The 71,753-nt window shown below is 41.7% G+C and overlaps 4 protein-coding genes across 6 annotated transcripts; all 4 read right to left on the bottom strand.

The window, feature by feature from the left end:
- Positions 1-28,837: 28,837 nt before the first annotated feature.
- On the bottom strand, positions 28,838-36,788 carry MAGEB1 (MAGE family member B1). Of its 3 annotated transcripts, XM_010334846.3 has the most exons (4): positions 36,717-36,788; positions 34,204-34,297; positions 33,169-33,248; positions 28,838-30,425 (listed from the first exon to the last, which is right to left on the bottom strand). In XM_010334846.3, exon 4 carries the CDS (start codon positions 30,363-30,365, stop codon positions 29,328-29,330), a length of 1,038 nt encoding a protein of 345 aa, XP_010333148.3. In that variant the 5' UTR covers positions 30,366-30,425; positions 33,169-33,248; positions 34,204-34,297; positions 36,717-36,788; the 3' UTR covers positions 28,838-29,327. The 3 variants fall into 3 exon arrangements, with proteins under 3 accessions (XP_010333148.3, XP_010333147.3, XP_003924122.3); XM_010334845.3 differs by lacking the exon at positions 33,169-33,248; XM_003924073.3 differs by lacking the exons at positions 33,169-33,248; positions 34,204-34,297; positions 36,717-36,788 and adding an exon at positions 33,572-33,622.
- MAGEB4 (MAGE family member B4) lies at positions 36,343-38,490 on the bottom strand. The gene has a single exon (XM_003924074.3). It carries the CDS (start codon positions 38,352-38,354, stop codon positions 37,314-37,316), a length of 1,041 nt encoding a protein of 346 aa, XP_003924123.1. The 5' UTR covers positions 38,355-38,490; the 3' UTR covers positions 36,343-37,313.
- Positions 38,491-42,692: 4,202 nt separating this feature from the next.
- On the bottom strand, positions 42,693-47,859 carry MAGEB3 (MAGE family member B3). Its single transcript, XM_003924075.4, has 3 exons — positions 47,699-47,859; positions 46,774-46,875; positions 42,693-44,326 (listed from the first exon to the last, which is right to left on the bottom strand). The coding sequence occupies exon 3, from the start codon at positions 44,263-44,265 to the stop codon at positions 43,225-43,227; it is 1,041 nt and encodes a 346-aa protein (XP_003924124.1). The 5' UTR covers positions 44,266-44,326; positions 46,774-46,875; positions 47,699-47,859; the 3' UTR covers positions 42,693-43,224.
- An 11,573-nt stretch (positions 47,860-59,432) lies between these two features.
- MAGEB2 (MAGE family member B2) lies at positions 59,433-64,220 on the bottom strand. Its single transcript, XM_003924072.3, has 2 exons — positions 64,128-64,220; positions 59,433-60,961 (listed from the first exon to the last, which is right to left on the bottom strand). The coding sequence occupies exon 2, from the start codon at positions 60,954-60,956 to the stop codon at positions 59,997-59,999; it is 960 nt and encodes a 319-aa protein (XP_003924121.2). The 5' UTR covers positions 60,957-60,961; positions 64,128-64,220; the 3' UTR covers positions 59,433-59,996.
- Positions 64,221-71,753: the final 7,533 nt, after the last annotated feature.

The raw sequence follows: 71,753 nt of genomic DNA, 5'->3' as shown, positions 1-71,753 counted from the left end.
TGGCTAATTTGATCTATTCAGACCACTCAAACTTTGTATCGGCAATAAGCGTGTTTCACATTCTTATCATTTGTGTATTCCCTGGAGTAACACTTTTGATTTCCTTTAAGAACTTTTCCTTTGCGTGTAAAACTTGGCAAACCGTTTGGCACAAGAGGCCTAGCTTTCAGCCTATCTCAGCTTTCACAAGCCTTCCTCACTAAGCTTTATCATTTCTAGCTTTTGATTTAAAGTTGAAAGTCCTACAACTCTTTTCACTTGAACACTTAAAGACCACTGTAAGGTTATCAGTTCACCCAATTTTAATATTGTTGTGTCTCAGGAAATAAGGAACCCCAAGAAGATGGGAGCATGGGAAACAATCAGAGCATACACAGCATTGATTAAGTTTGCTGCCTTATATGGGTGCAGCTTGTGGCATCTCAAGACAATTTCAATAGTAACATCAAAGATCAATGATTGTAGATAACCACAACCAATATGATAATAGGAATAAAGTTTGAAATATTGAGAAAATTGTCACAATGTGACACAGCGACCTGAAGTCAGCACATACTGTTGGAAAAATGGTGCTAATGGCCTTGCTCGATAAAGGATTAACACAAATCTTCAATTTGTAAAAAACAGTATTAGCGATGTGCAATAAAGCAAAGCAGGGGAAAAAAAACCCAAGATATGCCTGTGTCTACAGTCTCAAGAAATACATTACTCTTACCTACTTCACCCCATCTTGAATCAGTTAGCGAATAAGAAAATATGTGTATAGTTTTTGTAAGGTCCAAAGTGTTATTTTTTTTACTTAATTATGATTAAATATTAAATAATTGTTAACTGGGACAACTATCAAAACAGTAGATATTTGAAAGAGGATCTTCATCTTACATGCACTGGGCCTGTTAGGAATGCTTGTGATCTGCTTATATGGGAAAGGCTCTGAAATCCCCTAATGTGGAAAAAATGAACTCATTTCACAATTTCAACCCACTGAACCCAAAGTATTCAATGAACTATCTGTATGTATTTTTAGTCATAAATATCTCTTTGTAATAAATATCTTCCCAGCTTCTCATGGTTCTTATTAGAAATATTATTTCAAAACAAACTGTTTTTATTGGGCTATAATTTGATTATATTTAGCATATTGTTTTTTGGTTAATAATGTCTTCATGATAATCAACATATTCAATCATATCCCACATTAAATGACCAAATAGGCACTGCTGTAGAAAAAGCACAGTACCGTATTTTACCATTTTCCACTTTTTTCTCCTGGAAATCACACAAAACCATGAAGAAAAAAAGTTGTATAATATTCATTTGTGGCTGTGCTATTTATTAGCGATCATATATCTATGATTTTATATATATTATGAACGCTCTTGGAAAGAGCAAACAATGCATATTTGTTATATATTATTGCAATTTCATTTAGTAATTCTCATGCTTTTAAATTCTTTCCCTTTTTGGATTATTTGGTGCTTTTTCTCGTTTTTGGAGACTGAATCTTACTCTATCACCAAGGCTACAGTGCAGTGGCATTATCACGATTCACTGCAGCCTCAACCTTCTGGGATAAAGTGATTCTCCCACTTCAGATTCATTAGTAGCTGGGTCTACAGGCCCACTTCACCACACCCAGCTAATTTTTTCATGTTTTGTAGAGACAGGGTCTCACTATGTTGCCCACTTTGGTCTTGAACTACTGGGCTCGTGTGGTACTCCCACCTCAGCCTCCCAAAGTTTTGGGATTACAGGTGTGGGTAATCACATCTTGTCCTCTTTTGCCTTTTAATGGCACACATTTATATAGAACTTTATGTTTCTAAAGCCCATCCACTTATAACATTTAATTTGAATGTTTTTGTAACATCTTAAAGCAAGTTGTTGTCTTGTTTTACAAATGGAAACATAGGATCCCAAGAAATCAAATAACTTCTTCAGATTCACTCATTGTGAACAGTGCCACTGGGGCACAAGCCAAAATCTTATTCATAGACCAGTGTTTAATTTTACTGCATCCCATTTTTTGTTGTTGTTGTTGTTGTTTCTCTAAATGTGTAGGACTTGTGTATGTCTCTATCTCCACAGGGGCAAGAGCCTTTGATGGCAGAGCCATCGACTGAGCATCAGGGTGGTCAAATTGTCTTTGACTTTGACAGTGTGGGGTCTCAACCATAAATTGCCAGAGTAATCTCTGCCCCACCTACCTTTCAGGGAAATTATAAGAATACATGAGATTATGAGAAAACAGAAACATGTATGTTTTTTGTGATTTCTTAAATTCTACACAAATATAAAACATCTCACCCATGACTGACATTCAATCAACTCTTGCTGGTTGTGTTATGCAGTTCATAGTTTAGGACACTGGAAAATTGAGAGTATTTTTGTTTTGATTTTAAGAAAAAAATCTTCCAACTCTTACTACCCTCTTCCAAAATATTGCATTCCAACCTCAGAAAAAATTTCCCAAATCGCAAAATAAACATTAAGGAAAACAGGCAAAAAGCATTACTGGGCTGAAGCATGTATCTGCTCCAAGATCAGTCATTTCATCTCGGTAGTAAACTGTCTTTGGTTAGGTGTGGTTTTTATACGCACATGTGCTATCTCTCAAGTGGAACGCAATAAAGCAAGGTAGGCCTATATCTAAATTCTCAGGGAATGCATTACTCTTCCCTATTCCATCCCACCTTCATGTGCTGATTGTATATATGGGTCAGTTAGAGAATAAGAAAATAGATGTGTTGTTTCGGTAGGGTCCAAGGTGTCATAAAATTTTTTCATTTAATTATGATTAAATAATTATTAAATAATTATAAGGTAAGCTGCAAACTCCTTGAGGGAAAGACAATGTTTTTCTTATTTTTTTCCTTCATGCTACCTAGCATAGCACTTTGCAATTTCTGAAGAATTATTGTTATTGAGGTTTTTCTCTTTGCTGATCCCTTATTGAGAAGTTTCATTAGACTCTGCTCATGTTTCAAGTCTGAAAGCCTGGAGATGTGCTTTCTTTCTCTTTGTCCCCTCTCTCTCTCTCTATTTTGCCAAATGTTCCACTCCATCTACTTGACCTAGCATGTCTATGCTGTGCTGTAAGAATGACACCATCTACCTCTAGTCCTGTGTACATATTCTCACCTGGAAGAATGGCAATAGAAGGGAAGTGATTTATTTGAATTTGTATCAAGGAAGAGGAAAAAGTCATTTGGATGCTTCCTGAATCTTGCCACATAGGCAGACACCCACTTCCCTCGTGCCTAAGGCTAACTCTTCCTGTTGGAGTGAAACTTCTCATTTTTAATAAGCAGTGGATGTTGCTTGCGCTTATTTGAGAACTTTACCTAGACAAATGTTTTCATGTCATCTGAAGCTGATGATTTGCCCAATAATGTGTGCATGGAGTTTTCCACTCTGCCTGAACAAAATTGAGGAGAGGATTCTGCAGCTGCAGCCTATGTATAGGTTCCTGGCAACTCCTATAGGCATCACTAATGGAAAAAAATTTTTCTTTACATGCTGTTGGTATCTGCATTTAAATCCAACATTTCACATCTTGGATCATCAAGTTCATCACTTAAGAAAAAGTGAGAATGACAACTGATCTTCTTGCTTAAAACAGGGTTTATTTTTTACGCAAGTCATATAAGATGATGTGTGACAAAGGCCTAGGGTAATACATTCTCTACCTTTGCTGACAAGCACGAGACTGGATCTGGAAAGACTTTCCTAAAACGTTCCCCTCTCGAATGCTGCCCTTCAATCTTTGGTTCATGGGGGCATAAAGCAGAATCAGATAGAAAAGATACAATATTTCCAGCTTTAAAGATCTCTTGCCCACAAAATACAGCATCTGTCTAAATAATGGATTTCAGTACAATCCCAGGAGCAATCTTACACATTATAGTTGGTTCCACTTCATTACCCAGTTATTTTGTACCTTCCCAGACTGTTAGTCAAATCACCCTGCTGCCTAGCAAGTTTCTGATTAATCTGGATTTTACTAATTACCCTGTATCACATGGAATGGACTAAACTGCTTTTTTGTATTTTGCTATAGGGTTTAAATCGGTTTCCATGGAATCTGTTGCAAAGACACTACCATTGCTTCCCTGATAATGAGTCCTTTTCACAGAAAGGACAGCTAGGAGTTATTTTTTTAATGCTTCCTCATACAGTCTTTCTTTTAAACAAATATTCCTCCAGAGAATCAGAAATGTGTTCAAGGAAAAAAAAAAGGAGTAAAGGTACTTGAAAAATTAAGGAATCAGGCCTTGTTGCCGCTCCATTGACATGACTGGGGATAAATAGGTGCAGGTAGATTGGATTTGGTAAAATAATAAAATAAATGCTAAGGGTCAAGCCCCAAACCTACAAACCTCTGTGATTATTTTTCAAGAAGCAACACTGCCATCTGGCTGTGTAAGACTGAGAAACGTTGCCGTCTTTCTAACCAAATATTCCCAATATTTAATCTACTTCCTGATTTCAAGATTCTCTAAGGAGGATTGTGGAATTCTGAAAGATTTTTATGGTATCCCCAGCAATATCAAGTGCTAAGGCACAAAATCATAATAGAATAAGTGGAAAAGATCTTAAGGACTATTCAAGCCACTATTTAGAGGGCATGAAGACAAAGCCCAAAACTGAATCACAAAGGTATTTTAACGCAGGTCTCTGATATGCTGATCCATTATATTTCCACTATTCTGTGAATTGCCACCAGAGTCCAAATCCAGAGTCATGACTACTTTACAAGTGGCACATAAACTTTGGGAAGTAGCAAAGAAGGAAATATAATGGTATTCTTAAAAGTTTCATTATATTTTTAATGGACACATACATATTTGTTGGGTATGATGTAATGTTTTGATACATGTATAAATTGCATATTGACCAAATAAAATTAGCATATCCATCACCTCAGATTGATTTTCAAAATCTCTTCTAGCTATTGTGAAATATACATTATTGATGACTATAGTTACCCTACTGTGCAATAGAGCACCAGAAGTTATTCCTCCTAACTGTAAATTTGTACCTATAGACCAACCTCTCCCTAGTTTCTATACCACTTCTCTCCCCAGATTCTGTAACCACTACTTTACTCTCTACTCCTATGAGATGAATTGTTTTTAGATTTCACATATGAGTGAGATCTTGCAGTCTGTCTTTCTGTGCTTAGCTTATTACAGGCATAATGTCCTCCAAGTTCATCCATGTTGTGGCAAATGACAGGATGTCATTCTTTTTTATGGTTGAATAGTATTTTAACCAAAATCGCGGTGAGATTTTTTTTTTTTACTTTTTTACAGTTGAGTAACATTTTAATCAAAACCACAGTGAGATTAGAGTGTTTCAAGCTCTTTAATCTCTTTATAAGTTAATAAATCTATTCTTTTTTAAATAATTTATTTTAGATCAGGGATACACGTGCAGAACGTGCAGGTTTGTTAATAAGTAAATGTATGCTGCGGTGGTTTGCTGCACCTATCAACCCATACTCCGGGTAGTAAGCCCCACATGCATTAGCTATTTGTCTATGCATTAGCTCTCCCTCCCCCTAACTCCCTGCCCCTGACAGACCCCAGTGTGTTTTTTTCCCTTCCAAAACCACAGTAGATACTGCCTCACTCCAGTTAGAATGACTTTTTAAATAAAGACAAAGATAACAAGTGTTGGTGCGGATGTGGAAAAAAGGGAACCCTCACACACTGTTGGAAGTATAAGAATATAAGTTAGTACAGCTATTATGGAAACCAGTATAGAGGTTCCTCAAAGATATAAAAATAGAACTATCACATGATCCAACAACCCCACTACTGGCTATATATCAAAAGAAAATGAAACTAGTATAACCAAAGAAATATCTGTATTTGTAACATTTTGAACTATCAGAACTCGTTTTGTTCAGAAGAACCACTGTCAGTTTTCACTGCCTTTAAAGGTTTAAACCCTAAAACTGCCATTTGCCATAAAACACACCTTCTGTGATTGGCTTATTGAAAATTTACTTAAGCATCTCTTTAATGTGGCAATTTTATGCTAGACTCATGCCAATCTTTTCTCTGCAAATTATAATCTCCACCACAAAATTTTGCAGTGGAGGTAGGTTTAAGACGAATGTTGTTTCATACCCTTTACGATATTTGCCTGAAACCTGTTGTAGTGATTTTTGTAATGCATGGTCAACTTGGCTACTCTGAATTACATCTTCCAGAATTCCCTTCCCTGTATATTTTCGGTTAGCTCTGACTTTAACTGGCATACATTAGACATGGAAGGCTAAAGTGAAGCAGAATCCATGTTTACTCTTGAAGGTCTATGTATTAGCCTGTTCTCACACTGTTAATAAAGATGTATCAATTTCCTTTATGAATTTTCTTAGATTGCATATGAGTAAGATCTTGCAGTATTTATCATTTTGTGCTTGACTTATTACAGGCATAATGGCCTCCAGGTTCATTCATGTTGTGACAAATGACAGGATGCTATTCTTTTTTACAACTGAGTATTACTTTAACTAAAACCACATTGAGATATTGCCTCACTCCAGTTAGAACGACTTTTATAATAAAGACAAAAGACTAATTTACATTCCTTCCAACAGTAGGTAATTTATAAAGGAAGGAGGTTTAATTGACTCACAGTTCCACATGGCTGGGGAGGCCGCACAATCATGGCTGAAGGTGAATGAGGAGCAAAGTCACATCTTACATGGTGGAAAGCAAGAGAGCTTGTATAGGGGAACTCCCTGTTATAAAACCATCAGGTCTCATCACTAGAACAACAGAACCACTCCCATGACTTAATTACCTCCCACAAGGTCCCTCCCATGACACGTGGAAATTATGGGAGCTATAATTCAAGATCAGATTTGAGTGGGGACACAGTGAAGCCATATTAGTCTGTCAGTTGATACCTGATGTAGCTCACTCATGTTTGTGTGGAGGCACTGGTTCATTCGTTGATATGGGCAGTAACTAAGCCCACAGCTTCTGCTTTTATTGTAACTTTTTTTTCTTCAGTTTCTCCAGACCGTGAGCTAGAAGCAAATGAAGATTGGTGGCAAGAACATCTACTCCTTTTGTAAGTCATCCAGCAATGAAGTAAGAGGATTGGACACAGGGAGATTCAATGTGGGTTCTTCTAGACAGATGCAGGATCCATCTTATTCCTTGAAGGTTCCAGTGTTCTGCACTCCACTACTTGGCATCCATCTTTCCTTCATGATCCCCTGTTCTATAACTTCAGGCTTAGCATCAAACACAGAATAAACAGTTGAATTAAGCATGGCAATTACATAAGGTCAACTCTATTATAAATTTTTACCTCATTACCAGTGATTGTTTCTTTGATTGAACCCTGGCTGACCCACCTCTCATGTTCATGTTCTTTATATACATATATATGTATGTATTTTTTATTGCACTTTAGTTTCTGGGGTACATGTGCAGAATATGCAGGATTGTTACATAAGTATGTACACGGCAATGTGGTTTGCTGCCTCCACCCCCCCGTCACCTATGTCTGGCATTTCTCCCCATGTTATCACTCCCTGACCTCCCCACCCCTCACTGTCCCTCCCCTAGTTCCCCCCTAACAGACGACAGTGTGTGAGGCTCCCCTCCCTGTGTCCATGTGTTCTCATTGTTCAACAACCACCTATGAGTGAGAACATGCAGTGTTTGATTTTCTGTTCTTGTGTCAGTTTGCTAAGAATGATGGTTTCCAGGTTCATCCATGTCCCTACAAAGGACATGACCTCATCATTTTTTATGGCTGCATAGTATTCCATGGTGTATATGCACTACATTTTCCTTGTCCAGTCTATCATCGATGGGGCATTTGAGTTGGTTTCAGGTCTTTGCTATTGTAAACAGTGCTGCTATGAACATACATGTGCATGTATCTTTATGACAGAACCACTTATAATCCTTTGTATATATACTCAGTAATGGGATTGCTGGGTCTAATGGAATTTCTATTTCTATGTCCTTGAGGAATTGCCACACTGTCTTCCACAATGGTTGAACTAATTTACATTCCCATCAACAGTGTAAAAGTGTTCCTATTTCTCCACATTCTCTCCAGCATCTGTTGTCTCCAGATTTTTTAACGATCCCCATTCTAACTGGCGTGAGATGGTATCTCAATGTGGTTTTGATTTGCATTTCTCTAATGACCAGTGATGAGCGTTTTTTCATGTTTGTTGGCCTCCATGTTCATGTTCTTAATCATCCTTAGGATAAGTACAGGTGGTACTAGACCCTATAACTATAGTAGGTAAGGTACCTGGGCATTGAGACATAAGAAACCCAAGTTGACAAATTGAGAAAAAACAGGACTGAAGAGGGCTGAACATTCTTGGCTTTCAATCTCTGTTTTTGAAATAGTGGGCTTTTTTCAGTGAAAGTTTTCATTTTAATGGCTGACTTCATATTCCAGGTAGTTACTTTGGCTTTCATTTCTCTTTTCATTATTGTGAATTGCTTTTTATTAAAATCTCTTGACTAATGCTGTTGAGTTGGCAGTAAAATTTCTATGACTTAAGCTATTTCTCCACATTCATGGAAGAACAAAGACACTACTCTGAACACCCTTTCAGCTGGACTGATAAGCTGTAGTGTTTCACACTGTGGCTAATAAAATCACACTGAAGTATTATCACTGCCTTTTGGCTCCAAATACAAAGTTTTAGGTCTAATCATTTTATCATTCATTGATTCAACAAATACTTACTGAGCACCTACTCTGGATTAGGTACTGTATTTGTTGCTGTTGGAGCCAAGAGGGAACATGGCAAACAGTCCCTGGCCATATGGAGGGAGATTTTAAACTAGTAATTAAACAGATCGTTATTGAAATACATGTAAAATACTCTCATAGTTTTGTTTTTAGAACATAGAGAAGAAGAATTAACATAGTCAAGAGATAAGAGAAATATAAGGTTTTCTAAGGCAATGACATTTTAGTTGAGGCTAAGTGACTGACAGAGAATCAGGAAAGTAAAAGGGAAAGAGCATTTTAGAAACAAGAAGTAAGTGGAGGACTTGAGAGTAGAAGGGACTTGGCTGATGAAAAACATACACAGTTTATCTAAAGCAGGGGTTGGCAAACTCATCCATAAGTCCAATTCCAACTTTTGTCTGTTATTGTAAATAAAATTGATTGGAAAACATCCTCACACATTCATTTTCATATAATCCATAGCTACCTTTGTGCCACAAAGGCAGAGTTGAATACTTGCAACAGGGACTATATGGCCCACAAAGCCTAGAATATTTGCCATCTATTCCCTTACAATTGCCAATCCTTGAACTATCAGAGTAGGATTTGTATGACTCGGTCTGTTTCTCCACATTACGGATAATACATTCCCAGATCAGTGGAAGAGGGGTTCAGACTTAAAAATTGAGGAAGAAAGAATTAAAAGGGTCCGTAGAAGCAAATGTAGGGAAATCAGTGGTTAGAGGGCAAATGAACAAATCAAAAAGAAGGGTAGTGGTGAGGAATAGCAGTGATTAAGACACATGAGGCTATTTAAATTACAGTCACAAAAGAATCAACAGGCCTTGATTCTTGATTATAGTTTGGGAGGATAATGAGGAAGAGGAATATTGGCCAGGTTTCTGGCACTAGCATCAGGATGCTTAGTTAGGACCATATACTAAAATGAGGACTTAAGGAGGCCCTGGTTTGGGGGAGACCCCATAGGTTCTGTTTCGACATATTGGGTTTAAAGTGCATGTAGTGATTTGAGGAGACTATTTTCTGACAGTTCTACATACAAATTCTTGTTTAAGACTCTTTAATGCCAGTTTTCAGCTGTTGGTAGAAATGAGTTAGACTCTTGCAGGCAATTAAAAGATACAGCCTTACCTTCTCATCCAAGGCTAAGGTGGCTACCAGAAGAGATTGAGAAGAATGGACAGAAGTCTAGGTCATGTCAAGTGAAAGGGAAATAAATATTTTGGTAGAAATCAATTCAGAGATTATGAGAAAAAGGAAGTAATATCCATTAAGCCTTTACTATAGGGCCTGTGCTCCATGGGGCATTCTACCCTGAGCTTTAGAGGTCAGGCAACACTTTTCCATTTAACGTTCTTCACGTGGTTAACTATGACATCATTCATCAGTTTCCTCAAAAGTCTTCTTTAACTCGCCACACAATAATCATTCATTTTGTCTTTAACTTCAATGACACCCTTTGCCTACCCTACTCCCTGCCACCTTTTGTTAGAAGTATCTACTTGTCATTACTTATTTTATGCCTATTGTACCCATTAGGTTAGTCTAAATTATGCTGCTTTAGTAAACATCTCCCAAATATTAGATCCTTAAAATACATTTTTTTTCTCACATTACACGCTCAAAACAGGTCAGCAAGAGGATCCTTCCTGTTTGTGTTAGTTACTTGGTGACACATGCTGATGAAAGTTCCAACAGCTTATGGCATTGGATCTCAACATGTATTACCGTGATTGCTAAGTGGAGAAAGTGAGGGCTGGAGAGTTGAGCACTGGCAACTAAATGCCTTCTGATGAAAGTGACACATAGCTCCATTTCATTTGGACAAAGCAAGTAACATGACAAAAATCTATCTTTCCGGGGAAAAGGAAGTGCAATTTTTCAATTTGCTCAAAAGTAGAGAAAACAGATATTGGTAAATTTATACCATTCCAACTTTCCCATTGAACTGTAAGAGTACATATGTTTTGTTCACCCTAGTATCCACTATTATATTGACTTGCATAGATACTTCTGTATGTATTACATAAATGAAAATGGCAAAGCTGGCATATAGATCTTAGACTGCCTCAAATTTTCCACTCTACCATGTTAAGCCACACATACACATTGTACTGGTTCAGTTCCATCTTTATAAATTCTCTAAGGTATAATTAATCACAATAAAGCTTTTCTAGAGGGTTGTTACACATTTTCTTTCCAAAGGTAGAAATATTCATTATTTTGTGATGAGAAAAACATCTGTTTTTATTTCTTTTTGAATTTGTTCTAATTTAACAGATCATCTGAAATGAGATTTTCAGAATAACTTGAGTAAACATTTTAGAAACAAGATAAAAATACATGAGACAATTTATGATGCTTAGCAAAGAACACAAAGAAAAATGTTTTATCAGGATTTTAAAACCAGCTCAAAGGCTAAACTGTTCAAATATTTTTTACGTAACTTCGTAAGCCCAGAAAAGTCTCATAAATGAGAAAATACTTCCAGAATTAATAGCTTTTACAATTATTTTGCCAAACATTTATTTTTAGCATCAACTATATGTTAGGCAGTTTTAGACACTAGTGTTATGATCTTCCAAGTGCAGAGTTCTTTTCCAAATTTGTCCAGAGAATGGCAAGGATCTCATTATGATCAGATGAAGTTTGGGTTAAGAATTGTGAAAACGAAACTACAGTCAGGACAAGTGTAGTCTTATATGACATGCCAAGAAACATGTACTTTTTTAGGATTCACAGTTAAAGATTTTGAACATAAGGGTAATCTAACACAATTTTTGTTGCATAAATATGGCTCTAATGTGTGTGTGTGTGAAGAATACTTTGGGGGCAACAATAAAATCATAGAGAAAGTTGAGGTTATTCATTAATGTGGGGAGAAATTAAGAGGAACAAACCAAGGCATTGACAGTGGTATGGGGAGAATGGAATTAATTTGATGTTATCAGTTTGTGGTAAGTTGAATCTTTAGTCTTAATTTTTTACTTCCTTGAAATAATACATATATACACCTATGCTAAGGTTTCATGATGGCCAACATGTACTTTCCTGTCATTTTGAGTTTAGGCTTGGTCATGTGACTTGCTTTGGCCAATAAGTGTTAGTAGATATGATCTGAGCAGAGCCTTGGCATGTACTTGGAATATTTGGCTTGACTTTCTTGGACTCCTGTGATCTGCTATGAGAACTACTTCTCAGGCAGTTACTGTCCTTTCAGTCTTGGCCTCAGAATGAACAAATGTGTAATAGACCTATGTTTAACCTTCAGATTCACAGCCTGAAGCAGAATTGTCCAAAAATCTGACAGAACTGTGACTATGAGAATGAATGTTTATTGTTAGATAGCGCTGAGTTTTGGAGTGGTTTATTAGGTAGTAGTATTGTGATATTAGATGACTAAGACATAGCTAGATTCACTAGATGTAAGGAGAAGACCATTTATCTGAGGGAGGTGTAGGAATTAATGTTGATTCACAGATTTTTGGAATTGGTAACGAAATATGGAGGTGATATTCTAGGAGGAAGGAAAGGAGGATAAGCATAATGGTGAGGAGAAAATTAAAAGTTTAGATTTGGGGCCGGTTTCATTTGAAATACCTGACAAACATAAGGTAATGTGTCTTATAGGATTCTATCTGAAACATCATGGTAGAGAAGGTGATTAGAGTCTTTAAGGAGCCAATGTTTCTATGTCAAAGATTGTTTGCTAGCATGTATCTTCTAGGACATGGTGCATAGAATTTTTTTTTTTTTTTTTTTTTTTTTTTTTTTTTTTTTTGAGATGGAGTCTCTTTGTTGCCCAGGCTGAAGTGCAGTAGCACAATCTTGGCTCACTGCAACCTCCACCTCTAGCGGTCAAGTGATGTCTCAGCCTCCTGAGTAACTGGGATTACAGGCACCCACCACCATGCCCAGCTAATTTTTGTATTTTTAGTGGAGACGGGGTTTCACCATGTTGGCCAGGCTGGTCTTGAACTCCTGACCTCAAGTGATTCGCCTGCCTTGGCCTTCAAAAGTGTTGGGATTACAGGCATGAGCCACCACACCCGGCCTGAAATATATTTTAATATATAATCATTAAAATAGTAGTATATTGGTGCTAAATAGACATATCAATGAAACAGATTCTCATGTGTGAAAATTTTAAAGTGGAGAAATGGTTGCTCTCATGAAATTACACATAAAATGTACAACTCTTTGTACAGATCAATTGATTAAATATTTAATATGTTAATATATTTATGAAGTGTTATTTTAAAAAAGAGAAAGAATTGTCTTACAGCACTTTATAACCATTCCATAATATATATTATGATCAGAAACATGCATTTCTGAAAGAAAATCCAACAAATTATTAATGGTTTGAAGTCCTACAAATGGTTAACTGCTATCTTTGGGTTGTAGGATTATGGGTAATTAGTTCAATTTATGTATTAAACTTAAAAAATTTCAAATGTGCTATGGTAGACAAATAGAACTTTTATTAAAAATAAGCTTCATAATTTCAAAACTGGATTGATCACCCAGAAGATCCCTAGTGATGGTGGTGAATGTTTGAGTAAAGAGGTAGAAAAGATGAATAGATGGAAATGTATTAAAGTGGTAGAAATTAGGTAGCTGATAGATCAATATAGACACTGATTTAATGTACCTTGGCCATCTGATTAAAAATAAACTTTAAAAAATGTGATGGAGTACTTCAGAGTAAATGAAGTAACACCCCATTTGTCTCAAGACTCTAGCCGGAACATCATAGTAAAGGAGATAATTAAGCAAGGCCTTGAGTATCCAGAGTCCCTATATCAAAAGAAATGCACTCTAACAATGCAGTCATTCAGGTCATCCACAGGAAACTCTTGATTTTATTTTTATATGCTTCTGAAAAATCTGGTTCTCTTGATTCATCCCTTGGCCATTTAGAAGCTGCCAATGTTTTGAAAAAAATTGCTAAAACTGTGAGCAGCATAAAGTTAGTTTAACAATAAGGGAGGAGACAAACTATACATAGCAGAAAATAAAATGAATAACTTCAAGATACTGAAGCTTGTCAATATCAGTCTTCAGCTCAATTAACCAGGATGGAAATGAAAGAGCTCTGAATAAGCAAAAGAGCAAACACACACACACACACACACACACACACACACACACAGAGCAAATATATATATTGCTCTCTTACACTACTATATATATATATATATATAGTTGCCAAGTCTGAAATACATAAATAAGGTAATCTGAAAGGCTGGAAACTCAGGCACGTGATAGTGTGACAGTTTCAAGTCTGAAATCTGCAGCAAAGGGCAAGCAGACTGGAAACTGAGGCAGGATTTCTATGTTGCAGTCTTGAAACTGAATTTCTTTCTTTGGAAAACTGCAGCTCTTGCTCTTTAGCACCTTTAACTGATTGGATGATGCACACCTAAACTATGGAGGGTGATCTGCTTTACTCAAAATCTAGTAATTTACTCAAAATCTAGTAATTTTAAGATGTTAATCACATCTTTAAAAAAAAAAAAAAACCTTCACAGCAATATCTTGACTAATGTTTGACCAAACAACTGGGGACGATAACTTAGTCAAGTTAACACATAATACTAACAGGTGGGAATGATAAGCAGGAATCCAGACTTGGAAATATGACGCTACCACTAAAAAGAATAAGGAATAAGGAAACAGGAGAAAGTAATTTGGGAAGAAAAGATGAGTTTATATTTCTTTACATTGAGCTTGAGATATCCATTAACCAATCATAGTTCGAACTGTGTTTAAAGCTTTGTCGGTAAATTAAGGCTTGGGGTAATAGATGTCAAAGTTAGAACCATATGGTTAGTAGTTGCAATTGCAGGAGTAGATGAAGTTGTCTAGGGATAGTCGTGCAGAGAAAGTATCAGTGGCCTAGATATGGTAACTTGAGGAACACCAATGTTTAACAGGTGAAATGAAGGAGAATTCTATTGAGGAGATGAACAAAAGCAGTCTGAGAAATAGAAAAGCCAAAGTGGGGTCTTGAAAACTGGCAGAGATGGTGTTATACTTATCAAATGTAGCTTCATAGCACTTCTTCTTAGGCACAAGGAGAACTTTTTCTCAGACGCCTTGCAGCTGATCAGTGACATATGACTTGTTCCAGCCAATGAAATGGGAAAGAAAATGATTAGTTTGGCTTAATCAGAGAAAAGCCCCTTAGAGACTTTCTGGCTTCTCGTCCCCACTTCAATGAGCAGGGAATTCACAGATGGAGCATCTGTCAACCCCAAATCTCTGAGTGGCAATGTGGAACAAACACTTATCACCCCTTTCTTTCCCATACGCACTGAACATGTAATGTTATAAATAAATAAACCTTTGTTATGGTAAGATCCTAACATTTCAGGATTAATTTCTCACTCTAGCATAACCCAGCCTATTCGTGACTAATACAGAAGCTAAAGCAATAAGCATGTTTAGCAAAAAAAAAAAAAAAAAAAAAAAAGGGAATAGTGAAAACAGTATTATATGTAGCACCATTTGAGAAAAGAGATCTTTCTATAGATTCTTGGATGTGGAATTCTTGTCCCAACAAGTCCAAACATTTTAGGAGCTTTCAATTATAAACGTCTGACAGATAATCTGCATTGTGTGTTGCTTTAGGTAGCAAGTGTGCTTATCAGATTAATAAAACGTAGAGTTAACTTGAACTGAAAATCAAACACCGCATGTTCTCAGGCAGGTGTTGAACAATGAGAACACATGGGCACAGGGAAGGGAGCACTACACACGGGTCTGCTGGGGGGAAATAGGGGAGGGACAGTTGGGGGGTGGGGAGGTGGGGAGTTGGGGAGAGATAGCATGGGGAGAAATGCCAGATATAGGTGATGGGAAGGCAGAAAATCACACTGCAACGTGTGTACCCATGCAAGTATCTTGCATGTTCTTCACATGTACCCCCAAACTTAAAATGCAATTTAAGAAAAATGAACATCACAACATACATCATGCATTTTGGTATATTATCCTTGTAGTTTGGCTTGAAATCTTGAACATATAAATGATGGTTGAATTATCTTGCTTTGGTTCTTCATTTATGTTCTGCATGGAGAGATTGGTCTTTTTTTTTTTTTTTTTTTTTGAAATGGAGTCTCTCAGGCTAGAGTGCAGTGGCACGATCTCGGCTCACCACAACCTCTGCCTCCCAGGTTCAAGCAATTCTCCTGCCTCAGTATTCCGCGTAGCTGGGACTACAGGCATGTGCTACCATGCCCAGCTAATTTTTGTATTTTTAGTAGAGATGGGGGTTTCACTATGTTGGCCAGGCTGGTCTCGAACTCTCACTTCATGATCGGCCGCCTCCACCTCCCAAAGTGCTGGGATTACAGACGTGAGCCACTGTGCCCTGCCTGAAACTGGTCTTAATATTTTCCTTTGAGTACAAGCAAACACCAATTTATAAAGATCTTTTCTTTTATACATTTAGCTATGAAGTTGGTTATTTAGAATTTCAGGTGCTCTCAATTGAAAAAAAAAAATGATAAAGGATGGTTAGTTTCCTAGGCCAGTCCCCAGAGCCTAAACCACAATGTGGCTGAACTAGAAAATATATTTTATCCCAGTACAAAGTTAAGATTTATGTTATCGTTTCTAGCCAATGAGAAATAAACTAAATGTCATTTTACATAGAGCACAACAATAGTCAAGCAGGAAAATGTTTCAGATATATATGTATTCTACTTGAAAAAGCATAATGCCAAGTTCCAAAAGCCACATCTAAAAAAATAAAGGAAGTCCAACTAGCCTAAATGCATGTATCTAACCACAAATTCTAAACATTTGTATAAATAAAAGTGAAATACCTTATGAGGCTAATAATTGTGAGAGAAAATATTCCATCTTGGAAAAATTAAGTTAAAAATCACTTAAAAACTATAAAAGTATACATGAAGACAATGCTTTGGTTATGTAGCACTTCCAACATATTCTAATTCGTCTTCCATATTACTCTCATAAGAGGTCATCAGAACGTTCTCAGATTTATTTAAAAACATATAGTAAGAGATATCCTTGGACACCAAACTATCCTTAAACCTCACTTAGTCCTAGATGTGGTCCAAGCTGAGTTTCTCAGCTCTTGATTGCTTAGCTATATACTCATGACAAAAATGCAAATGTCTCTCCATTAAAGCACTTCATTTATCCTACATAAACGGGAACTGAGAAATTAAGGCTAATTTATGTGATGCCCATAGTTTAACTTCAAAAATATTAACTTTTTTTTATTGACTTAATACTAATAGAACCCCTCCTATAGTGTCTTAGGAACTATTCCCTGTTAGGAACTATTCCCTGTCAGAACTTTATTATTTCTATACTGCTGCTTTTCTTTTAAGTATTAAGGTTCTCCATGGAGTCTCTTTTCTCTCTGTAGTAAAGGTCTATTAATTCTCAAAGTGCAAAATAAAAACTCAGCACAATGTTTTTGACAATAAAATGATAGTTAACATGTCATAAAATGCTTATCAACTTGTGGACACTGTTTCAAATGTTTTACATTTAAATCTCAAAGTAATTTAGTTAGGTACTATTATCCCAAATTTACAGATGAGAAAAGAGGCACAGAGAGGTTAAGTAATTTATCCAAGATCACATTGCTAGTAAATGGTAGAGCCTGGATTCAAACACTAGGTATCTGATTCCAGAATCTCATTAAGTACTGCATTTGCCTTTCTAGACAATGTGAGATAAATACTCTCCATGATATCTGTAGAAAACCGTGAACAATTAATGATTTATCTTCTAAGTTTGCTTTGTGTTAATCCGCCATTTTGGGAGAGAATGGTCTATGGATAATCTTATTTTTGTGCATTTTATAAGTAAAATATCAAGTGTTATGTAACTATTCTTTGAAAATTATCTCATTTTTTCTCATTTTAATGATTTTTCAAATGCATACAATTCAAATTTTCCATGCCTTTTAATATTTGTTTTAAAATATTAAATCTTTAAAAATATATTTAAGAATAATATATGCTCCCTGTGGAAAACAAGAACATAAAAAATCAATTTTTTTAATGACCACTAGTATCCCTTAAAGCACTTATTTCTTAACTTCTGCTGCCTAAAGACCAGCCACAAAACTCAGCATCTTAACACCATTGTTCTCATAGTCTATGGGTTAGCAGAAGTGGCTGTGCTTCACACTGTATGTTGACTGGGACCAAAGAACTGACTGGAATTTTTTCTAATGATGATGGCAAAAGTGTAAGAAAGCCTGGCTCAATGTAGAAGCAGCACATTTTAGGACCCTGCTTAAGTCACAACAATTGGCCAAAGCAAGTAACATGGACAAGCCCAAAGATGATAAGTGGGGAAGTATGATCTGCTCATGATGAGGCCATGACAAGAATAGAGATGTAGGGATGGGTAAAGAACTGGAACCAATAATTGACTCTATCATAGTGTATTCCGTTTGGTAAATAAAACTATCATCTATCTATCTATTGATGTAAGTGTATTTGTTTATACATGCAATCCAAATTTTCCCTTCTATCACCATCCTATCACTAGAAAATTCAGCCACATATACATCTAATTCCAAATTACAGTGACAGTTACATTTCCTGCCAAGGCAGAAATCATGGCCTTCTCAATGTGTCCCCTAGTTATTTCTGTCACCAAAAGAGTGATTTACATATTTCCACAGACATGCCTGTCACCAGCAGTTACCTGCCTGCCATGATTTTTCTTTTGGCCTTGGCTTTGGTTCACGCTTGGCTAGAATGAACATCATCATATACTAAGTTCTGTGTGTATCTCTGGATGTTAACTGAGGCTAAATTTCTAGAAGTGAAATTGCTTGGAAAAATGTTAAAGATCTTTTTAAAGCTCTTTATATATAGTAAAAGTCTCACTGTATCCTTTTACTAGTGTTAGATGCTATGATTTTTAAAATCTTCTCTATTTTACATGCAAGAAACAGTATTTTACTAACAAATAAGTGAAATTAACATTTAAAAATATTTATTGACCATTCATTGTTTTTATTCCTTGCTTTCTTAATTCATTTACATATAGTAAGTTGCCCATGTGTTGGACCTTGCAATTTATGATGTTATTTAAATACTTAGATTACATAGAATTAGAGTCAGAGGTAGGTCTTAGCAATCAGCCAAATCATCCAGCCTTCTGTGGTGTTGAGGCAGACCTAGAAAGAGGTCACTTATCTATTGACTTACTGTTTATTAGTGGTAGAAATGTCCTAATAATTATAAATAACATTGGCAACATTGTCTTCTCTTTCATTCTTTGAGAAAAAACTGACCCAAAATTTGCTGAACAACCAATATCTAGACCAGCACTGCCCAAATGAAATTTAATGCATGCTACATTTTTAATCCTGTGCTTTCTAAAAGTCACATTAAAAAAGGAGAAATGGGTAATAATAATTTTAATCATTTTTATTTATGCTAAAGATATATGAGGTTTTTAAAATATATTTTAGATATGTTTTATTATTTTATTTTGTATGAAATATTTGAAATCCAGAGTGTATATTTGTAGCACATTTCAGTTCAGAGGAGCCACATTTCAAGTGCTTAATAACCACGTGTGATTTTTGGCCACAGTATTGTATATCATAGATAGACCATATTTTCAAAATCTGAAGGAATCTCAGTAGGAAAAAAGGCTATGCATCAATTAAAATCATACACTTTTATAAAATACGTATTTTACAGAGACATGGAAAAGGCATATAGTGAGTACTCAGTATAGATTTTCTGAATAAATAATCCTCATGTGGAAATTAATTTGAGTCAAAAACTGCTTAACATATATTTTTCTTTTATACTACATCATGAGATGTGTCATTTGCTTATCAATTTTTAAAAATTGTTCAAAAACATCAGAAATTCTTAGATCATCCAAATTCCATTCCTCCTTGCACATTTGAATAGCTTGTATAGCTTGAATTCTTTTAAGAGAGAAGCCTTAGTTAGAAAGTACACACAAGTATTCAACTTTAAAAAGAAATAATTTTCTAACTATAGAATAAAAACTTATTTGCCCCAGTATGTTGTTATGTAGGATATTACTGAACAAAATAATTTTGGCAGGAAATTGGAGTGAAATTATACTTTTTACATTTTCGTTTTAGTTTTATCCCAAGGGCTTGACCAACAATTCAGCAAGGTAGAACAGGGTAAGGAAAAGAGCAAAATTAAAAGGGTACAAGACACAGTTGTTTCCTTCCACTTCTTGAACTTGACAAACATTTTATATATTGAGAAAAAGGGCTGATGGGAGAGGCCATTTGACCGGAAGTAAGTAAACATGGTAAGCCACTGAGCTCTTCTCTGACAAGTTCCTTCTGTAGCCACACCTTGGGAGCCTGAAGTAGTTAATTCAGTGTATGTGTCATAGGCAGTCTCCAATGTAGTGATGTTGACCTTCCTTCTGCTTGCCATCTGGTATGATGGATTAGACAGAGGCATATTGGAAATATAAAAACTGGAAGGAAATACACTATTGTAGTTTATGCAACAAGGGCCTGAACTGCTGACATGGCAATAGGGATTTTTTAAAAAGAACCTATTCAAGACAATCATTAAATTGAGTTGATAAATCTTTAGACTATCATTCTGAATTTACCTTCCCTTTGCCCAATACACATACTTCACTTATAAAGTTTAACCATGTACTTTATCTTATTAAAGGCATTGAGATATGCTGAAGAAAAAAAGTTAATCTCGGAAAACTTCTGCTTCCCACCAAGAGGGAGTAACAGGAACCAGTTTTACCCTCCTATTGAAAACAACAACTACAAGAAGAACAGAGAATATATGTTAAAAAAAAAAAAAGGTGGGGGGTTGCTTTTAAGATGTTGAACATCCTATAAGGAACCACAGCAATCTCTGGGAGATGGGAAACAAAAGAAACTAGCTCTACATTTTAACTCAAATTGCATGAGAAATATAAACCCACAGATCCAAGATGCTGAAAGAATCCCCAACACAAGAAACATGAAGAAAACCACACTAAGGCGCATTGTAATCAAATTGCCTAAACCTGGTGACAAAGAGAAACTCTTAAAAGTAAACAGATACTAATAAAAGGCACTTTATTTCCAGAGGAACAACGATAAAGATGGCAGCCGATTTCTCTTTGAAAACAATCTAAGCTAGAAGATATTAGTGCTAATACCTATCTTCTGGTGTCTTTTAGTAAAGTACTGAAAGAAACAAAATACCTGTTAACCTAGAATTCTATGTCCAGTGAATATATCTTTCAGAAACAAAGGTGAAATAAAGGATTTTTCAAAAATACAAAACCTGAGAGGATTCATCACCAGCAGGTATCCACTACAAAAAATATTAAAGCAAGACTTCCAGGAAGAAAAATGGCATCAGACAGAAATCTGGATCTATACAAAGGAATAAAGAACACTGGAAATGGTAACAAGATGCCATGTATATAAAATTTTGTCTTATATATATAAAAATATACATATATAACATATATATATAATGTCTTTTAAAGATGCTGTTTTAAAGTAAAAATAATAGCAATGCATGGTGGTGTTAACATATGTTGAAGAAGAGTGATAATAATAACAGCCCAAAGGGTGGGGAGTGAGAACAGAATTTGCTCTTGTTTCTTGTGTCTGAGTATTGAGTACCAATGGGGAGGGCCAGCTTTTTCCTCTTAGTACCAGAAGTCCTGGTGACAAGATGAGCTGATACACATACCAGGCATTAAAAAAAAAAAAAAAAAAAAAAGACAAAATGCATCATTGGAAGTGTGAATGCAGTGTAACTACAGATGATACTGTGAACCCCAAACAAATTATTCTTCTGTCCTTTGAAGCAGGAACTCATAGAAGAACCCCCCTGGCTTGTGATATTAAAGGGAATTTAGCTGCACATCTGTAATAGATTTGGTTGAGACTGAGCAATGTGAGCATCCGTCAAGGCCATTGTATGCCACATTGGGGAGCAGAAACGGCAGACGAAAGCAAAGCTAGCCAAGCACCCTGCACTTGCTGAGGGACTGCACACATGGACATGAACTGAGAAGACTTTTTTAAAAAAAGAGACATGGGTGACAAGAAATCCCACTGCCCTCTTAAATGCTAAAAAGATACTAGGTAAAGGGAATAGCAGAAGTCTCTTTCCCAAAGGAGAGTTTTAAACAAGGTTAGAAAGGGAGTAGAGACAGTGACTGGGGTCAGCACGAAGGCAAGGCCTGTGCAAATTACTAATGAGGGTGGTGGGTTGAAGAGAGGGGCAGCCAGTCCTTTGCTGAAAATATAAGAGATGAGTGGATAGGAGGATAGAATGTGCCTGTGTGTGTCCAGGTGGGGGAGGGGTGGACAATGAGGAGTTTGAAAACAAGAGATGGGATGGCAAGGTAAGCTAGGCATGCAGGGGTAGGTGGCCACACTCCTGCAGTGCTGGAGAGCTAAGCAGCAAAATTCGCATACGGTGTATTGGGTAGAATGGGATCCACACAGATAGATGCCGGTGCAGAAGCACAGTATATTTGCAAAGGAAGAGATTTTATAGAATATTGGTTACTATATGCAAAACACTTGATTTTACTTCAACCTATGGCCACACATGACCTCTTCTGACAGCCAAACCTGATCTTGCTGCTCTTCTGATAGTCAAATTCACATTTTCTATTTCTCATTGGGCATCACCTGGATAGCCATCAGAACATACCATCCACAGGGCCCACACTGACCTCATCTGCCAAACCCTTACTCACTTCTACTCCTAACTCAAATCACCACCAACTCTTCCTCTCCTTTATCCTTAAACTCAGCTAAGAGAAACAACTTCTACTTAGTTATGCCACCTTCAGTCATTAAAGACTGTCCCTCATCCTTCCCATAGTCTCTAACTTTCCGAAACTCAAATATGGCTCCTCCTCACCATCCTCACACCCACAGCCTGAATCAAGTGCCTTGACATTTCCTTTTATTTTGTTTACTTAAGGTTTCCCTCAGTATATGTTTAATGAATAAATAAATGAATCAACCCCAAAATTGAATGAATCACAGTACCAAAATGTGGAGCCTACCCCCGGTAGGGTCTTTTGCCTCCATGGAATCCATTATTGAGAGTGTGATTATAAATGTCTCCCTCCCAAACTTTAACATTCTCATCTTGGAGGTGGATATCCTGGCAACAGGATGGTATGTGATGCTTTCTGCATTGGATTCCACTCATCTCCATCAGCCACCATCATTTTAAAAAGGTAGTGTGCCATCTCCATCAGCTCACCATCCACTCTGCAAATGTCTACACCTTGGGCCAATGCTCTACTCTCCAGTATCTGGTGGCAACATAGGCCAGCAAATACATCCAGCAGGTACCTACCCTCTCATGTGCCAAGAACCCTGAGGCTATGGAAAGCAGTCAGAGCGGAGGGCATCATCTGGATTGTCTTAGGAGACGTGTCCACACCCAGGTTTTTATCTGTAGCATAACTTTCAGTACATAACATCAGTCTATCTCCTCTCCAATTTCCCCTTCCTTGCAGTTGCACACCCCCTTTCACTTCTACATTGATGCACCTGGCCTATCTCAACTGTTATCACATCACTAGTGAGTGTGGGTCATCATTCACTAACCCTACCTATTCATATAGCCCTAGCCTCAGTGTAGAGGATCCAGTGTCCACAGGGGAAGAAATACCTCCGTCAAATAGGCATGATGATAGCTATCAGCTCTGGCACTCTGGCAAGGGTGTATTGGGCCCTCGGGGTAGTCAAGACATAACTCTCAGAATCCATCACTAGAATTGCTGAGTGACACAGAGGAGCTAAATAGTAAGTAGGAGGGAATTCTAAGGGAGCGTGGGGCGTCCATCCAAATAAAACCTGATATAGGTTGGCAGAGGTTCTCTGCCATCGGGTGACCCAGGGAACCAGGCTGCCTCTTATCCTTTCACTCAATAGATCTGCCCACTCAGATCATCCTACAATTTCAGGCTGGTAACGATTATTGGAAGATTTCCCAAACCAGTTCGTGGAAGTAGTTCAGGCCCTCCATCAGATTCTCTGCCTTGTCTCCTTCCGCTGAGGATGCAAACCCCTGACTGCCAGCTCGCTTGGGCTCTGTGGACTTAGTTTATCATGTGGCCTCTCTCACAGACTCTGGAAGTTGCTCTCCCCTTGAATTCTCCAGATGCTTCTCACAAACTGAAGGAGCCTTGTCTGGAACCATTTCCTGACACCTGGTTATTTAGACCAAATCTTTTCCTCTCAAAGTAAAGGAAAGTGTTTCATCAACATTTCAGAATTTCAAGGCATGCCCAAAGGGATTCTGGTATTCAAGACATCACTGCAGAAATCTTCCTTTATAGGAGAAGGGAATTAGGTTAATTTTCTGCTCAACCGAATAAGAAAAAAGGAAACAAATTAAGATCACAATGAGATAATATTTTTGTCCCAAAGTTTAACCTAAATTTAAGATTGATGAAATAATATGCAAATGAGGGCACAGGGTGTCTACATACTTTAATTTGTGGTAATGTGAGTCAGTAGAGCATTTTTTGATGACATTTTAGCAATAATTATAAAATTTTGCCACCATCACACATTCTCTACACTAACCCTATTTCTGCTTTGCTATGTTTTTCCTATAAGAAACCATGATATTTACCCCAAAATTCATATTCAAAGGTATTAATTTTGGTTCTATTCATCATAACAATAAATGGGAAACAACTTAATGTGTCTATCGGAAGGAGAATGATTGTGACTCATGCAACTTTACAATTCTAGAAAGTAGCTTAAAAAGTGAGGTGGATCTATACCTGCTGTCATAAAAAGATTCTACATTCATTTCATTAAATGAAAAGAGCAAGGGGCACAACAATATATACACTGTTATATGTATGTTAAAAACTCAATATATTTTCATAGCACATCTATAAAAAAGCCTTGAGTCAGCTTTAAAATGACACACATCAGATTATTAATTGTGGTTACTTTCAAAAAAGGGGGCTGAATTTTGGAGGAATGTTGTGAGGGAGGAGACTATGATTTATTGGTATTAAATTTTTTTCCGACAAGAGTATGCATTCCACCATGTGAAATTACTATGTGAAATTCTGAAATGTTGATGAAACATTTTCCTTTACTTTGAGAGGAAAAGATTTGGTCCAAATAACCAGGTATCAGGAAATGGTTCCAGACAAGGCACCTTCAGTTTGTGAGGAGCATCTGGAGGATTCAGGGGGAGAGCTTTGTGATTAAATTATTTTTAATAGGCCTAACAATAGAAGAAGCAGTTGTGTATTACTCAACGTAACTGCTAACTGATGCAATAGAAAAAAAATCCCTGAAACATGAATGGGTTAACACAACAAATGTTTATTTCTTGTGCACATAAAAACTGATGTGGGTTGGCAGTGACCCAGAGAACCAGGTTATTTGCATACCCTGGTTTAGCCTGGAACCAGGCTATTTCCATACACAAGATCACATCTAATTTGGAAACTCCACACGTCAATGTGGGTTCTCCATGTTTGCTGCTCACTGGAAGAGAAAGCACAGAGGTGGCCGACTGGATCTCAGTGCCTTGGCTTAGAGGTGACAAACATGCTTTTACTCATATTTCAGTGGCAAGGGTTAGTGATATGACCCTTTTTAACTATGAGTAGACTGGGAATGTAGTCTCTCCATGAGCATGAGAAGGAGAGCAGGACATTATGTGGATAAACACTTGCCATCTCTCTCCTAAGCTGGTACATAATAGATGTTCAGTGAAGAGCAACTGTTACAATTGGTTAGGACAATAACACTTTTCATTTCTTAGAGGAGTTTCTAAGAAGGCCGAATTTGCCTTGAAATTTGCAACATTTTTCTAGTGTCTACTATGTGAAATTCTGAAATGTTGATGAAACATTTTCCTTCGAGAGGAAAAGATTTGGTCCAAATAACCAGGTGTCAGGAAATGGTTCCAGACAAAGCACCTTCAGTTTGTGAGGAGCATCTGGAGGATTCAGGGGGTGAGCTTTGTGATTAAATTATTTTTAATAGGCCTAACAATAGAAGTAGCAGTTGTGTATTACTCAGTGTAACTGCTAACTGATGCAACAGAAAAAAAAATGCCTGAAATACGAATGGATTAACACAACAAATGTTTATTTCTTGTGCACATAAAAACTGATGTGGGTTGGCAGTGACCCAGGGAACCACGCTATTTTCCATATCCTGGTTTAGCCTGGAACCAGGCTATTTCCATACACAAGATCACATCTAATTTGGAAAATCCACACGTTAATGTGGGTTCTCCATGTTTGCTGCTCACTGGAAGAGAAAGCACGGAGGTGGCCGACTGGATCTCAGTGCCTTGGCTTAGAGGTGACAAACATGCTTTTACTCTTATTTCAGTGGCAAGGGTTAGTGATATGACTCTTTTTAACTATGAGTAGACCGGGAATGTAGTCTCTCCACGAGCGTGGGAAGGAGAGCAGGACATTATGTGGGTAAATACTTGCCATCTCTCCCCTAAGCTGGTACATAATAGATGTTCAGTGAAGAGCAACTGTTGCAATTGGTTAGGACAATAACACTTTTCATTTCTTAGAGGAGTTTCTAAGAAGGCCGAATTTGCCTTGAAATTTGCAACATTTTTCTAGTGTCTACTATGTGACAGATGTTTTCAAGCACAAGGTCACATCTAATTTTCAAAATGACCCTGGAAATTTCTATGAGGAGGATTTGTCCTTTGTCAATCAATAGAACCTTTCTGCACAACTCTTTATAATAACCTGCATACTTTCAGTAGGTTGAGAATTTTATCCTACCTTTGGCGGATGATCAAATCATAGCTACCCACCACCTACTTAACGTGCCCAAACACTTGCCCAGGTACAATGAAGCACACTAAAAAACCACTACTTTCCTCTGGGGCAGATATAGATAAGAGTAAATTGAAGGATAGTATGTTTTTCTTTTTATTCAAAGTTGGCATGTCTGCTAAGGAACAATTTTCCATCTCTGAGAAGGACTCCAAGAAAGATTTTTAGGCATTCAGCCACAGTAGATGTTTGCTTACACAGTGATTTCCTCTGTCCTTCCTTATCTACCAGTTAAGAGGGAGGCTTTGGATGTTGACCACCTAGGTAAATTCACTCATTGGTGTATGTGTTCAGTGGCCAGTGTCAAATAAAACACTCTATTAAAATCCTACTGCAAATATCAGAGTGGTTTAAAAAAGCCTCTTCTCTAGCCTTAGGGTTATAAGCCAAGAAACAGTAGATTCTTTGCTAAATCAGACTCTTCTCAGCAGTAGATTTAAAAACACTTTGACAGTGTGGTGGAAGCACTCAGAAATATGAAGAGGTGTCTAGGCTTCACTGTTGGAAGTGAACAATTACACAAAAGGGGCTGTTGCTGTCAAAGGGCATCTGTGGTGAGGGGTGGGACCTCCAAGTGGTTGGAACCCTCCATGTCAGGGAAAATGCAGGTGAGTCTGAGCTGTCTGTTTCTCTGGAGCAGGCACAGTCTCCAGAGAAAGAGGCAGTGAAACTGACCAACAGGTCAGTTCCAGTTTGGACAGTGGGGTACAGTGGTGATGACGCCGGGGAAGGGCACAGTAATGTGGGAAAGTGCTGGACTAGACTTATGTGCTGGGCCCAGAGCAGAGTCAGCTCTAGAGGAACCTCGGGGCTAGAGGTGGGAGGACCCCAGGCCAATGAACCCCACAGACAATCCAAAACTTTTTCATTTTCACCTTCCTTCCACTAATAGGCCTGTTTTTAGTACTTTGGTCACAGGGCACTTGTTATCATTTGAGAGATATTGTGGAACAGTGAGATTTAAGAGACAGTTTGGTCTCAGATTGCAGTAAGTAGAACAGTGTGGGCCCTAGAAACATTTAGACCAGGGGTTTTGTCCCAGCTCTGTCACTCACCAGCCATGTGAACTTGAGAATGTTGCAAATTTTTCATCTACTAAGTTTGGTAAGTCCTATCTTGTAGGATTTTTAGAAGACACATAATGTATGTAAGGCATCAGGCAAAGTGACTGGCAAATATTGGGTCTTTAATGAATGGCAGTTATTACTATGATTCTATTCACACAAGAGACTACTCTTGTCTCTGGGAAAGTTTTGTTTTGTGCAGGAATTGTCAGAGAACATGCAGTACTCTAAAAAACAATCACCAAATGAGCCAAAATGCTGCTAAGCAAGTAACGTTATGTAAATTCTCCCCATGAGAGAATGTTGTTTTATATGGAAGCAGGGACTTCATCAGAATTCAACTCAAAGCTTATAGAGTTTATGTCAGGGACCAACTCCCTGCCCTCTGATATTCCTTTCCTACAAAAACGTTCTTATTTTTACTTATCTCATCACCGATGAGATATAGCCCGACCTTGTAGTTTTGCCAAATTATACACAAGAAGACCTAATAAATAAAGTAGGCTTTGGCTGCACAAGCTTAGGGGAAACAGTGTTAGCTTAGTGGCTTCTTGGCATCTCACCTCAAGAAAGTGTAACTCTTATTTCTCAAACACTCTCCAGATACAATGTGCGTAAAACAACTAATTTGTGTACTGTGTTTGACTGCCCTGGGACAAGAGCACTGTATTCTTCCACTCCTACCCCAGACACAGGATCTATCTGCTTTCCCCACAATCCCAAAATAACTGTTAAGGACAGTTTCCCTTTCCAGACTTAGTCTCTCAATTCTAAGGCTCACGATCTGAGGATTTTGCACCTTCTTATGATTATCACAACCTCACCCAGTTCACCATGCAGCGAACTTAAAATGACCTCCCAACGAGGGACTTGCATTGTCCCATACCACAAAGTGCCTTGGCTAAGGAAATTTACACTTGACTGCTCTTATCTGAACCTTCTCCCACCATCCTCACTTCTTTATCTATTTTTGTATGCATGCTTTTTTATGTAAAAAAATCTGTACATGTAGAGTGTATCTCACCACCTTCCTTAAATAACTGTCCTTAAGATTAAAAATCTGTGTGCAGGGGAAGGGTCGTCTTTAAACAATCATTACTATCACAGAGCCTTACTAAGAGCAGATGCTCAATTTACGATGAGAATAAATGAGCCACTGAACAAGGAACATAATTATTACTATTTATTTGCATTCTTGAAAAGCTTAAAGGCAACCAGGTGTGTATCTTTGGATTTTACAAAAGCAAAAGTGAATGCAGAAAACAATTGATACGCTTTGTTTACTCTTCCTCTATTTTACGACTCCAATTATGTTGTGTGAGGTTCTCTCACACATTTCTGAGAAAATCTATTCTAACGCTATGCTTTCTTCTTCCCAAAAAAAGATTCAAGAATTTCAAAAACGTCTTACAGAATAGCAAAACTCTTATGCTTAAATCTGGCAACACCAATAAATGTGTAATCCACATCATTCATAGACATAGATTCCAACTCGAAATAAACATGCTATTTAAAGAACAACACTTGAAAGACACTAATGTTTAACAGGAACACAAAGAAGCTATGTATCATGATCTCTCTAGCTCTATCTTGGCTTCTCACTACTTTAAAAGGTTGGCATCTTGCCTCAAAAACAAAGTGAACAATCTGCCTTAGTTTTCACATGTGGTGGGAGGGCCTGCTGAATCTGGCTCTAGAACGCGCAGCAGTGCGACGCCTGGCTGCAACACGGGATCGAATTCGGGCTCTCTCTTCCTCATCTCTCAAAGCCTCTTCAAAATGGAATGGTAAGGCACGGGGGGTGGTACCATTCACCCTGGCCAAAAACTCGAGAACTTTCATCTTGCTGGTTTCAGCATAGGCTCTTGGACCCCACAGGAATTGATAGCATGGGGGATCACTGTTGGGCACCTGATTATACTCCAGATACCCTTCCTGCACCAGATCTTGGGTGATGAGCTTCCGGGGTTCCCCATAGATTGGGTGCTCCTCTCCATCATAGGCTCCCAATGTATTCATGAATTTCCAGATCTCTTCCTCAGTGGCAGCGTTGCCATTTAAGAAGATCACACCCAGGAGAGGCATCAGAAGCCCGTTCCTGGGAAATTCCCAATCACCACTCAGGTTTCCATCATTGGTGAGGTCTAGCTTGCTGGTCAGGGTGTAGGTGTGGCCACGGGGGTTGTCTTCCTTCAAATCAAGGCCAAAGACCAGCTCCAAGCGGTCAGAGGCTCTCTTGAGGATCTCAGAGAAGTGATCCTTGTACTTTTCATCAACAAACTTCAGCATGACTGCCTTCGTAATGCGCTCTTTCTTTTTATACTTCTCTAGCAGGAAGTGCATCAGCAATCCTGCCTCCCTCGTTATAGGATCTTGGACTGCGCTCCCAGTGGATGCTGAGGCCCGGGAGGAACTTGCGGTTTCCTCACCTTGGCTCTTGGCACCTTCATCAGATTTGGTGCATGACATAGCTGCTGCAGCAGCAGCAGTGGTGGTGGGTAGGGCTCCCTGAGGCTTCTGGGGAATGCCAGCAGCAGGGGAGCTAGTGGGAGTATCCCCTAAATCAGGAGAGGAGGAGGAGGGGCACTCCTCCTCCTCTGCTGCAGTGGCCTGAGCGGCCTGGAGATCCTGGGTCTCCTCTCGTGCCTTGCGGCGTTTCTCACGAGCACGGAGCTTACTCTTTTGACCCCGAGGCATGATGGCTGTTGTGAGGCACAACAGGCAGGAGTGTGGGCAGAAGGGCAGGAAATGTGGGACCTGGAGAAGAGAATGAGACCCTGTGAGCACTTGCAGCAGGGACGTACTGTCTTCGCTTTTAGAGAGCCACCTCTACTGGTTTCCCTGAGAGCACTGCTCTAGGAACTCGCTAGGATCTTGTTGCCAATCCTGCCTGGGGCTGACTGGGTGACAGCAGAGGCTGGCAGCGTAGACTCCCTCTGTGTTCAAGGGCCCTCTCAGTTCCTATACAGTATCTTCATATCTACTCTTGGAAGGGCCTGGGACTGCCTTCTCGTGCTGCTCTGAAGCTGACACTTCTAAGTTCCCTGGAATCCACCAAAGACAAATGAGGCACTGCCTCAGCCCACCACCGTCCCTGCTGGGGGCTAGAAGGGGTGGCACTGTTGACAGTTCTGTGGGACCCTCTCTGTCCTGGGGTAGCTGGACCTCAATCTTCATTCAGAGTCCTCATCTCATCTGAAGCTAAGGTCTGAGAACCTCTCTTCTGCTGACTGGTGCTGCATCTTCAGAACTAAGCTCTCACCTCCCTTAGACCTGATGCAGAGAAATAAAAAGTCTCAGCCTGACAACTCTGGGCCAGGGCCTTTGAGAGCTAAGCGCGTGGACAGGGCTATTATCGTTGTTTTTCTTCTATTTGAAGTATGGGTTGGGAGCTTGGGGGAATGAATGGTACCTTCATTCCACACCCATGGCCCATACTTTGACTCCCAGAAGGGCCTATGGCTCTGTTCTCTCTACACCTGAGGACATTGACTCATAGTAAGGCCTACATCTGACTGAGACCCAGGAGAGGAAATGAGGGTGGCTGTGTCTGGCCACACTGCCCATATTCTCCAGAGGCTGAAAGCTGTGGCTGGCAAGCTGAAGCCCTGTGATGTGTAGCCCCACTTACGGTCCTCACTCAAGGTCTCCAGTTTGACTCTTGGGAAGGCCTAAAGTGCCTCCCACTCCTCCTGCTAACCCATCTGATTAAGACCCTCATTTCTCTGTTAATCCTGAAGAGGAATTGAGGGGCACTTCTGACATTTATGCTTGGGGCTTCCTAGGGCTGACATAAAGAAGGACTCTGAGAGATCCCCACTGATGAGGTGGGAGTTCCCTCAAGTCCTCTCTCTGAGTCTTGGCACAACCTGGAGATTCTCCCTCTGGTGACCTGACACCCCTTGCATCAGATTAAGATTTTCATTTCCTCATAATCCCAAGATGAAAGAAAGCATGAGTCACATCCAGTCACCCTGTACTCTATGGGGCTCCAGTGTTCTGGGGTGGTTGTTCCCTTTAGTCTTCACTCGGGCAGAATCTGAGCTCCTCTCTAAGCCCACTTGATTCTTCCAGCCTCATTCAAATGTGTTCACCTCTCGGAGTACCCAGGGCTAGACTTGAGAGGATGACATATCTGGCTACTTCTGCCTGGGGTTTCCCAGGGCTGAGAGGGGGTGGAACTTTGTGAAGCCCCACTTTCTGGATCAGTGCTCATCTTATTCCTCCCTCAGTGTCTTCTGTCTCGATATAATGCCTATCCAGTAATACAAACCACCCCCCCGCCAACTCCCCGAGGAAAAAGTGAAATTTTTCTCATCTGGCTACAAATGCCCATTGTCTCCCAAGACTGAAAATCAGGAAGGAATTGTTTCTTTCACTGTTATGGTTTGAGTGGTTCCCCCAATTCTCAGGGTCTTCTTGACTCCTGGAATTATCTGGGAATCCTCTAGTTGCTAGCATAAAGCTGCCCCCTTTGATGAAGTTCCTCACTTCCCTGAGATGCTCTAGGAAGAAGTGAGTGAGACTCATCATGTCACCATACCTGGATCTCCTAGGTCTCATAGTGGGGATAGTGCTCTAAGTGGGTTACTTCTTTCTTGGAGGGGTCCCCGCATACTTTCTCAGTATCACCATCTATTAGGAACTGGGCCTCCTCCCTGTCCTAAAGAAGGGCTTTCACGTTAAACCAAAGCCATGATGTACCTGAAAGAGCCCCTGAAGGAAACGAGAATGTCAACTTGAGAGCTCTAACCCTGGCTTTTCAGGAATGAACGGCCGAGGTAAGACTTCGTGTGCTCCCACCTGTTCTGGACTAGGTGGTGACCTCAGTCCTCATACAGAATTTATACCTTGACACCTGTCACAGCGTATGACTCCTATCCCTCCACTGAACTGGGGCAGCGAGGCCTTAAAGCAAGGTCCTCCTCTCCCTAAGCCTCTGAAGGCAGAACAGGGAGTACTTGAGCTTACCAGCTCTGGCCTGGGACTCCCAGGGACAGCGTCAGGTGTGGCTCTCTCCCTTGTGTATTAAGTAGCCCCCAGTTCCTCACTCAGGATCTCCACCTCCACTCGCCACGCCTTCGGGGACTCCACCCATCACATGGTCCTGAGACTATGCCCCGTAGACAAAGGTCCTCATATTCCTTGGACCTAAGTTCACAGTCATAGCGAGCCACATCCCGCCAAGGCTGACTGGGGCCTGTGCGTGCCGACAGCAGGGGCGGGACTCTTGGCCCCACTGTTCTGGAGTCTTCGATTCCCTCAGTCGTCACACAGGACTTTGTCCATGACTCCTAGTAGGGTTTAAGACTGTTCCCACCATAGACCTGAGTCTATATGCCTTACACCAAAGCTCTCATCTCCCTGAGTCATCGAAGACATGGTTGCTACCCATCTGGTTACCTGAGGCCTCCCAGGACCAAACGCAAAAGCGGAACTTAATGGGGCCCTATTTGCTACGGGTGAAGGTGTCTCTTCAACTTACACTCAGGGTCCTCACCTTGACTCCCAACCAGTCCTGAGAATTCACCGTCGGCCTACCAGACGCTGCGCCCCTTAATCGGTGACTCGCCTCCTCGCCTTCAAAGCGAAAGTGGTAAGTCACATCCGCCCGGGGCCGCCCCGTCTGCGTCACATCCGGCTGGGGTCCCCCCCGCCCCCCCGCCCGCCTTCAAAGCGGAAGTGAAGATGGAGGATGAGCAACATCAGCTTGGCTCCTTGCCCTCACAGTGGAAGTGAGGATGAACCATATCTGCTGGAGTCCTCGCCTTCAAAGCGGAAGTCAGGATGAGCCACATTCGGCAGCCTGGGGCCTTTGAAGGGTGACGGCAGGAGCATGATGCTATGGGAGAGGTCACTGTTCTAGTGTCCCTAATCCCTACGTACCCACTAGGAGTCCTTACCTTAGTATCTAGCAGCCTGGGAAGACTCCGCCTGCTGACCCAATTCCGCCAACCTCCAAACAATACCCCAACCTCCCTCAAACCCACGGTGGAAATCTGAGCGTGCCACACAGGCCACCCCTGCCTGGGCCACACAGGCCTGACAGCAGTGGCAGGAAGAACTCTGTGAACCTCTCTTTTGGGGAGAGGTCTTCTCATCAGCACTTCGAGTCCTCACTAGGACTCCCGCTCAGGTTTCCTCTCCAGGCAGAACTAGAATGACTCCCTTCAGGGCCCGATGCTCTCCTCCCTGAGACCTTCCAGGCGGAAATGAGAGGTACCTTAGGCAGATAGCTCTGTCTGTTGCTTCAAAACGGGATGAAATCTGTGGGGTCTTGTCTGCTGGTGGAGTCCCCTCATAACACTTAAGAGTCCTACAGTGATTCTTGTTAGAGTCTCAGACTCTTCCCTCTGTGAAACTGATGCTGACCCAAATACACGTAACCAGTCACCTCCCTGAGACTTTCCAGGCAGAAATCAACCTGCCATTCCCACCCGGGGCTTTCTGTGAGACCTCTTCTTATGGAGTGGGTGCAACCCTTAGTCCACATTCAGGCCCTCACCTTGACAAGTGAGCAAACCTGTAACTCCACCCTTTATTTACCTGAACCTGCTCCTCTCACGTCAAGGTCCTGAGAATTTCGAGTTGGAATTCTGGACGATCCTCATATGATCATAGTTTGCAACCTGCAAGAACAGATAGTAAGGACAGGCCTCAATAGAACTCCACAGTTTTGCTCCTCGCCTTTGTATGTATCAGAACCTGGGACTCCTCTATTTACTGAACTGAGGTCCTCCTAAAGGGTCTGGATGAAACCTTACATTTTGGAGTGGTTTTCTCCCCACTATTCATTCATGAGGATTCTCATGTTGGCTCCTGTCTCTTGATCAAAGTCTTCCAGGGAAATGTCACATCCCTGCAAAAATTTGATCAATTTCCTCTTTGCAAAGCTTGCAGAGAAGAGGTCCCTGTCTCAGAAGTGATGTGACATTGGGAAACTGAAACAGAAGGTGGATAGCCTAGGACAGATGTTGTGCTCTCAGGGGGAAAAATATGGCGATCTGTTCCTTCACTTTACCAACCAAAGGGTAGTTCTAAAAGACTTACTTTCTACAGAAAAGGGTGAAGCCAGATGATTTTGCAATCCTTTGATCTTTTGAAGCTATCTGATTTTGCTTCTGTTGATGATCATATTGTCACCGAGTATTATTTCTTTCTGTCTTTGACTCACATGTGTCAATTATTTTGGTATTATTCTTGCTCTGGTTTTGTATTCCAGTCCAGTGTTTGGAGCATAGAGACCTCTTCTTTCTTACCTGAGATACACTTTGGGTTAGCAGAAGAAAATGAATTAAGCAACTTGTGGTAAGCTTCAGTTTGGGAGGAGTGGAACAGTGTGGGCTCTAGAGGAATTCAGATCAGCAGTCTATTTCCAGCCCTATCACTTTACTAGCTGTATGAACTTGGGCACATTACCAAACTCTATGAGCCTTAGGCTCTGCATCTGTGAAATGGGCTTGATAAGCCTTGTGATGTAGGACTGGTGGAATGTGATTAACATGTGCAAAGCCCTGGAGTGCATTGAGACTTTAAACAATGCTTATTACTATGATTATTTCAACTAAAGAAGAAATCATCCACCCTACTGATTTTTTTTTTTTTAAGCCCAAGTGGTAACAAAGAATACACAGCATTCTAAGACGTGGAACTACAAATCAGCCCAAAATGCAGCTTACAAAGAAACTCTATAAGTATCTTTTCCATATTGAATCATAGTTTGAGTGTGGAGTTGTCTTTCTCAGCTGAAAGCAACTCAAACCTTCTAGGGTTTGCTTCAAAGACCAACTCTAGCCTTTCATACAAAAACCTCTTATATTCATTTATTTTACCATCACCAAAAATCTAGATCTCCCTTAAAATTTCCAAAACACATGAAAGAAAAGAAAAATGAATGCCCTTTTAATGGAATGGATTCTGGTTCCCCAGCTGATGGCAGAGTATTAGCCCAGTGGCGTATGAGTTTCCAGTCTTAAAGGAGTATCACCTTTATTAGAAACACCCTGGGGACTATGTGCATAAAACACCTAATTTGTGTACTGGATTCACTTGCACTGGGACAAGAGCACAGGCCATTTTCTATCCCTGCCCCAGGCAAAGATTCCCTCTGGTTTTTCTACAATCCCAAAGTAACTGTTAAGGGCAATTTTTCATTCCAGTCTCTAACTCTCAACTCTGAGATCCATCATCTGAGTGTGTGACCCCTGCTCGGTGCACTCCATCTACTCACTATGCAGCAACATAAAATTACCTCTTACTGCAGTATGTTCAGTTTCCCAGAGTCTCAATTATCTTGCTTAGGACATTTACACTAGATTCTTCCACTGGAAACACCCCACCTTATACCCTCTTTTCAACTGTCTTTAGGTCTTAGAGACTATCTCATCACCTTCATTATGTGATAGCTGCTGGTGAATTCTAAAATTCTATGGGCAGGGTTTTATTTATTTATTTATTTATTTGCTTATCCAGTACTAGCTAGGAGCCCTCCAAACAACAGCTGCTCAATTAATATTTTGACAATTAAAGTGCAAGTGAGCAGGAAGTCAAATGTATTGCTATTTAATTTCTCCCGCATTCCTGAAAAAGCTAACCCAATCCAGATACATATACTTCAGTTTTACAAAGAAAGACTAAAAGGAATAAAACAAAGCAAGAATTGACCACATTTTACTTTTTTTCTCTATTTCATGATCCCACCAACTTTATTGCTAGGTAATTTCCTTTTCACAAATTCCATATTCCAATGTCATATTCTCTTGTTCTAGATCACAGAAAACGATTTAAAGATCTTAAATTCTTTTACATAATGCAAAAGTTCTTCTTCAACCCGACATATTTTAATAAATGAGCGATTCATACCATTCATAAACTTAGATTCTGCAACTAAATAATTCTGCAATTAAAAGAACACTGAAAAACAGGAAAATGAAAAGATAAATTATTTTACATACAAATATATGATACATGGTGTTCCCACCAACTCCTCTTTGGCCCTCCATTAATTAGAAAGTTAATATTTTCTTTAATTAAAAGTAAAGAATATACCTCAGACTTCACAAGGAGTGGGAGACACTTCTGGACATCACACTGGAACATGCCAGGCCCAGTTGCAACACTGTCTGCCTCATGTCTCAAAGTCTTCTCTTAATAGAGGGAAGACAATGGGGACACTGTCATTGACCTTGGCCCAAGCCGCCACATTCTTGAATAATCTAAGCAAACCAGGTATGTAACTTTTAAATTTATGAACAACAAAAGACTGAATGGAGTAAGATAAACCAAAAATAAACCAACTTTTGCTTTTCTTCTCTTTCTGTCTTCAGATTCTACCTATTTTACTGTGGGGTTATTTTAAGTTTCTAAAGATAACCTTATTCCAATGCCATGTTATTTTGCTCTGTATCACAAAAACGATTTTCAGATTTTCTATTTGTATTTCAAAAACCAAACTCTTATTACTAAACCAACCTGATAAACAGCAATAAATGTGTGATGCATGCCGTTTCTAAGCTTATATTCTGCATCTAAATAAACCTACTTTAAGAAGCATCACAGGAAAGTTCAACAAAGTTATTCATGCAGCACAGGAACATAGAAGGCAGCAGGTCTTTCAACCACAGATTGAACAATTTGCCTTAGATCTCACATGGGGTGGGAAGAGCTGCTGGATGTGTCCCTTGAATGCTCACTAGTCATGGCAGTAGTGCCACGCCTGGCTGCAACTCTGGGCCCGGCTCTGGCTCTCTCTTGTTCATCTCTCAAAGCCTCTTCATAAAGGAGTGGGAAGTTACTGGGGGTGGTATCATTCACCTTGGCCAAAAACTCGAGGACTTTCATCTTGCTGGTTTCAGCACAGGCTCTTGGACCCCACAGGAATTGATAGCGTGGGGGATCACTGTTGGGCACCTGCTTGTACTCCAGATATCCTTCCTGCACCAGATCTTGGTAGATAAGCTTTCGGGGTTCCCCAAAGATGATATGCCTCTTACCATCATAGATCCCCAAAACATTCAGGAATTCCCAGATTTCCTCTTCACTGGCACGGTTGCGATTTAAGAAGATCACACTCAGTAGAGGCATCAGAAGCCCATTCCTCGGAAATTTCCAGGAACTGCTCTCATTTCCATCGTTGGTGGGATTTAGCAAGCTGACGAGGGTGTAGGAGTGACTGGTCGGGTTGACTTCCTTCAAGGAAAGGCCAAAGACCAGCTCCATGCGCTGAGAGGCTCTTCTGAGGATCTCAGGGAAATGCTCCTTGTACTTTTTGCTGATGATCTTCAGCATTTCTGCCTTTGTAGTGAGCTCTTTCATTTTATACTTGTACAGCAGGAACTGCACCACCATCTGCGTCTTCCTGGTTATAGGATCTTTGATTGAGCTCTCAGTGGATGTTGAGGCCTGGGAAGAACTTGCCTTTTCCTCACCTTGGCTCTTGTCACTTTCATCAGATCCAGTGCATGACATAGCTGCAGCACCAGTGGTGGGTAGTGCTCTCTGAGGCTCCTGCGGAATGCCAGCAGCAGGGGAGCTGGAGGGAATATCCCCCAAAACAGATGAGGAAGAAGAATGAGACTCTTCTTTCTCTGCTGCAGTGGCCTGAGCAATCTTGATATCCTGGTTCTGACCACGGGCCCGCTGGCGTTTCTCACGGGCACGGAGCTTGCTCTTCTGGCCTCGAGGCATGATGGCTGTGGGTAGGCACAGCAGGCAGGAGTGTAGGCGGAAGGGCAGGTGATGTGGTGCCTGGAGAAGAGAGATTGAAATCCTGAGAACACCTTTAGCAGGCAGATACTACCTTGGCTTTTCAGAAGCCGTCTCTGCAGGATTCCTTGAGAACACTGTTCTAAGTATTCACTGGGCTATTGTTCTTAGTCATTCCGTCCCTTGAGAACTCAGCTGAGGAGGTTACAATGTGCCTTAGGCTGCAGCTTGCCAACCCTGCCGGGGGCTGACTAGGTTCTCTGTGTTCTGGCTTGGAAAGGATCCACTCTGATTACCTTTAGAATTATCATGTCAGCTCTTGGCAGGGCCTCAGCCTCCTTCTATTGGTGTTGTGAAGTTGAGTCTTTAAGTTTTTATGGGACCCAGATGAGGGAAATATAGGGGCACCTCAACCCATCACCCCTGCTTTGAAACATTTTGTGTTCTCTGTCCTTGGAGCCTCAGGTCCCAAGTTTGCACTCAGCTTCCTCATCTGGATTCTATGCAGGGTTGTGAACTGTCTCTTCTGTTGACTGATAACAGCGACTTCAGACCAAGAATTTCACCTTTTCTAGTTCTGATGTAAAATGTGAGGGCATCTATGAAGAAAAATTGATAATCTGGGCTTCACTAAATTACAACTTCTGCTCTGCTAAAGATACCACAAAGAATAAGATAACTCCCAGATTGGGAAAAATTTATTTTCAAAAGACACATCTGATAAAGGACTGTTAACCAAAACATACAAAAAAGTCTTAAAACTGAACAATAAGAACTGACCAACTCTATTAAAATGGGTAAAAGATATAAACAAGCATCTCAACAAATAATATATGCAGAAGGTAAATATGTACATGAAATGATGCACAACATAGGGACTTGCAAATTAAAGTAATGTGAAACCACTCCATACCTATAAGAATGGTCAAAATCAAAAACACTGAAAACCCCAATACTGACGAGGATGTGGAGCGCAATAGGAGCACACTGTCATTGCTGGTGGACATGCAAAATGGTACAGCCACTTTGGAATACAGTTTATAAATTTCTTACAAAACTATGCAGAGTCTTATCATATGATCTAGTAACTGCACTCCTTGTTATTTAGCCAAATGAGTTGAAACGTATGTTCACAAAATAACCTGCACACAAACATTTATAGTAGCTTTATTTATAATTGCCCAAACTGGAAAGCAGCCAAGATGCCCTTCAGAAGGAGAGTGGATAAATTAACAGAATAAAATATTATTCAGTGTTAAAAGGGAATGAACTATCAAGCCACAAAGAAACACGGAGGAAACTTAAATACATATTACAAAGTGAAAGAAGCCAATTTGAAAAGGCAACACAATGCATAATTCCATCTATACGACAGTCTAGAAAAGGCAAAAGTAAGGAAACAGTACAAAGTTGAGTGGTTTCCAAGGGTTGGGAAGAGTGAGAGAAAAGTAGATGAGGCACAGAGAACTTTTAAGGCAGTAAAGCAATTCTGTCTTAAATTGATAATACAATAATGATGGGTGATAATGATGTGTCAATGTATGCTCAATTGTAACAACTGTATTACCCTGGGTTGGGAGGTTGATATGAGGGAGGCTGTGCCTGGGAGGACAGGATGCCTATGGAACTCTCTGTGCTTTCTGCTCAGTTTTGCTGTGAACGTAAAACTATTCTGAAAAAAGAAGGTCAAGTATAAGAAAAAAAAAAAAAAAAGTGGTGAAGCCTGGGCCTCACATGTTGCCCTGGCAGTTTACGATTTCTGCAGGGGGCCAGACTCTGTTGTCCTCTCTATTTAGAGGTAAGCAGTCCCCTCAGTTCTCAGTTGGTTTCCTTTATTTGGTTCCTATAAGATCCTGGGGCTCCCTTCCTTTTTGACCTCAAGACCTCTCCATTGAAAAGGCCTGCACCTCCCTGAGATCCGATAGGAGGAAGAGAGGGTGGCCTTATCTGGCTATAAGTGACTATGGTCTCCCATAGAGTGGCAGCTGTGGTAGACAGGTTGAGGTCTTATGGTGGATTATCCTACTCAGGTTCCAACTCAGGATCCTAAATCTGACTCGCAGGAAGACTTAATATTCCTCCCCCTGCTGAGCTGGGACTGCCCACCTCAGAACAAGATTTTTGCTTCTCTGTTACTACTGATGATATGAGGGTGCCTCTGTCTGACATTCATGCCTGAATCTCTCAGAGATGACAATAGGGAGGATTGGGTCTACACTGATAGGGGTTTGGTGGTTCCTGCACCCTTCAGGGTACTCACTTTACTTCTGGCACACCTTAGTAATCTTATCTCTATGGACCTGAGTCAGCCAGCCTGAGATAATAATCTTTACCTTCTTAAGACCTCCGGAGTAGAAATCAGGTTCAGCCACATCCCGTCAAGACTATTGGAGTGAATGCTTGCCTCATTCTTTATTCAGGTCCCTCAACTTGGTATGTGTCAGAGAATAGGACTCCTCCCTCTATTGATTTGAGGTCCAGGAACTCACAAGTCCCTAAGAACTTTGAAGAATAAGTGAGGAAATGCTCAGGCTAGGAACTGTGTCTGGCATGTTGCTCTGCTCTGTCCTCCTATATGAGAGTCTTTTTCTTGGTTCTTGTCCCTTAATTAATGACTTCCTGGGAAATGCCACATCCCTTAAAAGTCTTGACCAGTTTCCCTACAAAAAAATCTTGCAGACAATGCATCCTTGTCCCAGGTGTGATGTAAGATAGGGAAGCTGTAACACAAGGCAGAAGCCCCAGGATAGAAGTCATACTGTCAGAGAAAGAAACACATTGATCTATTTCTTCTCTTTACCAGCATCTTATGTATTTCTCTTGGAAAATATTTAACTTCCTTAAAAAAGGAGGAAACTGTCCAGAATGACAGAATGTGAGACCATGATCTTTTGAGTTTATCTGTCTTTGGTTATGTAATCATATTATCATCAAATATTGTCTTTCTCACCTTTATTCATTCATCTCAATCATTTTGGTAATTTTGTTGCTTTGGTTCTGTATTCCAGTCCAGCAAATTGGGCACAGAAACTTATCACTGGATGTACGTTTGGGAGTAGTGAGAACGAAAGTGAGTAAGGGGACACAGTCTCAGGTTGGGAGGCATGTAACAGAGTGTGCTTTACACTAATTCAGACTAGGGGTCTTGCCCCAGTCCTGTCACTTACCAGCCATGAAAAAATTGGACGCATTAACAGACTGGGCTTCAGACGTTTTTTCTGTGAAGTGGGTTTGATAAAATCTGTTTTGTAGGACTGGTAAAATGTATACAATGTATATAAAGAGTACTTGAGATGTATTGAGACATAAAATAGTGCCAGTTCTTATTATGATTACTTTGTCCCCTGACATTGCAATCCACTACATTGGGCCTTATTTTTCAATGTAGATGTCGGAGATTATGCCATATTCTAGGACAAAGAAAGCTCTATCAGACAGTGCTACTTAGAAAGGAAAACTAATTAATATTTTCTCGTTACTTGATAGATGACTCAATATTAGTATGAGGTAGACTTCCTGAGTAGATGCAACACAGATTCTAAAATGTGTTTCAAGGACCAAAAACTTCCATCTCTTTCAAGTATCCTTCCATCTAAACCACTTTTATTTTCATTCATTTAACCACCTCTCAAAAACTAGACCTTACCTAGAGTATGCCAGATTACACACGAGGTAACCTAATTGAATGTGCTTTTCATGGAACAGGCTCTGGATCCCCCAGCCCAGGGCAAAGAGTGCCAGCACAGTGGCTTCTGGGCCTCCCATCTCCCTTGAGGATATTACCCTTATTTCTCATAAAGTGGCTGGAGATGATGTGCACAAAACACCTAGTGTGTGCTGTGTTTATTTGTATTGGAACAAGAGCACAGGACACATTCCTGCCCCAAGTTCCCCTGGTTTATCCATGATCTTAAAGTAACTGTTAAGAACTGTTTCCCATTCCAAACTTCGTCTCGCGCCTCTGAGAGGCAACATCTGAGAGCCCAGCCCCTGCTCACCATACACAGCCTCATCCAGCCCACCTTGCAGCTCACGTAACTCCCATTGAGGGGCCTGCACTTTCCTTAGGCCCCACAGAGCCTTGATTAGATAATTTATACTTGACTGTTCTCATGTGGAACCACCTCTCTCCCATCTTATCATTTTGGTCTTACCCTTTTGGTCTTAGAGTGCATGTCACCATTTTCCTTAGATGATAGCTGCTTCTTGACCTTGTAATTTTAAGGTCAGGTGCTAGGTCTTCTTTTTCCTAGCCCTCCCAGTACTAGCATGGATCCTTCCAAAAGCAGATGCTCAGTTAATGCTTGAAGAATAAATGAGTGTGTGAGCATGAGGTCTAATTTATTATTATTAAATTCTACATTATTAAATAAGCCAGACATATATGGCTATGTATCTTTCATTTTATTAAAACACAGAGCAAAAACACTTAGGAAACAAAATATTGACCATCTTACTCTCTTTCTATATTTCTTAATCCCGTACATTTTAATGCCCTTTTAAAAAAAAATTCAAGGAAATGCTTATTCTAATTCCAGGTTATTTTGCACCAGATCACTAAATAAGATGGAACTTTTCTCAATCTGTTTTACAAAACAGCAACATTTTTACTCTTAAACCAAAAAACAACAAATGTGACCAATATGAATCCTAAACTTAGATTATAATGTTAAATAAAAGGAACATTTGAAAAATACTCCCCAAAATACAGATAAATCTTCAAATTATCCATTTAGAACTGGAACAAAAAGGTATTATACAGTGTGTTCCCTCCAGTAACACCCAGCCCTTCACTCCTTGGAACAGTGACTGCCCTCTTTAACCACAAAATGAAAAATTTGCTTCAACTTCACTAGGCGTGGGACGAGCTGCTAGCCTTGGCCTTGGAACATTTTCTGCCCATGGCATCACTGCCATCATTGAATGTAGCTGCAGCTAGGGCTTTTTCTTGCTCATCTCTCAAAGCCTCTTCATACCAGAACTGGAATGCACTGGGGACAGTTTGATTGACCTTGGCCCAAAACTCCAGGACTTTCATCTTGCTGGTTTCAGCATGGGCTCTTGAACCCCATAGGAATTCGTAGCGTGCAGGATTAGTGTTGGGCACTTGTCGGTACTCCAGGTATTTAAGCTTCACCAAATCTTGGGTGATGAGCTTTCTGGGCTCCCCAAATATGAAGTGTTTCTTCCCATCATATATTCTCATCTTATTCAGGAATTCCCAGATCTTCTCCTCAGTGGCACAGTTGCCCTTCATGAAGATCACACCCAGAAGATTCAGCAGGAGACCTGTCTTAGGAAACCCCCTGCCACGAGTCACTCTCCCATTGTTGGGGAGATCCATTTTGCTGACGAGGACATAGGAGTCCTTGCTAGAAGCAATTTCTTTTAAGTCAACACCAAATACCACTTCTATATTGAAAGAAGCTTTTTTAAGGATCTCAGGGAAGCGATTTTCATACCTTTTTTGGACAATTTTTAGCATATCTGCTTTCATAATGGGCTTTTTCATTTTGTACATTTCCATCAAGAAGTGCACCAACATATTTGTCTTCCTGGTTACAGGATCTGTGCGAGACCGCACAGTGGAGGATAGGCCCTGAGAAGAGCTTTGCTTTTTCTCAATTTTGCTGTTGGCTCCCTTGCATGGCTTTTTGTGAGAAACATCTACCGATATGGTGGTGGATAGTGCTCTCCAAGGCTTCTTGAGAATGCTACCTGACCTACCAGCAGACTTTTTCTGAATAGTAGCCCCCAAAACAAGAGGGGATGAAAAGGATACTTTTTTCCCCTTAGTTGCGGTGGCCTTAGCACCCTGGCGACCCTGGGTCTGACCACGGGTCTGTTGGCGTTTCTCAGGTGCACGGAGCATATTCTTCTGACCTCGAGGCATGACGGCTATGGTCAAGAACAGCAGGCAGGAGTGTCAGCAGAAGGGCAGGTGATATAGGCACCTGGAGGAGAGAGACAAGGAGAAAAAGAAATCAGCACCTTCAGCAGAGAGGTTCCACTTTGGATTTAAAAGAAGGCCACCTCTGCAGGTTTCGGTGAGAGCACTGCTCTAGAAACCCAGAGGGTTTCTGTTCTGACCAGTGTGTCCTCTGAGAACCTTGTGAAAGTAATTACAGTGTGCCTTAGGCAGCAGCCTGCCAGCTCCGTTCTGTGTATGCTGGGGCCAAGAGGAGCCACAGCAGGTCTAGTTCTTGTGGATCTCCTTTTACTCTGGGGTAGGTTTCTCTCGGCTCGCATTCAGGACCATCCTAAAAACTGTCAGGGCCTGAGTCCCTCCTCTGTGCTGCACCAAATTTGATACCTCCAGCAAATGTCCTCATCTGCTTGGGACCACCCCTGACAGGAGGAACTAGGTGCTAAGAGCATTATGGAAACCTACACTTTCCTGGGCTTATTGGGGTTCTGACACCTCATTCACAGTCCCCACCTTGTCTGTGCGTAGGACCTAGACAGTTGCCTCTGCTGATCTGATGCCCCTCACTTTAGACAAAGGCCCTCAACGACCTAATGCTATGAAAAAGAAAGGTGAGTTCACATACACCAGATCTCCATGCCCAGCCACCTCAGGGATGCACGTGGGGAGTAGGGGACTCTTTGTTGTGTCTTCTTTATGTGGGAGGAGTGATATCACTAGTCCTCATTCAGGGTCCTCACTGTGACTTCTGTAAGACTCTGGGTCTCCTCCCTTTTCCCTCTGCAGAACCGGGGCACATAATTAGTTCAACTTTTCTGTCATTCTCTAGGCAGTAAGGAAGCATCTCAGCCTGATGTTATTCCAAGCCTTCCTGGAGCTGAGAGAAGAGGGATAATTTGTGTGACTCTCCTTTTTAGAGGCAGTGTTCCCTTTAGTTTTCTATCAGGTCTCTGACCTTGACTCCTAGTAGGTCGTGGGACACTTCCCTCCATTAACCAAAGTCCTCTAGCCTCAGAACAAGGTCCTGGACAGGGAAGTCGCCCCCGCCTCCCCCCACCTATGAATACCTTTGCCTGGAGCTTGCAAAATGAGTGCAGGGACATTGTGTTACCACCTCTACTGCAGACATTCCTTCATTACCACTCAGGGCCCTCACCTTGACTCTCTTCCACTTGCTGAACTGGGGCTACTTCCTTAAACCAAGGCCCTTCCCTCTCTGAGACTTTCCAGGTAGATTGTTGTCAGCCTTCAAGATCTTCCCAGGGAAGACCTCAGGGGCAGGAATTAGTGTGGCCCTCTTAGTTTTAGGTTAGGGGATGGTAGTCTGTTTTGTCCACATTCAGGGTCCTGACCATGACTCCAGAAGAGTCCTAAGAATTTGCCTTCTGCCAACAGGATGCTGTGCCATCACCTCCCGATCCTCCCCTTCAAAGCACTTCCAAGGAAGTGAGGACAAGCCTTATCTGTTCACTACTTCCCAGGACTGATGGCTAACAACAGGGGTGGAACTCCATGGGACTCCACTGTTTTGGAGTCGCTGGTCCCTAGATTCTCATTCAGGGTCTTCACCTTGGTATCTTATCACAGCCTGAAATTTCTCCTTCTACTGACCTGAGTTCACCAACCTCCAAAAAAAACCCTCACCTCCCTGAACACTTCCCTTCCTTGATGGGGGAGTTAGGGTCCCCGCTTATGACTACCCCTGTCTGGAGGCTTCTAAACTGGCTAGCAGCAGTGAGACTCTGCCTGAAAAATAAATAAATAAATATAAACAAGGACCACTGGTGCTAAGCAGTGGGATGCTAACCAGTAGGGCTGCTGCCGCTTTCTGTTGACACCCTTCTGGGAAGAGATCCCCTCCTTTAGCACCAGACAGAACTCAACCAGGACCTCCCAGGGTCAACCACAAGGATGAGACTTTGTGGGTTCCCCTTCATAATGGGCAAGGAGTGGTCCCTTCAGTCCCTGCTCAGGGTTCTTACCTTTACTCCAGATCAGTTCTAAGAATTCATGCTAGGCTGTGGACCCAACTGAAGCTACTACACCTGTCAGGCCAATAGCCACACTTTCAAAGCAGAAGTGAGAATGAGCCACATCTCGCTCAGGGTCTCCAAGGGCTGACAGCAGGAGGTGAGACTCTGGGACCCCTGCTGTTCTGGAGTCAGTGGTCCCTAGGTCCTTATTCAGGGTTCTCACTTTGATACTAGTGGAGCAGAGTAATTCCTCTACTGAGCGAAGTCCGCCAACCTCCAAAGCTCTCCCCTCCCATAGTCCTTAGAGGGGAAGTCTAGGCATGTTATCAGGCCGTGACCTGGGGCCTCCCAGACCTGAAAACAGGGTTTGTGAGACTGTTTGGCAGGCCGCTCTTTTGGAGAGAGGTTCCCTGGTTAGCACCAATGGTCCTCACTTTTTTTTTTGAGACAGGGCCTTACTCTGTCTCCCAGGCTGACATGTAGTGGGGCAATCTCGGCTCACTGCAATCTCCATCTCGTGGTCCTCGAACTCCTGGGCTCAAGTGATGCGGCTGGCTTTGGCCTCCCAAAATGCTGAGATTACAAGCATGAGCCACAGCCCTGCCTTAAAAAAAACTGTTTATTTTGAGAAAGTGTCTCGGTCTGTCACCTAGGCTGGAGCACAGTGGTGCGACCTTGGCTCACTGCAGCCTCCACCCCTAGGGCTTAAGCTATCTTCCCACCTCAATCTCCTGAGTAGCTGGGACAACAGGGGTGCACCACTGCTGTTCAGCTTTTTTTTTTTTTTTTTTTTTTTTTACAGAGTCTCTCTCTGTCTCCAGGCTGGATTGCAGTGGCTCAACATCCACTCACTGCAACCTCCACCTCCCGGGTCCAAGCAATTCTCCTGCCTCAGCCTCCCAGTAGCTGGGCCTACAGATGTGTGCCACCATGCCTGGTTAATTTTTGTATTTTTAGTAGAGACGGGGGTTTCACCATATTGGCCAGAATGGTCTCGAACTCCTGACCTTGTGATCCTCCCACCTAGCATCCCAAAGTGCTGGAATTATAGGCGTGAGCCACCACCCCTGGTCCTTTTTTAATTTTTGTATTTTTTTTGTACAGTTTTTCGCCATGCTGCCCTGGCTCGTTTTGAATTCCTGGTCTCAAGCAATCTACTCGCCTCGGTCTCCCAATGTGCTGGGATTACAGGTGTGAGACACCACATTCAGCTTGGTCTTAATCTTGACTGTAATTAGGGCCAAGATACCTCTGAAGAACTGAAGCTGCCTTATTACACAAAGCCCTCCCATCCCTGAGACCCTCAGGCTGAAATGAGAGGCATGGCAGTTTTATAGTTCTGCCTGGGGCTTTCCAGGGTGAAAAACATGGATTGGGCTGCATGAAGTCCCCTCATTTGTGGGCTTAGTTTTCCCTTTTATACTTACTCAAGAATCTCACTTCACTGCTGGCCAGTCCTGGGACTCCACCTTCTATGCCATGAATTCTGCTCAGATCAAAGTCCTCTGAGATCTAGGCTGAAGTTTGGATGAGCCACATTAGGCCAGGGATGTTTGGATCCTGTGAGGTCAGACAGTAGAGTCGGGTTTCTATGGGGCATCACTGTTCTATGTCCTCCTGTTCTTCATTCAAGGTCTTCCATGATATCTGCCAGACCTTGGGATCCTCCCTCTACTTAACTGAGGTCACATTAGGTCAAAACTCTCACTTTGCTGAGAACTATGAAGGGTAAAATAGAGGACTCTTGATGTGACTGCACTGCCTGGGGCATTCTAGGCTGAAAACAGGTTTGGGTAGATCCTGAATGACCCTCTAATTTTTGGTGTGATGGTCTTTCCAGTATTTATTCATGAATGGCCTCCTTATTTACTCTTGTCTCTCGGATTAAAGGCTTCCTGGGAAATGCCACAAAACCTTGCAAGTCTGTGTCTCAGTTAATGTGAGATAAGGAAAGTATAATATGAAGCAGGGAGTCCAGGGTATGGGGTGGGTTGTCAGAGAAAAATGATGCTGATTTATTCTTTTCAATAGCCAGCATTAGCCTCTTATGTGACTTCTGTTTTAATTGATTTACTTCTTAATGGAAAGGAGCTGTTCAGGATGACTGTGTGGTCCTTGATTTTCAGGTTATCTGACTGTGCATATGTAGATAATCATATTGTCACTGAATAATATCTTTCTCCTCTTTATTCATAGTTTTCATTTATTTTAATATTCTTTTTTTTTTTTTTTTTTTTTTGAGACGGAGTTTCGCTCTTGTTACCCAGGCTGGAGTGCAATGGCGCGATCTCGGCTCACCGCAACCTCCGCCTCCTGGGCTCAGGCAATTCTCCTGCCTCAGCCTCCTGAGTAGCTGGGATTACAGGCACGCGCCACCATGCCCAGCTAATTTTTTGTATTTTTAGTAGAGACGGGGTTTCACCTTGTTGACCAGGATGGTCTCGATCTCTTGACCTCGTGATCCACCCGCCTCGGCCTCCCAAAGTGCTGGGATTACAGGCTTGAGCCACCGCGCCCGGCCTATTTTAATATTCTTAATTGCTTTGGCTATGTATTCCAATCCAATTCTTTGCACACAGAATCCTTTTTAACCCCTGAGATGCGTTTGGGAGTATTGAGGAGAAAAGTGAATTATGGAATACAAAGTCTGCTCGAGGCAAAGAGGAACAGAATGAAGAGTGTGGGCTCTAGAAGAATTCAGAACAGTAGTCTAGTCCCAGCCCTGTCACTTACCCTGTGAACTTGAGCATATTACCAAACTCCAAACAAAGAAATTGTAATCAAACAAAATGATGCTTTCAAGGAAAATTATACAATTTTTAAAGTGTTTGTGGAAGAGCCTTCTCCAATTAGATACAACTCAAGTCTCAAAATTTTTGTCAATGACCAATATTTTTTTCTAAATCCTAGATAACCTTCCATGTTAACCACCACTGTTGTGATTTTTCTTTTTTCTCTTTTGAGATGGAGTCTCACTCTATAATCCAAGTTGGAGTGCAGAGGCACAATTTTGGCTCACTGCATCCTCTGCCTCTGGGTTCAAGTGATTCTCCTGCCTCAGTCTCCCTAGTATCTGGGATTACAGGTGCCCACCACCATGCCCAGCTAATTTTTTTATTTTTTGTAGAAATGGCATTTCATCACGTTGGCCAGGCGGGTCTCCAACTCCTCATCTGAAGTGATCCACCCACCTCACCTCCCAAAGGGCTGGGATTACAGGCATGAGCCACCATGTCTGGCCACACCCCTGTTGAATACCCTTTTAAGAGTGCAGGCTCCTAAGTCTCCAACCTAGGACAAAGAGTGCCAGCATAATGGCTTCTGGGCATCTTACCTCCATTGAAGCTATCATCTCCCTTATTTCTCAGAAACTCACTGGAGATGATGTACATACAACACCTAGGTTGTGCACTGTGTTAGACTGTGCTGGGATAGGGATGTAGAACACTTTTCACTTCTGTCCTAGGTAGAGATTCTATCTGGTTTTCCCACAACAGGAAAGTGAGTGTTAGGGACAGTTTCCCATTCCAGGCTTAGTCTCTCAACACTGAAATGCACCAACGGTATAAAGCACCTAGTTTGTGTACTGTGACTGTGTTCTCCTGCACTGGGACAAGAGCACAGGACACATTCCATCCCTGTCCCAGGTGCAGATTCTCTCTGGTTTCTCAGTTACCACAAAATAACTGTTAAGAACTACTTACCATTCCAGGTTTTGTCTCACACCTCTGAGAGGCACCATCTGAAGGCCTGGCCCCTCCCACAGCCTCATCCAGCCCCTACCAAGTAGTTTCCCTTAAAATTACCTCCCACTAGGGGACTCGAGGTTTCCTTACACTCTAAACTGCCTCGCCTCAGGTCATTTATACTTGATTTCTCTCATCTCAAACCTCCTCTTTTCCTTATTCCTCCTTTGTACTTGTTCTTTAAGTCCTAGAGAGTACCTCATCATCTTTTTTTGTTTTATGACAGCTGCTACTAGACTCTAAAATTAAATGGGCAAGAAATTGATTTGTTTTGGGGCAAACATTCCCAGTACTTACATGAAATCTTCCAAAGAGCTGATGCTCAATTAACAATTAAGGAATAAACAAGAGAGTGAGTGTGAAATCTAATAAATTAGGATTTAATCTCTTCTACATTCTTTAATAATCTAAGCAAATCAAAATGTATAACTCTTAATTTTATAAGAAGAAAGACTAAAAAGAATCTGGTAAACCAATAATAGATAACCTTCAAAAAATTTCTTTTTGATCTCAATAATTTTTTTTTTTTTTTTTTTTTTTTTTTTTTTTTTTTTTTTGAGACGGTGTTTCTCTGTTGTTACCCAGGCTGGAGTGCAATGGCGCGATCTCGGCTCACCGCAACCTCCGCCTCCTGGGTTCAAGCAATTCTCCTGCCTCAGCCTCCCGAGTAGCTGGGACTACAGGCGTGCACCACTCATGCCCGGCTAATTTTTGTATTTTTAGTAGAGGCGGGGTTTCACCTTGCCGACCAAGATGGTCTCGATCTCTTGACCTTGTGATCCACCCGCCTCGGCCTCCCAGAGTGCTGGGATTATAGGCGTGAGCCACCGTGCCCGGCCTGATCTCAATAATTTTTAAGTGTTCATTCATGTTTCCAAGATAATCACTACCCAAGAAAAATCACTATTTACATGACATTTCTCCAAAGAAGGCATAAAAATGTCCAATAGATATACAAAGATGAGCTCAACATGACTAACCATCAGGGAAATGCAAATCAAAACCACAGTGAGATATCACCTCATATGAAAGGCTATTAGAAAAAAAAGAAAAAAAAAAAAACAACCAAACAAAAACCCACTGGAGATGAGTGTTGGCAAGAGTGTGGAGAAAATGGAACCCTTATACTCTGTTGGTGGGAATGCAAATTGTTACAGCCATTATGGGATACAGTATCAGCTTTCTAAAAAAATTGAAAATGGACTACTATGTGACCCAGCAATCCCTCGTCTGGCCATAAGGAAATGAAATCATCACCTCCTATAGATATCTGTGCTCCCATGTTTACTGCAGTAATATTCTCAATGACCAAGATGTGGAAACAAAGTGTTTGTCAATGGATGAATGGATAAAGGATTGTGGTATACACGTACAATGAAACAGAAAACCAGATACTGCACGTTCTTTGTGGGAGTTAAACATTGAGTACACATGGACACAAAGGGAACAACAGATACTAGGTTCTACTTGAAGGTGGAGGGTGGGAGGTGGGTGAGGATGGAAAAACTGCCTATTGTGTACTATGCTTATTACCTGGGTGATGAAATGATCTGTATACCAAACCCCTACAACATGCAATTTACCTATATAACAACCTACACATATACCCCTGAAATGAAGATAGGATTTTTAAAAATGTTATTTAGCCTTGAAAAGAAAGAGATTCTGTCATTGTAACAACACAGATGAACTTGGGGGGCATTATGCTGAGTGAAATAAACCAGATACAGAAAGAAAAATGCTGCATGCTATTAATATCTCTTATATGTAGAGTCTAAAGAGAAAAAAAGTTAAATACATAGCCAAAGAGAATAAAACGGTGGTTACCACAGGCAGGGTGGGGAGAGGATGCAGAGATGCGTGTCAAACAGTACAAAGTTGCAGCTTTGTAGGATGAATAAATCTAGAGATATACGCGCCATTGCACTCCAGCGTGGGTAACAAGAGTGAAACTGCGTCTCAAAAAAACAAAACAAAAAAACAAAAACCTAGAGATCTAAAGTAAAGTATGAGGACTATAGTTAGTAATATTGTATTGCATACTGCAAATTTCCTAAGAGTAGATTTTAGGGGCTTTTACAACAAAACAAGGTAACTATATGTTACAATGGATTATATTAAATTGCTTACCTGTAGTAAGCATTTCACTATGTACTGTAATGCATTGCTTAACAAGGAGGATACTTTCTGAGAAATGTGTTGTTAGGCAATTTCATTGTTATGCAAATATAATGGAGTATACTTACACAAACCTAGGTGGTATAGCCTACTACACACATAGGCTATTTGATATAGCCTATTGCTCCTAGGTTACGAACCTTTATAGCATGTGACTGTACTGAATACTGAAGGCAACCGTAACACGGTGCTAAGTATTTGTGTACCTAAACATAGACAAGGTACAGTAAAAAATCGGGTATAAAACATGGTTAAAAATCGTACACCTGTATAGGGTATTTACCACTAACGCAGCTTGCAGAACTGGAAGTTGCCTTGAGTGACCCAGTGATTGAATAGTGAGTAAATGTGAAGGCCTAGGACATTACTGTACACTTACAGACTTTAGACTTTATAAACATTGTACATTTAGGCTACACTAAATTTTCAAAAGTAGTTTCCTTTCTTTAACAGTAAATTAACCTTAGCTTACTGTGACTTTTTTTTGCTTTATAAACTTCTTAGTATTTTTAGCTTTTTGACTCTTTTGTAGTAACAGTTAGCTCAAAACATAAACACACTGTGCAACTGTACAAAAATATTTTCTTTATATTATTTTATAATCTTTTTTCTATTTTTACTTTTTAAATGTTTAAACTTTTTTGTTATAAATGAACAAAAAAGCACACCCATTAGCCTAGGCCTACACAGGGTCAGGATCATCAATGTCACTATCTTCTACCTCCACATCTTGTCCCCCTGGAAGGTCTTCAGGAACAGTAACACGCATGGAGCTGTCATCTCCTAGGATAACGGCATCTTCTGGAACACCTCCTGAAGGACCTGCCTGAGGCTGTTTTTACAGTTAACATTTTTTTATTAGTAGGAGTGCACACTAAAATAATGATAAAAGTAATGCCTGTAATCCCAGCACTTTGGGAGGTTGAGGCGGGCAGATCACCTCCAGGGAGGTCAGGAGTTCCAGATCAGCCTCGCCAACATGGTGAAATTCCATCTCTACTAAAAATCCAAAAATTAGCTGGGCATGGTGGCAGGCCCCTGTAATCCCAGCTACTCAGGTAGCTGAGGTAGGAGAATTGCTTGAACCCAGGAGGCAGAGATTGCAATGAGCTGAGATTGCACCACTGCACTCCAGTTTAGACAACAGAGCAAGATCCCATCTCATTTATTACTACTTTGAATATTACTACATATTAGTTAATATTGATATTTTAATATTACTACCTATTAATATTACTACTGATTTAATATTACTAGAATATTATTACTACTACCACCCCATCTTAATTCTTATTGCTTTTAATGGCAAAAAAATGTAATTTACTTTTGCACCAGCCTAATTTTTTTAAAAGGATACTATAAAAAAGGTATAAACCAGTAACATAGTTGTTTATTGTCAGTATCAAGTGCTATGTACTGCACATAATTGTATGTGCTACATTTTATAGACCTGGTAGTGCGGTATGTATTTCATCAGCATCACCACACACATGTAAGTAATGCAGTTTTTTAGCTCCATTATAATCTTATAAGACCATCATATATGTGGTCCTGACTGAAACATCACCATGTGGTGCATGGCCATTTCGTATATCAACACATCCTTCTGTACAACTTAAATTTATACAATAAAAAAAGTCCTTCTTCACAGGACATGTTATCTTGTTCTGGACCACAAAGAGATCTAAGAATTTTCAATTTGTTGATAAAAATACCAGCACTTTTACATTTATATATGGAAAATAGAAATACGTATGTATCCATGTTATTCATAAACACAGATACTGAGCTAAATAAATCTATTAAAAGGAATACATTTTAAAAGTATCAAAAATTAAAAAAAAAGATACATTTCTAGTTATTCAAGTAGAGCAAAAACAAAAGGAAAACAGTGTGTTTGCCCTAGGTCCAAATTAGCTCTCCACTACTTAGAATGTTGACTTTTTTTTTTAATTACACTTTAAGTTCTGAGATACATGTGCAGAACATGCAGTTTTGTTACATAGGTATACACATGCCATGGTGGCTTGCTGCACCTATCAACCCGTCATCTACATTAGGTTATTTCTCCTAATTACAAAGTGAAGAATCTGTCTCAGATCTCACTAGATGTAGGAGGAGTGTCTGGGCGTGGCTCTGGTATGTGCCCTGGTCATGGCAGTAACACCAGCCCTGGATGCAGCTCTGGCTCAGGCTCTCTCTGCCTCATCTTTCAAGGCCGTTCTATCCAGCCATGGAATTTAGGACCTCCAAGGGTCGACAGCAGGGCCTGAACTCTTCGGCACCCCAGTGTTCTGGGTGAGTGCTTTCTTAATTCCTTTTAAGGGATCTGGCATTTGTATCTAACAGATCTTGGGCCTTATCTCTCTCCTGACCTGAGCTTGCCCTCCTTAGGCCAAAGCTCTCAAGTTCCTGACAACTGTGAAAACTAAAGGAGAGGATGTTCAGCCTGACAGTTCTGCCTGGGACCCTCTAGGGCTGAAAGCAGGCAGGGGCTGGTCTTTTTGTAGTAACGAATATTCTGCCGTGTTTGTTTTACCAGTCCTGATTTATGTATGTCCTCATACAGGCTCTTGCCAGTGGGATTAAAGGCTTCCTGGGAAATGCCACATCTCTGCAAACTGTTGAGTAGTGCCCTCTCTGCAATCCTTTCAAAGAACAGGTCCCTGCCCTAGGACTGATGTAATATGGGAAATCTACAATCACAAGGCAAGGGGCCCAGGATAGGTGGTAGGTTGTAAGAGAAAAAAAACAAATGTTGATCTCCTATTCTTGCCCAGGCAGATTTAGGATCTCATGTAACTTCTCTCCTGATATATTTACTTTTTATAAGGAAGCGGCTGAGTCAGATGCTTTTTTTTGTACCCCTCATCTTTTGAATTTATTGGACATCACATAGGTATGTAATCCTGTCATCAAAATATTATCTTTTCCTTACTCAAACCTCCCATTTATTTTGAGATTTTTATTGTTCTGGCTGTATATTACAGTCCAATACTTTGGCCACAGTCTTTCTTTTTATGGCTTATACATTTTGCAGTGATGAGAGGAAAAGTCAATTAAGAGATAAGGTCATCCTTAGTCTAAGAGGAGTAGCCCAGTGTGGGCTTTTGACTAACTCAGACCAGGGTCCTAGTCCCAGTCCTGTCATTACTAGCAACGTGAACTTAGACGCATTACTAAATCCTATGAGCCTCAGGTTCTGCATCCATGAAATGGGTTTGGTAAGCTCTGTCTGGTAGAACTGGCAGGATGTGGGTAATGAATGGAAAGCACTTGGCACACTGATTGACGTGTATTGGATCTCTTCTGCTGACTGGTAGCTGAACTTTCAGACCAAAGATTTCCCCTCCCCTAGACCTTATATAAAAAAGTGATGGGCTGCCTCCCCTCACAGCCCTGCTCTGAGTCTTCTAAGGCTGATATCAAAGGGTAAGGCATGATACTTTTTTGTCCCATCTATTCAAGGCTATGCTGTCCCCCCAGTCTCCACTCAGATTCCCTGATTTCACTCCTGGCAGTGCCTGAGGATCCCTTTCTTCTTGACCTGGCACCATCTCTTCATAGTGAGGCCCACACTTTCCTGAGATACAAGAGACAGCAAGGGCTTCATCTGGCTACATACCTGCCAATGCTCTTACAAGAATGAAACCTGTGGCAGGCAGTTCAAGGCCCTATGATGGGTGGCTCTATGCAGGGTCCCAACTCAGGGTCCTACATTTTGAACTTCTGGACAGGCCTAAGATTTCTTTTTCTGTTGATGTGAGACTACCACCCTAAGATCAAGACCCTCACTTCCCTTGTTACCCCTGAGTAGGACCTGATGGGTATCTCCACCTGACATTTCTGCTTGGGGTCTCTGAGGGCTGAAGTAGGGAGGATTCTGTGTGGTTCCTACTGATGTGGGGTCTGTGGTACCATACCCTTCATTGTCCTTATCCTTATTCCTGTCACACCCTGGGCAAATCCTCCCTGTCTTGACTTGAGGCCTATCTTCCCATATGAAGGAAATTGAAGACCAATTCCCTTTTACACCCTAAAAAGAAGGAAAATTTGCTTCATATTGCCATAACTGCTCATGTTCTCCCTGGGCTAAGAGGAGTGGAAGAAATCTGTGTTGCCCCCACCATTATGGGGTAGGTGTTCACCTCAGTCTTCAGGGTCCTCACATTGACTTCTGCAACAACCTAGAAATCTCTCTGCTGACCTGAGGCTGCCCCCTTTGTTAATATTTTTCACCTCTGTGAGATTACCTGGGAAGAAGTGAGTATGATACATCATGTCACATCCAGCTCTCAGGTCTGACAATAGGGACAAGGTTCTATGTGACCTTCATCCTTATGGAAAGAATCCTCTCATTGTCACTCAGTGTTATCATGTTGACTCCTGTTAAGGAGCCAATCTCCTCCTCCTACTGAATGGGGCCTCCCCTATTAGTCCAAGGACTTCATGTCCCTGAGACCACTCTCCCTCCTCAGCAAATGTGGGGTATCCTCAGCCTGAAAGAGCTATGCTTATGGCCTTCCCAGGGCATAACTTTCTTTCTTTCTTTGAGATGGAGTCTTGCTCTGTTGCCCAAGCTGGAGTGTAGTGGTGCGATCTCAGCTCACTTCAAGCTTTGCCTCACAGGATCAAGCAATTCTTCCTGCCTTAGCCTCCCAAGTAGTTGGGATTACAGGCGCCCACCACCATGTCCAGATAACTTTTGTATTTTTCAAGTAGAGATAGGGTTTTCCCATGTTGGCTAGGCTGGTCTTGAACTCCTGACCTCAAGTGATCCACCCACCTCGGCCTCCCAAAGTGCTAGGATTACAGAAGTGAGCCACTGTGCCTGGCCAGGCATAACTTTCTGAGGATATTTTTGTTCTCTGTTCAACTCTCTGGCGCCTCTTTCCTCATTTGACATTTTTACCTTAACACCTATCACGGCCTGGGATTCTACTCTCTGCTTAACTGGGAGGCCAGCATGTAAATCAAGTCTCTCATCTCCTCAAGATCTCCAGGAAGAAGTCAAGGGCACTTGGGCCTGCCAGCTCTTCCCTGGGCCTCCTAGGGCTAATAGCAAAGGAATGACTAGAGGCAGCCCTGCCAGTTATGGTTTGAGTGGTCCCCATATCCACATGCCAGGCCTTCACCTAGACGAGGCACCCCCAAACTTTACACAGGGGGCCAGTTCACTGTCCCTCAGACAGTTGGAGGGCCACCACATACTGTGCTCCTCTCACGGACCACCAATGAAAGAGGTGCCCCTTCCTGAAGTGCGGCGGGGAGCCAGATAAATGGCCTCAGGGGGCCACATGCGGCCCGCAGTCCGTAGTTTGGGGACGCCTGACCTAGACTCTACATCCCTCCTGGGACTCCGTTCCCTGCTGACCTGAGGCCACGGCATTCAGACCAAAGTCCTCACCTTGCTGGGACCTGAATTGGAAGTCAGTGTCCACCAGGACAGTTCTGGACTTCACAAGACTAACAATTGGACACTGACTTCACAGGCCCCCTGGGTCCTTCCATCATCCTCATTTAGATTTATTACATTAATTCCTATAAGAGGCTGGAATTCCTCTCTCTAGTGACTTAAGGGTGCTGCCCTTAGGGCCCTTATGTCCCTCAGACACCTGAAGAATATGTGAGGGGATGCTCAGACTGACAGTTCAGTATAGGACTGTGGCTGAGAGCAGCAGGGAATGGTGTCTCTATGTGATACCCCTGCCTGATGTTCTGGCATGTTGATCTCCCCAGCCCGCATCTTGGCACTGTCTCTTGGATTAAATGCTTTCTGCGAAATGCCAGATCTCTGCAAATTCTAGAACAATTTCCTCTCTGCAAACATTGTAGAGAATGGGTCCCTATCCTAGGAGTGGTGTGATGTGGCAAAGCTGTAGCACAAAACAGAGAACCTAGGATCAGAGGTGGGCTGCCAGAGAAAAGACATATTGATATATTTCTTCTCTTTATCAGCCAGCCAGATATTCTCATGTTATTTCTGTTCTGATAGATTTACTTTCTACAGGAAAGAGATTGTTCAGGATGATTTGGGGAGCCCCTGATCTTTTGAGGTCATCTAACACTGCAAATGTAGATAATCATGCTGTCACTGAATATTGTCTCTTTCACTTATTTATACCTCAGTTTTTTTTTTTTTTTTGTATTATTGTTGCTGTGGCTATGTATTCCAATCTACTAGTTAGAGTAAAAGATTATTCTTTTCATCACCTGAAACACACTCTGCAATAGTGAGAAGAAAATTAAAATATTTTTTCAAGGTGCCTCAGGCTGAGAAGGGTGAAACAGTGCGGAGTCTAGGGTAATTCAGATCAGGGGGCTGATCCTAACCCTCTCACTGCTGGCCCTGTAAACTTTAGCAAATTACCAAACTAAGTGAGCCTCATACTCTTTACTGTAAAGTGGGTTTGACAAGCTCCATCTCTTAGGACTGGTGGAATATATATAATGTATGCAAATGTGCCTGTCTCGTATTGAGACATCAGGAAGTGGCAATTATTACTATGATGGCTTTTTAATTTTTATTTTTGTACTTTAGGTTCTGGGGTACATGTGCAGATCATGTAGGATTGTTGCATAGGTACACACGTGGCAATGTGGTTTGCTGCCTCCATCCCCCAGTCACCTATATCTGGCATTTCTCCCCATGTAATCCCTCCCCAACCTCCCTACCGCCTGCTGTCCCTTCCTTAGGCTCCCCCCAACAGACCCCAGTGTGTGATGCTCCCCTTCCTGTGTCCACGTGTTCTCATTGTTCAACATCCGCTTATGAGTGAGAACATACGGTGTTTGATTTTCTGTTCTTGTGTCAGTTTGCTGAGAATGATGGTTTCCAGATTCATCCACGTCCCTACAAAGGACACGAACTCATCATTTTTTATGGCTGCATCGTATTCCACTACGATGGTTTTGATCAGAGGCATTACCAACAGATTTTTTTTTTTTTTAATCCAGGATATCTCAGAATATGCAACCATCTGAGACTGAAAAATCAAATTCAGCCAAAATGCTGCTTTGTGATGAAAACTATTCCCTTCATTACCTCTTTATCTTGTCTTTTATTTTTTATGAAGTATCTCAGCTTCTTCCATGAAGACAGCTTCTCCTAGAATCTACAATTGCATGGGCACAAGCTGCATCTTCTTTGACTAAACATTCCCAGTGCAAGCATGAAGACCCCTAAGGAGCAGATGCTCAATTAGTGTTTAGGTAAAGTAAAAGCCATAAACAAGAGAATTAATTATGATTTAATTTCTCACACATTCTTGGATGACATAAACAAATCCATGTATGTAACTTTTAAAACATGTGTATCTTTAAAGAAGGATTAGATGAAATAAACCAGTAATTGACCATCTTTACCCCTCTGGCTTCTGATCCCAACTATTTCACTCTGGGGTCTTTCACATTTTCAAAGATATTTCTATTCCAATGCCACATTTTCTTATCCTGGATTATAAAAGTGATTTAAGGATTTCTATTAATAATTTGTTTCACTCAAAAAACAAAACACTTTCTACTATCTCTGAAAAACAGCAACAACAAGGTAATCCATATCATTTGTATATTTATATTCTGAATCTAAATAAACCTTCTGTTGAAAAACACTAGAGGAAAAAGATTTTTTAAAAGTCAACAAGTTATTCATGCATAACAAGAACAAAGATTAACAGGCCTTTTCAATTACAAAGTAAATAATCTGCCTGACACCACACTGGGGGTGAGAACAGCAGGTAAACTTGGCTCTGGGAGAATGACTGGCCTTGGCAGTAGTGTAAGGCCTGACTACAACTCTGGCTCAGACTCCAGCTTTCTCTTCATCTTTCAAAGCCTCTGCATAATGGAATGGGAAGGCACTGGGGGTGGTATCATTCACGCTGGCCAAAAACTCAAGGACTTTCATCTTGCTGGTTTCAGCATAGGCTCTTGGACCCCACAGGAATTGATAGCGTGGGGGATCACTGTCGGGCACCTGCTTGTACTCCAGATATCCTTCCTGCACCAGATCTTGGGTGATGAGCTTCCGGGGTTCCCCATAGATTGGGTGCTCCTCTCCATCATAGGCTCCCAACATATTCAGGAATTCCCAGATCTCTTCCTCAGTGGCAGAGTTGCCAGTTAAGAAGATCACACCCAGGAGAGGCATCAGAAGCGGGCTCCTCGGAAAGCCCCAGTTACGGAGCTCAGATTCTTCATTAGTGGGGTCTTCCTTGCTCTCAAAGGTGTAAGTGTGGCCTCTGGGGTTGACTTTCTTCATCTCAAGGCCAAAGACGACATTCAGGCGCTTCGAGGCTTTCTCAAGGATATCGGGGAAGTGCTCCCTGAACCTTTTGCCGACAATCTTGAGCATTTCTCCCTTTGTAACAGACTCTTTCATTTTAGACTTGTACAACAGGAAGTGCACTAACAGCCCTGTCTTCTTGGTTAGAGGATCTTCCCTTGAGCTCTCAGTGGATGTTGAGGCCTGGGAGGAACTTGCATTTTCCCTTCTTTGGCTCTTGGCACCTTTTTTAGGTTTTGTGGGTAAAACACCTACAGCAGCAGCAGCAGCAGCAGTGGGGGGTGCTCTCTGAGGCTTCTGGGGAATGCCAGCAGCAGGGGAGCTTGAAGCAGCACCGTCAGAAAGAGAAGAGGAACAGCAAGGGGCCTCTTCTTCCTCTGCTTCAGTGACCTGAAGAACATTGTGACCTTGGGTCTCGTCTCGGGCCTTGCGGCGTTTCTCACGGGCACGGAGCTTACTTTTCTGACCACGAGGCATGACGGCTGGGTACACCAAGAAATGTGGGCAGGAAAATAGGTGGTTAGTATACCTGGCAATCGGGGAATGAGATCTGTGAGCACCTTCGGCAGGAAGGCACCACCTTGGCTTTATTGAAGGAAGCCTGCCTTTGCAATTTTCCCTGAAGGTACTGTTCCAGAAACCCACAGGGCTCCTGCTGTCTTGGTCAGCCTCTCCCCTAAGAGACCAAAGAATAAGTATAGAACCTCTATAGTGAGTTTTAGGCTGCCTTGGGCTTACTATCGTGACAGAAGGTACTGGCAGTGGGACTTCCTGTTCTCTGGTGTTTTGGGTTTTATCAGTTCACTTTTAGGATTATCATATTAATTCTGGGCAGGGCCTCAGCCACCCCCTTCCGCTATTCTAAATTTGATAACTCACAGCTCCCTGGGACCCATGAGAAGGAACTCAAGGGGTGCCTCAATCCACTACCCTTACAAGTGCTGAGAGTTCAGTGGGGTCTTTGATGTCTTGGAGTCATCAGAGTCTTCAGCTCTCATTCAAGGTCCCCACCTTGGCTTCACATAGGGCTTGGCACCAATGCCCTTCTGCTGACTGGTGGCTACACCTTCAGACTAAGAATCTCACCTCTCTTAAATCTTACATAAGAAAGGGAGGGAGGCCAGGCATGGTGGCTCAGACTTGTAATCCCAGCACTTTGGGAGGCCGAGGCAGGTAGATCATGACGGTCAGGAGTTCGAGACCAGCCTGGCCAACATAGTGAAACTCTATCTCTACTAAAAATACAAAAATTAGCCAGGTGTGGTGGTGGGCACCTGTAGTCCCAGCTACTTAGGGAGGCTGAGGCAAGAAAATCACTTGAACCCATGAGTCGGAGGTTGCAGTTAGCTGAGATCATGCCGCTACTGCACTCCAGCAGTCTGGGTGACAGAATGGCACTCCGTCTCAAAAAAAAAAAAAAAAAAAAAAAAAAAAAGGTGAGGACACGAAACCTGATAACCCTTTCCTGAGCTTTCTAGGGCTGAAAATAAAGCGTTGAACTGGATTCTTTGATATCTCCACTGTTAAGGGTTCAATGGTCCCTTGAATTCTCACTCAGATTCCTCAATTTGACCCATGGTAGGGGAGCTCTCCTTTTTATTGAACTGAGGCCTATGTCCTCATGATAAGAGCCAACCGACCTGAGAACCCATAGGAGGAAGTGAGGGTGGCCTTATCTGGCCAAATGTTGTCTTTTCAAAAGTAAAAGCTGTGGCAGGCAGATAACTGCCCTGTAATACATGGTCCTGCATACAGTCCCAACTCAGCCTCTAAATGTGACTCATGAGAGGGTCTAAGATTCTTCCCTGATATGGCTTGGATCTGTGTATCCTCACCAAATCTCATGCTGAATTGTAATCCTCAGTGTTGGAGGTAGGGCCTGGTGGGAGGTGACTGGATCATGAAGGCAGGTTTCTCACTAATGGTTCAGGACCATTCCTCTTAATGGTGAGTTCTCATGAGATCTGGTGATTTAAAAGTGTGTAGCACTTCCCCCTGTCTCTTGATCCTGCTCTGGCCATGTGACATGCCTGCTTCCCTTCACCTTCTGCCTTGATTGTAAATCTCCTGAGCTCTGCTCCCAGAAGCTGAGCAGATGCCAGCATCATGTTTCCCGTATAGCCTTCAGAACTGTGAGCCAATTAAACCTTTTCCTTATCGATTACCTAGTCTTGGGTATTTATAACAATGCCAGAATGAAATAATTAATACATTACTTTTGTTGACAAGTGATCACTACCCTCAGACCAAAACCCTCATTTCCCTATTACCTTTGAGTGGGAACTGATGGGCACCTCTGCATGACATTTCTGCCTGGGGTCTCTCAGAGCTGACAGTACTGAGGATTGTGTGGCTCCCACTAATATGGGGTGGGAGCTCCCTGCAGTCAGAGTTCTTACCATGACATCTGGCACAACCTGAAAATCCTCCCTCTGCTGACCTAAGACTGCCCTCTTTAACCGGGTCCCTCACTTCTCTGAGATGTCCTGGGAAGAGTGAGTGCAACTCAACATGCCAACATGCTTAGGTCTCCCTAGTCTGACAACAAGGGTGGGGCTCTATGTGGCCATTCTTTCTGGTTGGAGTCCCCTCCTCATCACTCAGTGTCACATCCTTGATTCCTGGTAGGGACTGGGTCTCTCTGTTGAATTAGACCTACCCCATTACACCAAGGCCCTCACCTTCCTGAGACCACCTCCAGAGGGAATGAGAGGGCATCTCAGGATGCCAGCTTTGCCCTGATGCTCCTATTGCTGACAGCAGATGTGGGTCTTGGGTGCAGCCCTCAACTTCTTTAGTCCCTGGAGGGGAAGTCAGGTTGCTCCACATTTGTTACCTTGGCCTGGGACCATCTAAAGCCCAATTTCACCTCCGCCTGGGAACTGCTCAGCATGATTCCTCTTTTGAGTAGAGATCCGCTCAATACTCAAGAGTCCTCACCTTAACCCCAGTTAGGTTTTAGGTTTATGCCATATGAGCAGAAGCAGGGCTGTTCTCTAGGTTCAAGGCCCTCCCCTTCCTGAGACTTTCTAGGCACTGCTTTTCTGGGGCCTCCCAGAGCCATCTGCAAGGACGAGACTTAGTGAGGCCTTCTTTGTTAAGAGTAGATGTTCTCTTCAATCCACATTTAAGCCCCTCAAATTGACTTCAGTTAGGGCCTACACCTACCCTATCTGCAGAATCAGGCCTATTCCCTAAGTCCAAGCCTCCTTCCCCGGCGACAGCCGCCCCCAACGCCCAACTTTCCAGGTGGAACTCTGCCGGACGGCTTTACCGGAGCCTCCCAGGACCAAATGCAGAAGCAGAACTTGGTGGGGCCATGTTTTTTCTTTTCTTTTTTTTCTTTTTTTTTTTTTTTTTTTTGAGACGGAGTTTCGCTCTTGTTACCCAGGCTGGAGTGCAATGGCGCGATCTCGGCTCACTGCAACCTCCTCCTCCTGGGTTCGGGCAATTCTCCTGTCTCAGCCTCCAGAGTAGCTGAGATTACAGGCACGCGCCACCATGCCCAGCTGATTTTTTGTATCTTGTGATCCACCTGCCTCTGCCTCCCAAAGTGCTGGAATTACAGGCGTGAGCCCCCGCGCCGGGCTGGGGCTCTGTTTTTTATGAGTAGGGGTGGTGTCTTTAATTTATACTCGGGGTCCTCGCCTTGACTCCCGACCAGACCTGAGAATTCACCCTCAGCAGACCGGAAGCTGCATCCCTTATACTCGCTTGGGTCCCCGCCTTCAAAGCGGAAGTAAGGATGAGCCGTATCTGGCAGGCCAGGGCCTCTGGGGGCTGACAGAAGGGACATAACGCTATGGACGGGACATTACTGTTCTAGCTTCGCTGGTCCCTATGTCCCCACCTTAGTATCTAGCAGCCGGGAGTCCTCACCTTAGTATCTAGCAGCCCGGGACAACTCCTCCTGCTGACGCAAATCCACCAGCCAGACGCCGCACCCACCCGTTATGCTCAAACGGCTCCTCCCTTCAAAGCGGAAGTCAGGATGAGCCACATCCGGTCATGTGCCCCTTCAAAGCGGAAGTCAGGATGAGCCACATCCAGTCACGTGCCCCTTCAAAGCTGAAGTCAGGATGAGCCACATCTGCTCTGGTCCTCCTTTCAAAGCAGTAGTCAGGATGAGCCACATCCATTCAGGTCCTCCCCTCAAAGCAGAAGTCAGGATGAGCCACATCTGGCAGCCCGGAACCTCTGAGGTGTGATTGCAGGGGCAGAATGCTGCGGTACACCGGTCCCTACCGCCCCACTAGGGGTACTCACCTTAGTATCTAACAGCCTGGGACCACTCCCACCTGCTGACCAAATCCGCCAGCCTCCAAACAATACCCCCATCTCCCTCAGGCCCACGTGGAAATCTGAGCGTGCCACACAGGCCACCCCTGCCTGGGCCTCACAGGCCTGACAGCAGTGGAGGGGCTCTGTGAATGTGCCTCTTTTGGGGAGAGGTCTTCTCATCCACAGTCAGAATTCTCACCATGATTACTGTGAAAACCAAGACACACTCTGCACAATTTGGGTCACCCTCTAAAGACAAGTGCCCTTCCTTCCCTGAGACTATGCAGGTGGAATGAGGACTCAGATAGTTATTCTGGGGCCTCTCAGCAGTGCTAAGAATGGCGAGGGGCTCCATTTGCCCCCTTCTGCTGGTGTTGTGGTGAGGGGGTCCCCTTATAACACTCAGAATCCTCACCTTGACTCCTGTTAGGGCCTGAGTTTTGTCTCTAGTCCAAGGTCTTCACCTCTGTGAAACACACCAAGCATATTGAATGGATTTCTCCAACTCATAATTCTCTTCTGGGCATCCCAAGAGTGACAGCATTGGGGGAATTTGTAGGCTCCTCTGTTCTGGGGTGCTGATTTCCAAACTGCCCCTATGAACTGTATAAAATTAATCAGGGAAGAAGGAAGGGAAATAAATGAAGATAAACCAAGCTTGCAGAACATTCAGCATTAATCATTAAGTCAGCTTGCTCTCTAACCTGCTTCCTCATAGTTTTTTGGTGCCTGTTACCCCAGAATCATGTAGATCTTTTTACTAGATTATAGTTCCCCTTAATTGTTCTATAGATAACAATTTGAACATAATGAAACTTTTTTTCCATTGAGATATTCCTTTAGATCCCACATACTGATGAATCTAATGACTCAGCTGTTTTGAAGGACCCCACTGATTCCAGCTGCTCTAAAGGACCCTACTAACATTAGCTGGTCCAAATGACCCCTTAAGGAGCTGACTTGCTAAAAAAAATGCAGTTTGCACACTGTGATGATTTCATCCCCTTTACCCCAACAAATCAACCTAAATTCCCCAGCCCCTCACCCTCCATGATCTCCTTGCATGTCCCAGTCCAGAACTCCCTGGGGAGATGAATTTGAGAGTCTCTGCTCATCTCACTTGGCAACCAACTCTTTCTCTGCTAAAAACTGTTTTATTATAGTGGGTCTGTTAATGTTCAGCTGGCACACAAACCTGTTGGTCCTATAACAGTTCTCTTATTCCTTTTCAGGGTCCTCACCATGACACCTGACCAGTCTTGGGGCACTCCATCCTCTACTGATCTGAGGCTGCTCCTGTCAGATCCAGGTACTCACCTTCTGGGGACCTCTGAACTGGAAGTTGTGGTGAGCTACTTTTAGCTAGGGCTGTTCTGGACCTTGAAGGGCTGACAGCCTGAGCTGGACTTTGTGGGACTCCATGGTACTGGCTGGGTCCTTCCATCATCTTGATTCAGGGTCCTCACATTCATATCTATCAGAGGCTGAATTCCATATTCAGACATAAAGTTGACCTTCTCAGGCCATGTCCATGAAAGGTCTGAAGATTAAATGAGGGGATGCTCAGCCTCACAGTTCTGTCTGGAGCTTTCTAGGTCTGAGAGCAGATGTGAACCATTCTATGCATAACCTCATATATTCTGGGATATTGGTTTCCCCTGTCCTCTGAACTTGGGATCATCTTGGATTAAAGGCTTTCTGGGAAATGCCACATCCCTGCAAACATGACCAGTTTTTCTACTACAAACCTTGCAGAGAAGGAGCTGTGTTCCAGGAGTGATGTGAGATGGGGAATCTGAAGCACAAGGCAGAAGCCCCAGGACAGATAGTGTTCTGTCAGAGAAAAAAACATACTGATATTTTCCATCTTACCAGACTTAGATTCTTATGTAAATTCTCTTCTGACAGATTTATTTTCTACAGGGAAGGGACTGTCCAGGATGATTTTAGGAGCTTCTGATCTTTTGAGATTACTTGATATCGCATGTGTTGATGAACATATTGACACCAGCTACTATTTTTCTTTTCTTTATTGATGCCTCTCATTTATTTTGACATTCGTATTGGTCTGGGCACGTATTTGACCCAGTAGTATGGGCACAAATTCCTTCTTTTTATTGCCTGAGTTACATTTTTCAAATAAAGAGAAAAAAAATGAATGAAACAACACAAGGCTAGCCTCAGAGTGGGAAGACTGGAACAGTGTGGGATATAGATTAATCCAGACTGGGGGTCTGGTATCTGCCCTGCCATTTACCAGCTATGTGAACTCGGGTACATGACTAAACTCTGTGAGCTTCAGGCTCTGTATCTGTGAAATAGGTTTGATAAACCCTTCCTTGTGGAATTAGTGAAATGTGGCTTATGTATGTAAAGCACCTGGTACAGTACTTGGCCAGTATTGAGATTTCAGCACGGCAGTTTTTTGTTTTTGTTTTTGTTTTTGTTTTTTTTGTTTCTTTCTTTCTTTTTTTTTTTTTTTTTTTTTTTTTTTTTTTTTTTTTTTGAGACAGAGTTTCGCTCTTGTTACCCAGGCTGGAATGCAATGGCGCGCGATCTCGGCTCACCGCAACCTCCTCCTCCTGGGTTCGGGCAATTCTCCTGCCTCAGCCTCCTGAGTAGCTGGGATGACAGGCACACACCACCATGCCCAGCTAATTTTTTTGTATTTTTAGTAGAGACGGGGTTTCACCATGTTGACCAGGATGGTCTCGATCTCTTGACCTCGTGATCCATCCGCCTTGGCCTCCCAAAGTGCTGGGACTGCAGGTGTGAGCCACCACGCCCAGCCTTGCACAGCAGTTTTTACCTATGATTAACTTGAACTTTGGTACCACCCACCCCACTGGGATTGCTTTTTCTTAATCCAACAGATGTCAGATAACATGCAGCATTCTCGAACAAAAAAAACCCAATGAGCCAAAATACAAATTAGCAAGAAAAATTAAATAATATTTCCCCCTTAAATGATGAATTATTGAATGTGAGGTAGACTTCTCCAGTTAGGTGCAACACAATGCTCCTAACATTTGTGCCAAGGACTAACAACTTTCTTCCCTCCCAGTGTCACTTCCATCTAAATCACCTTTATTTTCATTAATTTAACAAGCACCAAAAACCTAGAACTTGCTGGAGCTTGCCAGATTATGTACATGATAGCCTAATTTGAATGCTCCTTTTAATGGAATTAACTCCAACTCTCCCAGCTCAGTAGAGAGTACTCAGCGGCTTCTTATCAGTTCATCTTAAGAGTATCACCCGTATTTCTCAGAAGCTCACTGGATATAATGTATATAAAGCAGCTAGTTTCTGCACTGTGTTCATCTGCACTGAGATAAGAGCACAGGACACTTTCCAATGCTGCCCCTAGTGGAGCTTTTCTCCAGTTTTCTCCAAATACCAAAGCTAAGAATACTTTCCCATTATAGGCTTAGTCTCTCAACTCTGAAGCTCACCATTGGAGGGTCTTGCCCTGCTCTCCACTCCCACAGCCTCCTCCAACCCGGCATGCAGCCTCACTTAAAATTACCTCCCAGTGAGAGACCTGCAGCTTCCCAAGGCCCTAACTTTCTTTTTCTCAGAGGATTTACACTTCACACACTCATCTGGAACCCTTCCTTCTTTTTTACCTGCCTCCCTCTTTTTTTTAACCTTGTCCTTTGGGTCTGAGAGATACTTTCACCATGTATTTGTATGATAGCTGCTACTAACGACTAAACTTCTTTGGACAATGGGTAAAACTTTCTTTCTTATCATCTCCAATACTAATACAGAGTCTTCAAAGAGCAGAGAATTGATTAATATTTAGGAAATAAAAGAGCCAATGAACAAGGGGACTAAATGAGTGCAATTTCATTTGTCTTACATTTTTGAAAAAGCCAAACAAATCTAGATATATATCTTTTAATTTTATAAAAAGACTAAGGGGAATAAGGCAAATCAAGAATTGAATACATCTCACCTTTTTATTTTTTTCTCTATTTCATGATTTTAACTATTTGAATGTGGAGTTATTTCACATTTCCAAGAAAATATCTTTTCTGATGCTATGTTATTTTGTGTGGATCACAGGGGGAAAAGAATCAAGGATTTTCACTTTTTGTTTTTTTATTAAAAACTCTCATCTTTTTATTTATTTTACTTTAAATTCTTGGCTACATGTACAGAACGTGCAGGTTTGTTACATAGGTGTACATGTGCTCTGGTGGCTTGCTGCACCTATCAACCCATCATCTGGGTTTTAAGGCCTGCACACATTAGGTATTTGTCCTAATGCTCTCCCTCCCCTTGCCCCTTACCCCCAACAGTCCCCGGTGTGTGATGTTCCTCTCCCTGTGTCCATGTGTTCTCATTGTTCAACTCCCACTTGTGAGTGAGAACATGTGGTGCCAAAACTCTCATTCTTGAAACTGATAATAAATGTGTGGCCTATGCTGTTCAACATTTTAGCTTCATATACTAGATACATCATCTATTATAAATTATAAAGAACAACATTTGAAGAATACCAATATATGAACAAATCTACAAGTTAGCCATAAGAGCAAGAAGACAAAGAAGATACTCATTCTGTACCCCATTTCCTTATCCTATCCCTCTACTACTGAGAACACTCATTTCTCACTTCAAACACAAGGTGAAAAATTTGCTTCAGTCTTTACTAGGCATGGGAGAAACTGCTGAACATAGCCCTGCAATGTTACTTGGCTGTGGCAGTAGTGCCAGCCCTGGCTTCAACTCTGGCTTGAGCTTTGTCTTCTTCTCTCAAAGCTTCTTCATACCTGGATGAAGAATTCTTGGATACATGTACGGAACGTGCAGGTTTGTTACATAGGTGTACATGTGCTGTGGTGGCTTGCTGCACCTATCAACCCATCATCTGGGTTTTAAGGCCTGCACGCATTAGGCACTGGGATGATATTCTAAATCAATGAAAATGACTGAGGCACGTCGCAATAATTTAAGGAGGTTTATTTGCCAAAGGATGCATGCCCAGGAGACAGATCTATATGCCTTTCTCCAAAAAAGATTTTTAGGGCTTCAGTATTTAAAGAGGAAAAGGTGGGGAATATTGGGGGAAGAGGAAGAAATATTTTTTAAATGTGTTGGTAGATAAGAGACAAACAAAAGATGGCATCCGTTTGAGTCTTTGATCAGCATTTCACTGAATACACAATTTTCATGTGAGAGGGTGGGTAGAGGAAATAGTCACTTATGCCTTCATCTGGCTCAGTGAATCTTCATTTTTACATAAGATAACATAAAAAATAGGGCAAAGGAAGCAACCAGATATGCATTTGTCTCAGGTTAGTAGAGGGATGACTTTGAGTTCTGTCCTTTGTCTCACACCTGTGAATATAAGCTAAGGATTTACTTTGCCAGGGTGAAATTCAACAGAGCTGTCTTAGGGTAAAGACCTTAGATCTTAGGGCCCACAAGGAATATCCCTATGGCCAAATTGTGAGGGAGGTATGTAGCTTTTTATCTTTCTATTTTATTTAGGAACAAAATGGGAAGCAGGTTCGCTTGACCCAGTTTCCAGCCTTTCCCTTTGGCTTAGTGAGTTTGGGGTCCCAAGATTTATTTTCCTTTCACAGTATCATTAACCTTGGCTCAAAATTTCTATAACTCTCATCTTTCTGGTCTCAGGGTATTCTCAGACCCCATAGGAATTCATAGTGGGAAGAATCACTACTGGGCATCTGCTGGCAGTCCATGTATCTTTCATGCATCAAATCTCTGGTGATGAACTTCCTGGGATCCCCAAAGATGAAGTACTTCTTCGCATGTGTACCCTTTATTTTCAGCTTTTCCCAGATTATCTCCCCATTGATTCAATTGCCTTATGTAAATATCAGGCTTAGAACAGTCATCAGGAGGCTGGTCTTGAACATGCCCTTTTTATAATTCAACATCTCGTCATAGGTGAGGTCCAGTTTTCTGACAAGGGTGTAAGAATGGTCTACTTCTTTTACCTCAGCCCCAAAGACAGGCTGCATATACTCAGAAGCTCTCCTGAGGATCTCAGGAAGTGCTCCTTGTACTCTTCTATGGGATTTCTTTTAGCATGTCTGCTTTTGTGATGGGTTTTTTCATTTGATAACTGAGCACCATGGAAATAATCAGAAAAACCACGTTCTAGTATAGAAGGTGCCTGGGAACATTCTCACTGTTTGGCAAAACCTACAAGATTCTTACTTTCCTCCTCTTCTTGACTTCTGAGTCCTCATCTGATACCCTTGATGAGGTTGGACACTTTTGTCTTTGGATCACCTTGTGGGCCTGGAGACATTGCTCACATGTACAGCACTGATACTTGTGGCATGGATGCATGCTGTCTCTTGGTGGTATGGTAGGCAGGCATGCCAGTAGGTTGTGATCCCACATTGTCATACTTCCTAAGGAAGAGAAGGAAGATGTGGGTGGTTTCAGCTGACAAACTCAACATTGTTGGCTCTGACAAAGGCCACTTACACCAGGCTTTTCCTAAGGACAGTGTGGTAGGCCCTCACATGTCTCTTGTCCTGTCCTGTAAGCACTTGAAGAAGGAACAGAAAAGGCTCTTTACAGTACATCCAGATAGCCACCTACCCAGGGCTCATAGTAGGGCAGGCAGATGTGTATTCTATGAGCATGCCTCTGTATTATGGTGGGTGATCCCCTCAGTCTTCACTTAGGGCCCTCACTGTGCCTCTGGGTAGGTCTCAGGATACTCCCTCTTCTGACTTGAGGTTATCTCTCCTCAGATCCAGGCCATTACTTCTCTGAGACCCCCTAGGAGGAAGTGAAATGATATCTCATATAACCACTCCTATCTGGATCCCAACAGAGTTTGTAACAGGATCATGACTCTGTAGAGCATCCTCTGTTCTGGGGTGGGTGGTCCCCTCACCCCTCATTGTGAGTCTTACCTTGACTCCTGTAAAAGTCTGGAATGTATCCTTTTGTTGAACTGGGATCCTTCACACAGAGGACCTTACCTCCTTGAATGCC

This window comes from Saimiri boliviensis, chromosome X (genome assembly GCF_048565385.1).
Source record: "Saimiri boliviensis isolate mSaiBol1 chromosome X, mSaiBol1.pri, whole genome shotgun sequence".
In the NCBI taxonomy this organism is placed as follows: Eukaryota; Metazoa; Chordata; class Mammalia; order Primates; family Cebidae; genus Saimiri; species Saimiri boliviensis.
The sequence above is the reverse complement of the archived record's forward strand: the minus strand, read 5'-3'. Positions and strand labels throughout refer to the sequence as shown.

Excerpts from the sequence above, each read along its gene's own strand:
- MAGEB1 (XM_010334846.3), bottom strand. The coding sequence starts at position 30,365 with ATGCCTCGGGGTCAAAAGAGTAAGCTCCGTGCTCGTGAGAAACGCCGC.
- MAGEB4 (XM_003924074.3), bottom strand. The coding sequence starts at position 38,354 with ATGCCTCGAGGCCAGAAGAGCAAGCTCCGTGCCCGTGAGAAACGCCAG.
- MAGEB3 (XM_003924075.4), bottom strand. The coding sequence starts at position 44,265 with ATGCCTCGAGGTCAGAAGAATATGCTCCGTGCACCTGAGAAACGCCAA.
- MAGEB2 (XM_003924072.3), bottom strand. The coding sequence starts at position 60,956 with ATGCCTCGTGGTCAGAAAAGTAAGCTCCGTGCCCGTGAGAAACGCCGC.